The sequence below is a fragment of the Nipponia nippon genome, unplaced genomic scaffold (assembly GCF_047370975.1).
Source record: "Nipponia nippon isolate SJK-2023a ecotype South Korea unplaced genomic scaffold, ASM4737097v1 scaffold_4, whole genome shotgun sequence".
Taxonomy (NCBI): Eukaryota; Metazoa; Chordata; class Aves; order Pelecaniformes; family Threskiornithidae; genus Nipponia; species Nipponia nippon.
The window spans coordinates 46983240-47044187 of NW_028262358.1; the positions used below are offsets into that span (position 1 = coordinate 46983240).

At 40.0% G+C, this 60948-nt stretch overlaps 4 protein-coding genes across 16 annotated transcripts; 2 read left to right on the plus strand and 2 right to left on the minus strand.

The window, feature by feature from the left end:
- Window positions 1-12086: 12086 nt before the first annotated feature.
- ERMARD (ER membrane associated RNA degradation) lies at window positions 12087-30173 on the minus strand. Of its 2 annotated transcripts, none has more exons than XM_087777122.1 (18): window positions 30059-30173; window positions 28645-28810; window positions 27371-27510; window positions 26745-26846; window positions 24870-24959; window positions 23657-23754; window positions 22928-23064; window positions 21496-21610; window positions 20817-20919; window positions 20340-20369; window positions 19754-19822; window positions 18756-18926; window positions 17808-17891; window positions 16939-17018; window positions 15991-16119; window positions 14294-14503; window positions 13260-13373; window positions 12087-12592 (listed from the first exon to the last, which is right to left on the minus strand). In XM_087777122.1, the coding sequence occupies exons 2-18, from the start codon at window positions 28808-28810 to the stop codon at window positions 12433-12435; spliced, it is 1998 nt and encodes a 665-aa protein (XP_087633248.1). In that variant the 5' UTR covers window positions 30059-30173; the 3' UTR covers window positions 12087-12432. The 2 variants fall into 2 exon arrangements, with proteins under 2 accessions (XP_087633248.1, XP_087633247.1); XM_087777121.1 differs by lacking the exon at window positions 30059-30173 and adding an exon at window positions 29735-30039.
- Window positions 30174-30274: 101 nt separating this feature from the next.
- DYNLT2 (dynein light chain Tctex-type 2) lies at window positions 30275-36402 on the plus strand. Of its 2 annotated transcripts, none has more exons than XM_087776083.1 (4): window positions 30275-30431; window positions 33216-33422; window positions 34251-34409; window positions 35747-36402. In XM_087776083.1, exons 1-4 carry the CDS (start codon window positions 30342-30344, stop codon window positions 35855-35857), a joined length of 567 nt encoding a protein of 188 aa, XP_087632209.1. In that variant the 5' UTR covers window positions 30275-30341; the 3' UTR covers window positions 35858-36402. The 2 variants fall into 2 exon arrangements, with proteins under 2 accessions (XP_087632209.1, XP_087632208.1); XM_087776082.1 differs by having other exon boundaries at window positions 34251-34360.
- Window positions 36403-37283: 881 nt separating this feature from the next.
- On the plus strand, window positions 37284-56426 carry PHF10 (PHD finger protein 10). 3 transcript variants are annotated; one of them, XM_087774961.1, is made up of 12 exons: window positions 37284-37778; window positions 40507-40613; window positions 41177-41307; window positions 42067-42150; window positions 43535-43668; window positions 43783-43932; window positions 45109-45218; window positions 46774-46927; window positions 49383-49538; window positions 54344-54452; window positions 54737-54925; window positions 56289-56426. In XM_087774961.1, the coding sequence occupies exons 1-12, from the start codon at window positions 37284-37286 to the stop codon at window positions 56372-56374; spliced, it is 1905 nt and encodes a 634-aa protein (XP_087631087.1). In that variant the 3' UTR covers window positions 56375-56426. The 3 variants fall into 3 exon arrangements, with proteins under 3 accessions (XP_087631087.1, XP_087631088.1, XP_087631089.1); XM_087774963.1 differs by having other exon boundaries at window positions 37615-37778; window positions 42073-42150; XM_087774962.1 differs by lacking the exon at window positions 49383-49538.
- Window positions 56427-57699: 1273 nt separating this feature from the next.
- CUNH6orf120 (chromosome unknown C6orf120 homolog) lies at window positions 57700-60475 on the minus strand. Of its 9 annotated transcripts, XM_087774970.1 has the most exons (4): window positions 60052-60188; window positions 59676-59759; window positions 59484-59544; window positions 57700-58313 (listed from the first exon to the last, which is right to left on the minus strand). In XM_087774970.1, the coding sequence occupies exon 4, from the start codon at window positions 58267-58269 to the stop codon at window positions 57712-57714; it is 558 nt and encodes a 185-aa protein (XP_087631096.1). In that variant the 5' UTR covers window positions 58270-58313; window positions 59484-59544; window positions 59676-59759; window positions 60052-60188; the 3' UTR covers window positions 57700-57711. The 9 variants fall into 9 exon arrangements, with proteins under 9 accessions (XP_087631096.1, XP_087631092.1, XP_087631095.1 ...); XM_087774966.1 differs by lacking the exons at window positions 59484-59544; window positions 60052-60188 and adding an exon at window positions 60449-60475; XM_087774969.1 differs by lacking the exon at window positions 59484-59544.
- Between the last annotated feature and the right edge of the window lie 473 nt (window positions 60476-60948).

Sequence of the window (60948 nt, forward strand, 5' to 3'; positions counted from 1 at the left end):
CTCTGCCAGTGCTACCCCAAACAGAGCTTTTACGTTAAGAGCCCCTCATTGCTAACACATGTAAATCTAAAAAGATTCCTTAAGAATCAATGTGAGTTCTTCATGTAAGTATGGGGTCTGCACACAGCAAAAGAGGGAGAGAGAAGAAGAAGAAAGGAAGGAAGTCCATACCCAACACCAGGGACTTTGACTCCACCCATCATAAAACATAAGGACAGGTATAATTCTCCTCACTTTACTCCTATGAGAAAGTGAAGCGTTCTCTCACTCACATGCTCTTTCTTTCTCTTTTCTTAATGCTCTCAGAGATTTCTTTCTTCAGTCAGTCATCCTTGCTGTAAGTTTCTTTAAATCCTAATTGGATAATCTTCCATGTTTTGGCGTGCCCGTTCTCAAAGGGATTCCTGGATGTACAGCCCCTGTCTGGTGAAGCTGAGAGCTGCTAAATTAACAAAGGACTGACTAAAGATACGATTCTTTGTTCATAGTAAAAATCCTGTTTTAGCAGCAACTATTTTTAAGGAACCCTATAATAAAATATGTATGCTTGTACATTCATGTTGCTGTATGAGTATTTATGAGTACCATGACCTGTGCATGTGTCTCATTGGGAATTTGGACCTTAGGCTGCATGCTTGCTGCCCTCAACCTCAGAGATCCCAAATGTGTAGGCACCATTTGAACTAATTTCCCCAAATCTGTTCCATTTCTTCACTCTGAGCGTACACGTGGCTCTTAGTCACATGCGAAAAGCCCCACACGTAACAAGCGAGCTCTTGCTAGAAAGGGAACACAGGGATGTGCCAGGGACACAGCCGCAGCCCCCAGACCCCTGGCCACGTTTCCCTGAGTGAAGGCATGGGCCTGCTGCCCACCTTTCCCTCTGCAGCAGGTTGTGCCTTCTGGACTTCTCTCTGCATATGCATGGAAGGAAAATGCCCATCACTTTGCCTTCTTACAGGCCATTCACATAAGGGAAATTCAGGAGCTTTGCTTTAGTTGAGACGTGCCAGTATTTGAGTCAATAGCAAACTTGATTTATTTTTTCTCCCAGTCGGTAAGAATGTGCTACTGTGCAGAGTAACAGAAGATATCCTCCACCGCCCCCTCCTCACTGCCTATTTGTTTTCCCCCAGTTAAGTCTGTGAGGAAATCCTCTTGGTAAAGCCAGTTAATAAGATTAGATAAATGTCTTTGAAACGAAAATGCTGATATAAAAATCAGAACAACAGAGCACCAGCTGGCTTTTCTTTTGCTCATTCAAATGCAGCTGGAACGCCGCAGCCAGTAACGTGCAAACTGGGAGTGATAATCAATAAGCAGTGAAACAAGAGCAAGATGCCTCTGGAGGAATTTTCCCTTGCTGAGAAAGATGGATTAACTCTAATTCTCAAGGCAACTGAACAAAAACATTTGCCTAAATTCAGACATAATTTAAATACTGCTCCAGAGAAACGTGACAGCCTGAAATAGCAGTGAAACTAGATCCTCCCGTCACAGCCAATGATGTTATTTAATGTTGGCACTGGCCTTTTTTTAATGCAAGGTAGCTGCTGCACTGTACAATAAGGAACACATATTAATGATATATAATGATTAAAAGCTGTTTAGTTAAGGACACCAGGTGAGAGAATTATATTACTGACTATTATAGCTCTGTGCATACAGAGGCACACAGTTCTGGGCAGCTTATCCAGCAGGATGCTATGTACACAGCAGGCTAAAGACAGAAACATTAACTAAATCACAAGATTCGGATCATTTATCTTATCGTCGCATGGGGAAAGAGTTTATCTTTCAAGCAGGCACACCTGCTCTTCTTGTAAAACTTTACTTGCGCCATTACCGAGCATGTTATTGTTTCTTGTTCAAACATGCCGCTGCAGGAGTGGGATGGAGCCAAGGGTGGGTGTCCGTCCCTCTTCGAGCGAGCACCCGGCCCTGCATCTGCACATCCTTACTCGTGTGGGAACACCTGCCCCAGCTCGGGGCACCGGTGCATGGCAGCAGCGGACAAGCTCTATTACCCATTGACCTTACCTATGAGAAGGGCGCTGGAATAAAATCAAACACTCTTTAGAGGTTTTTGCAGAACCAACACAAACTTTTCATTTGTGCTTCTGTCCTATGGGATAAAGTGATAGGAATTAAATTTGGGAATTTAATTAAATTTGAGAATTTAATGGGATGTGTTAGTGTAGTGAACTGGGTTGAAGATCTCAACCCAGTTGAGATTTATAAAGAAACCTGGAATGTCTTCAAGACAAAACTTATGTGAAATGTTAAACCTCTGGGCAAAGGAAGAACTCTTTATCGACAGCATCAAACCCATGTAGATGAATGATCAACTCAAAAAGTGTATTGGATTAAGCAAAGATCACATAAATGCTGGAAGTTGGGACTGGCCTCTGAAGAAGTTATATTAGGGATAAGAAAGTGTGCCACCAAAATCGAAATTATTCCAGTTGATCTGACCTTGATCTTAGCCAAGAAAACAAAATAGAAGAAAAATCAGGCATGAAATATAACGAAAACAATGGAAAATGAGGCTCTTCTGAGGTTAAAGACATCAAAAATGTTCTAGCATGACCTGAAATCTAGATGAAGGCTTCATGACCAGGCCTTGTGAGGCAGGGTGATGTAAAAGGTGGGAAGCAAAGGCAGGATGGCTAATGGGAAGGAGGCTGTGGAGATGGAAGCCACTGCATCATAAGAAGCTGTGAACTAAAAATGGGACTGAGTAGGCTCCATCTCAGGAGCCTGAAAAAAATACATCATGTGAAGCTGTCAGATCAGTGGTGATATTTTTAGCAAATATTTCAAGTGAGGAAGGGGCAAGGGAGATCTGAATAAGTGCATGGCATTGTTCCAGAGTGAAAAACCAAACCCTGCATGATGACTTAAGGAAGACCAAGAGGAAAAAGATCTTTATTTATTAGATGATTATAGAATGACCGGGACCCACCAACAGGAGATGTTGCAAAGGTAGATGTGGTCCTAGTGTGTAGCATGTGAAGTAAAGCCAGTGCAGGCAGGCAGGCAGATATTTCTGCCGTTATGCTAGATGATGGTGCAACCTCATCTGCAAGACTGGGAGGGTTGTGCAAGACTGGTCCCATGGATGAGCAACTGAAACCAGAACAGGTGCAGGGAAAGGCTATGGGGTATATTCAGGAAATAACGAACCTATTTTGTGAGGTTGAGCTTGTTTAGCCTAGCAATATGAAGACTGAGAAAGGATATGGTTCCTTATAAAAACACCGAAGTGATGTGTAAACATTAGATAGAGAGAAGAGCTACCCAACAAGGAGACAGTACTGGCACAAGAACAAATGAATATGAATGGGCCGTGAAAAAAACTGGATACTGGAAGAGGGTTTCTAAGCAACCTGAGCAAGGTTCTGATACAGCAGTACAGCAAACAGAAGAGTAGGACAGACAAATTATTTCTGGTATTGGATACAGCTGAAAAAGATCTGGTTGGCTGTAACAGCAGCATACAGGACCTAGGAGGCCCCTTCTAGTCCCATCCTTGACATTTCTAAATGCTTTTTACTAATTGAAGGGGAAACTACATATACAAAGGTCAAACTCAGGATCTTTGGAAAACCTGGATAAAAACACCTGAATAAATAGAACTTATATTAGGCCAGTCTTTAGAAGTCAAAAGGAAATGATAGCTTCCTCTTGATTGCTAACAGCTGCAATCCCTGCCATCCAGCAAGGGTGTTGGCAAGTGAATCCCCACCATCACAGACCCACCGACGTACATGACCAGTGCACTCGCGCTCACACCCTGTTTCCTATGAGCCTGCCGAAGCCACAGCTATAGATCATCGTGCTGCAGACGCAGGGATGCAGGGCTCCTTCCATCGTGCATCCTGTCTTTCCCATAGACAGGACTGCACCTTGCTTGAATGTCAATGAAAATAAACGATCAAAATATCCATAGCATAGCTTTGACACAGCCCATGTTAAATTAAACTCTGTGAATCAAGAACATGTATTTGCAGAGGTGGTTGCTCACTCCTGATCTGTACATAGCATCACACAATGAAACTGAGAAATCCAGTTCAGTTCAGATGATTTATAATCTCACTTAGGGCATCCAGTCACAGCCACAGTGCAAATAATAAACAAAATGCAGTTGTAATGCTCACGTCCCTCTCCTGAGATTGGTAATGTCTCTCTTGCTTCAGTACGTTAACCTGGTTTAAAGTAAGGGATGCTAAGAATCTCTATGGGTCACTATCTCATATTACCTGGTACAGATAGTCAACCAAAAAAACAACCGCTCAGCAATAAACCCCCTGGCTTTATACGTATGCAAATAACATGGGAGAGGTCAGCCAAAAAAAAAAAAAAAAGGAAGGAAGGAAGATTACAAATCAGGTTAAATTGGCCAGTATTTCTAGCATGAATAATAGACTGTAAATAAATAAACAACAATGGTGTGTGGTAAAGCTTTAAAGCTCACAATGTGATTCCTCATGTCAAGCAACTACTGATTAATCTGAATAGAAATTAACAGCAAACTGGAAGATAATTTTGTAGCAGCTCTGTCTGTCTTGGACTCAGAGAGCAGGTGCTGGGCCACATCTGCCCCTGACGATAGCACAGAGACCATTATTCTTAACCAGAAAACGCCCTGTCCCACTTTTACAGCAGAAGACTCAGGAGGACAGAGAAATGCTATCAATTTGATGGCCATCAGTTCTGTAATCATCCCACAGCCATCTCCCCAGAGATGTATTTAGTATCAGATGCATTTTTCAACCAAATAAATATTCCAGACTTCAGTGTTAATACACCATTAAAATGACACCATCATGCTACATGAAATACTATAAATTAGACCTAAAATATAACAGGCCAGACAGAAATAGCTATTACTCTCCCCCCTGCCCCACTTTCCCCATCTCCACCTACCCTCCCGAAGAAAAATATTTGTAAAGGAAGAAGAAAAATTGCTTCCTTGTAACAATGCTTGTGACTTTGAGGTAGACGCTCTTTCTCTGCTGATGCAGGTCCCTAAATATCAAGAAATAAGCATGAAGAGGGTCAGCCGCAGGCCATTTTTGGTTCAGAGCGTGGTGTTGAAGAGGTGAGCTGGGTTTGCTTTATCTTCCCTCCTGCCTCTTTTTCCCCTCCCTCTTCCCTCACCTCATCTCTCCTTATCCCCTCCCTTTGGCGCTATATAAACCAGAGGGCAGGGCATCCAGCTGCTTCCACAGCAGAACAATGTTTGGGCAGAGTCCATGTTGACACAAGAGCATTGTATCCTGAAGGGTCAACGGCAGCTATTTTTTTTTTTGGTTACTTTTTCTTTACCAACTGCATAGAATTAACCTTCCACTTTTGCACAAATGCCATTGGTCCAAAATTTGTGAGCTCATCTAATTGACATCTCCTATCATTGTAGTATCCTGCTGGTTTAAGAGTATTATTATTTTCCTGTTAAAACAATTAGAAACCCTCCCCTTCCTTAACATTTAATAACATGGAAGATGCACGTAGGACTGGTTAACAACCAAGATCCCCTTCTCCCATCTTGGGCTTTTCTGAGCAAGGATTCTCTCAGTTAAAGGCCAAACACAAACCTACAGTGTACCAGTCCATGGTCCAAATGCTGGCTAACCCGGTACCTCAATATCTAGCCCTTTGTGCAGTGGAGAGCTGTCCAAGGGCTTGGTATGCTGTACGTAACCTCTCTCCACAGCACACCTATGCTACTCAGTTCTGTGGTCCTTAGGAACAGTAAACTTTACATGAGAGGGCCTACAGGGTACAGCCTGTTTGAGAAGTACCTTGGTAAATGCACCATCCTACAGCTCCGAAGGGGCGAAACAGCTTCAGTCACCTAGAGGCAACAGCCCAGCCAAAACACTCTGTTTGACTGCTCTTTCAGGGAAGCAGAAATGTTCTCTACCTTTTCAGAAAAGATCCCCCTCCAAAAAATGCACTTAAGGTGGAGTTTAGCTGGTGGAGTTGCTTGAAGAGAAGTGTATCAGACACAATTCCACCTATTACACAAGGAAGTAGCATTACTAATAAAGCTCCTCCCAAATTTGAGACTGACGTTCTCAGGATAAGAGGCCCGCGATTCTTCTAGCTATTCTAGGTACATTTTCTCCATGCCGTAAGTTTTTTCCGGTGGCAATATATTCCACAGTCTATTAAAAATGGATTACCTGATGGTGCTTCAGTTTTCCTAATGGGAAATTTTCCTAATTTCCTCTAATGGGATCTCTACTAAAATCAGTATAAGGAACTTCAGAAACACACCCCCACCCACCCCACTTCTAAATAGTTCAGGCATTTCAGATACAAAACAATAAAAGAAATTAAAGGAAAGATTTTTTTTTTTTTAAAGAAACTGCCACCATTCGTTTTTTCCAGGCAAAGTCTTTGTGTGTTTGCTCTTCCAAAACACAATGCTTTGGTATCTCAGAGTTTCTGAAGTGGCAGTGTAGGCACTGTACTCTCATGTTTCATTGAGTGCTCGTTCAAAACAGCTGTATGTTCTATATAAAACATGTTTACATAGTAAATGTACTTCCTGTAGACACAAAGAAATGTTAATGAATAACCATTCTTGCATTTCAAATTTTGCAGGGCTGTGGGAAGGATCAGTGCATGACAAAATAGTTAATGTTCACCCACTTTCTGGCACATGAAATCTGTTACTACAACTAATCCCTTACAGAGAAAAGAAAACATGGAAAACAAACTGGCGCTGGCTGGTTCTACTATGCTTTTTTTTTTTCTTTTTTTTTTTGTAGAGAAACTGTGAGATGCATATACATGGGAGAGGAACAGAGGAGGTATTCAGTGGAGAATGCCAGAAGGCATGGACTCCTTTCGGTAGGCAAGGCTGTTGGCTTTAATTGTATACATTGTCTTGGATTCTCACCTTCAGAAAAAATGCCAGTTTGATCTCACACAGTATTCACTACCCATATTTACATCCTATTGCCTGGGGCCCAGGGAAGGCAAACAACAGGCATTTTCCTTTCAGCCAATTTCTTTCTGAAAATCTACATGACTTAAAAGACTTCTTAAATAACAGATCTGCATTTATCCTTGAAAATTTTTAAAAAGCAAAAATCAGGTGATCTAACCTATAGCATTGCCCCTGAAAAAGCCTCAAAAAAGAAAACTGATTTCTAGTCTAGGTGAAGTTCTTTCTAAAACACAAAAATATTACAGAATTAAGAATTTGGTATATAGCTGTGAAGTCCCACACATGATCCCCACTTTCCTGCAAAGTAAGCCACTAAACTGATTAGGCTTTGCTATACAGCAATTTTATCTGAAATACATAGCTCTTTCTTCCAGTCCCCTGAAAATACACAAGAGCCTGAAAAATAAGCACAGATAGGAACCAACCTACTTCAAGGGAAACCCAAACAGCATGGAACAGATCCTTAGTGGAGTAAAGGATCTGCACTGAAGTAGGTGGGAAAGGAAGAGTTTACACCAGCCAGGAATCTGCTCCGCATCTGCAGACCAATTTATGAAAAAAAGGTGATACACCATACATGGACCAGATGCCCTAATGTAGCATAAGGCAAAAACAAGCTCTGCTGGGGATGTTCCAACATTTCTACACAAGATTTCACAGCGTACAAAACTTGGTTCATGTGAATGAAAACCTTTTTTAACTGCAACCTCTCTGCATGGTTTGAAAGTGCTACTGTGGACAAGGTTTTCAGAGGCCACCCAACAAGCAATGCTCAACTATATCTTCTTCACAGGGTGGCATATGAATAGCACATTTCATTTTTAACAGACTGAAAAATCATTATCACAGCAATAAGGCTGAGAACTCAGAGCAATTTTCTCAGTAAACACATTCCTTGACAATTATTATTATTATTGTTCAAAAGATACGTTTTGCTTCTGAGATAAGATTTTTTGTGATATCACAGCAATTAACAAAGGACAATCTGGAATTTTTTTCTTTTAGGAATGTCAATACCTTCTTATGTTTTGTAATAAACAATAATTTATTAAAATAAACTATTTATTAAAGTCAAAGAACGCGTTCTCTTAAACTACCTGAGGAGAGGGGGAGTTGATGAACTTATAGCGAATTTGAAAAGCCCTTAGCAAGTAATGTGGTGAATGTAATGAACCTCTATCTAATTAATAAAATCCTGTTTGCAAAACATTTTTTCAGAGGTGTTCAATTTCTCCAAAAGTGATGTGAAACAAATGAGGAGAGAAAAAAGTTTCACCAGAAGCAACGGCCACAATTAAAGACACATATAATAAAGCTGCTGAAATCAGAAGAAAACTTGATTTCTTTATACACATTCTAATAAAAGAGGTAGGAAAGTAAATGTCAGGATGCAATGCTGTTTTGAATTACCAAACACTGCCACCATGTGTTCACTTCGAAGACTATCGAGCTGCTTGAAACCAGCGAGATCGTAAGTATTAAAAGACAAGTAAATCAGATTTGTTGCTCTCTCTCTTCATGTACAATGTTTCTGTATAATACAATAGTAATGACAACCTCAAAAAGTTTTTAAGTATTTTTAGCCACTTGTGTTAAACCTGTACAAGAACACATGGTTCTGTTTCTAACCCCTTCTATCATCATTGTGGAGAGTACTAACTAGAGAATGACAGGGAGAAAATAACGGACAAGCTTTGCTTCCACACGCAGACGCCTACCATAATGGATGTTTCATTGTGTTTGTGCAGTGCCCACCTCAATAAACTTCTAGTTCATCTTGGTGGTCTCTAGAAGATATCAAAACCCACAAATGTTCACACAACTACAACATGATGATTTCAGCAATCGGCTTTTCTTCAAACGTTTACGCGTATGTGCAAAAACGTTCATATAATGATGGAGACAACGGATTCAGAGGACTTCCTACAACGTTAATTTTCACTAGCTCTAATGTAGGCAGCAAAGGATCCCTACTCCTGAAAACTATATCCATTCCAAATTGAATTAAGAGCATTCAATTTCTTATTATTTAATACAATCTCTCCCCTGAAAACTCCCCTTGAGGTGGAAGCCAGGCAGAGGCACCGCATCTCACTACTGAAAAGCTAAAATGATTAGAGATGCTCCTCTTCTCATTTAGATGGGATATTCAAGAAGACGCAAAGGAATTCCAATGACTTAGCCAAAAAGATGGATACCTGATTTTCTTCCATGTTTTCAAAACTTCAGTCATAAATTCTTTGAGTTGGGTTGCCTAACATTAGCTTGTAAGATCAGGAAGTATTAGAAACAAATTCACAGCTATTTTTAATTAATATATACACACACACATATAAATTGATTAACTAAACTCAGAAGAACTGACGGAAGAATCATCACTCTCTCATCAGCATTATCCAGGTGAACAAAATATTTCAGCAACCTTCCTCAGAGGACGCAGCAGATTCCACATCTATGTCTGTATAGATTCATTGAGTGGATGCTAGCTTCAGAAAAATGCAGACCTCAGGGACCAAGGCCAACAATTAAAACAGACGCAAGTAATACTTGGATGACATACCACACTTGCAAGGAAACATTCTTTGGTGCAACTGTAAATATTTGAAATTTCAAGAATGAAAGAATTTTGAAAAAAGATTGAACAACTACGTAAATGCCCAATGGATGACTATGCGGTTTTGGACAGCTCAGTTCCAGAGCTAGTTTCCTTTAGGACAACAAAAATCAGAACACTTGCATTTAAACGTGATGTGTTTTGTCAGCATTACTCATGTGTGTACCCACTGGATGTCTTTGGTTATTCCAAGCTTCTTTTGCTCTCAGGAGTACTGAGTGTTCGGAGTCAAGATTCTTTCTAATATCTTAAAACTCAAAGTGACTCCAAACAGATGGCAAAGATGAATAACTGAAGTGGAGAAGTAATTTCAAGTAACCGATAAAGGACAAACCCCATGATCTTTACCATGCCTCTTGCCATTTGTTCTTCAATGAGCATTGTAGAATATATGCTTATTCTGCAGCTCTATTCTGCAAATCTTTTAACAGCAGGGAGAAACCATAAGCCCTGCATGCAGCTCTATTGGCAAACGACAGCATTAAGTCTGAATAAATTGGATTGTCCCAGTCTGTTCCAGATTTGTCTAACAATAGATGGTAGCAGTGTTCCCATCGGAGAGCTTCAGAGGTAGGAAAAACAAACTGGAAAAGCATCTTTGACAAAATTGCTGGAAGTCCATCATGTTTCTTACTGCAGACTTAACGCAGCAAGTCACATCTATGGCACTAATCAGTAAAGGAGAAACTGTCAATGTGCTCCATCTTCGGTAAAAAGCATATGAAGAGAATAGCATGCAAGATCATTTTAGCAAAGTTTAAATATAGGAACACAAGGAGAACTTATGTTGTTGAAAATATACATCTATGGTCTATACGGTGCTCTTCAGTACATGAACATACTTTCAAAAGGAGAAAGTGTGTCAGCTGTTTATGTACTTTTAAACCATGACTGTGTGTCTTAATTTCTTGGTCTCTTTCCTACAATAAATATGTAAAGCTTAAAAAAAATTTTTGCCTTACAATACTTATCATCCACACCCTTAGACTATGTATCACCATCAAAAAAGTGCCATCATAAATCTCACTACCAAGCTACACTTAGCAGAAGTTAACATGTCTGACCAAAGTCAATGGGTACGAAATAAGCCTTCAACAATATAATTAGGATTTGCCAACTCAGGTGTTAAAAAAAGCTGAAATTTCAGACTGCGGCTCATACAGTGCACTTGAGTCGTTAGTGTCTATTGCTAGTTTTAATCTTTGTTATCTAGTTCACACTTCTTCACATCATTTAGTTCCATAGTCACAAAAAAATCCTTGGAAAGTGACATGGTTAAATTTCAAACACACAATATATTGCTGGAGTAGCATACTCGGCACTGGTGACTCCAGACCTCGAGTACTATTTGGGCTCCTCACTACAAGAAGGACATCAAGGTGCTGGAGCGTATCCAGAGGAGGGCAACGAAGCTGGTGAAGGGTCTAGAGCACAAGTCTTATGAGGAGCAGCTGAGGGAAGTGGGGTTGTTTAGTCTGGAGAAGAGGAGGCTGAGGGGAGACCTTATTGCTCTCTACAACTACCTGAAAGGAGGTTGTAGTGAGGTGGGGGTCGGTCTCTTCTCCCTAGTAACGAGTGACAGGACAAGAGGAAACAGCCTCAAGCTGCGCCAGGGGAAGTTTAGGTTGGATATTAGGAAAAACTTCTTCACCAAAAGGGTAGTCAGGCACTGGAACAGGCTGCCCAGGGAAGTGGTTGAGTCTCCATCCCTGGAGGTATTTAAAAGATGGGTAGACGTGGTGCTTGGGGACATGGTTTATTGGTGGACTTGGCAGTGCTAGGTTAACGGTTGGACTGGATGATCTTAAGGGTCTTCTCCAACCTTAACAATTCTATGATTCTATGATTCATAAAGGCAGCAATTCGATCTTAGTTGATATCCATCCCCCACACCAAATAAACTGAACTAGTAACTCTCTCACTGTGATTTCCAGTCAAGAAACATTGCAAAGAATATTATTAAAATGTAATTTGAATCTCTAATGCTTTGTAGAGCCAAACATTCTCCAGACATTGCCCTCTGATTTTACTCTCAATAGGAGAAAGCAAATGGATAGAGATTGGTGGTCTTCTGTGAATCTGTTCTTCAACTGATGTATTCATTTGAAATTGTGCTCTTTGGGGATGAGAAAGGGAGAGAATTTATTCTGAAAAAATAAATTATTCAAATGAATGTTGAGTGCAACAAGAGGATAACTTTTTGAACCACAATAAATATGTGTCTGAATGTGTGCATATGAATGTTTATATTTAATTTGCATGAAATTAACTCACTAACTAACTAGATATGTATTGGGAATGAGCAGCCGTCTACTGTGTTATCAGCCCTACCTCAGTGCAAGATCTGACTCTGTTTTGAACTAATAACAACCACAGCTGCCAATGAGCACTACTTTATGCTAAGTGTTCATCATTACTTAACATGTTGAGGACAGCGTCTGACATTATTTCCAGTATATTTCAAAGTAAAAAATTACTTTTTGGATTTAAAATTTTCCAGAGCTTTTATTCACACTCTTTTCTTAGATATTTTCAGTATAATAGAAAACTACCAAAAAAAAAGAAAAAAAAAATCAAGCTACAAAACACATAATATACTTAAAGTAGAACTTGCTTCATCCTGATTTAGCTCACAATACCTCTTTTTCATTGGATTTGGCAAACAGTCCATTATTCAGAAGCTTGATCATTCAACTCCAGTCTCAACAGCCACCTTCTAATAAAACGACTAAATTTTGCATTCAAAATTTGACAACAACTGATGAAGTTTGTCTTTGAATTAGATTTGTACAATTTGAGGACTCCAGAACTCTTAGGATATAATAATGTCCAAATAATCTTAAACCCATTTAACTTATGTAGGTAGCTGCATTAACATTAGCTTTCTGTCACTGATTTTCCTTATTTTCATCAAAGCCTTGTTTGTAAGCTCCATGGTTTCATCCCACTTGTTCTTCTCTGGGCTTGTGTATGCCACCAAGTTCTCAGTATACTGCAAGACTGACTTCAAAAACCTACAAGAAATAAAACCAAAGAAGAAAAACTCATTAAAGGACATAAAAAGAAAAAAGAAATAAAGAAAAAATATCTTAATGTCTGATTTAAAGCTGCTAATGTCTCCAAATTTCCAAATCTCCTTCAGGATGATCAATACACTAAGGTTTCTTCTACTTCTGGAACAGAACCACTCCCTCACTCTCACAGTAAGAAGTGATGATTTTCAGAACTGCAATTAAACACTGCCATAGCAAGAATGTGGTGATAAAATGTGTGATAGAATTTTCCCCAAATGGCTTCCTTTCCTTTCTCCATCAAATGTTTCACAACGCCTATGGTATCCAACCAGCTGCTAACTGACACACACGGAGTAAAATTACCAACATATTAAATATAGCTTTTATGTATTAATATTTTTGAGTGTGTGATTATTTTCTATCTATGCTATGGAAGAGTCTAATAAAAATGTGACTAACTGGACCATATATTTTCAACTAAGTTATTTTAGTTCTTCAGTGAACATTGTCTGAGATATAATGATGACTATAATGGCAGAAAGAAGGATGACAATCTACTAAAAGTCATGCTATTCCTTTTTTTTTTTTCTCTACAGAATTTATGTTACAGATCAAAAAGGAATGTGTACAACTTCCTATTTTCATAAAATAAGTCTTGTATACTCACTTTAGATACTGCTGATAATCAAAAGGATTCTTCTTAGAAACCAAATGAATGTTGACTACTTCCAGAGTAATCAACACTAAGATGAGCCGCAACACTGGAGACAAAAATTTAATGCTAGAAATAAGGAAAAATATTTTAAAATAAATAAACGAAAACCAAATTAAATAGAAATCATTAATATAAAAATTCTTCAGACTTCTGCATCCATCCTAAATAGCTGTATATTGCATAGCGGGGGACGGGGAGGGAAGACTATGAAATGTCCTTCAGCAAAGAGCAGAGCAAATATCAAAACTATAAATGAAGAATATAAATTATGAAACCTCAAAAAGAGGAAAAAAGAGAAACATGTATAGTTAAGATTCCAAAGGAAACCTCACAAGCACTCATTATTCCATAGATAACAAAATGGAGTTCAACTGAATTGCAAACATGTATCATCAGTTGTCAGTTTAAGCTGTTTCTTAAATAATATGGTTAACATTTTTAGGAACATAACCCATCCAAGAATACAATATTTACAGTTTTCCCAGTTTTTAATGTAGATTCATAAATCCCTGGAAAACACTTCTGAGCAGGAACAATCTCTCTTCTATCTATAAAGATGCTGACCCAGGTATAATGATAAAAAGCAGCAGAACTAAAGTAGGTAGAGTCTTGAAATCAGTTAACCTATTGCAGTCAGATAAAACTTGAATGGCATTTATATGCTTAAATAGGAAAAGCTAGCAACTAAGAAATACAATCTAATATTGAAACAATACTTTTATTTGAAAGCTTACAATTTACAGTGAAGTAATCTAGCAATGCTAAAAATACCCATTAAATTATTCTTCAATTTGAGATTTTCTTGTTATTTCAATATTACGACATAACAGAAATCTGGGTGGACACTGAAGTCTGAAATGGTTGACGAGAACACATGAACACTGTTGACTTTAAGCTTCTAAGACAAACCACGGAAAGCTAGCAACAGCAGCATGCAGCCACTCTCATAAACCTAACCACAAAGTAAAGAAAAGCCATCAGCCAACCTGTTTAACATTCGTAGATAGTTATGCCTCTGGCGAGACCGTAGAGTCTTGTCCATCCACTGTTTGTATCTCAACTCAGTGCTGGCAATAACTTGTTCAGACACTTGATGGCACTGTGTGCTTATTTTACGGAGTACCACCAATATTTCCAGAACAGGCCTCGGAGAATAAAGTGTGCAAATACGCATATCACAAAGTTCAATCAACAACCTCCAAAACAGGAAGGAATTGTTAATTTCAATCTTTTGTTAGCTGGATTTAACATGAGATACATTTCATATCTGGTGTGCTTTGATTCATAATGTTTTAACTCAGAAAACCTGGAAACAGATTACTCTTACCTCATGACTGAAAAAAAATCAAGGATCTGTCTAGTAGGGGTAGTGATTGCGTTCTCTATCACTTTACTGAATATAAATGCGAAACTGCTGCTGATGAATATGGTTCCCATTTCAAATCAAAGAAATAAAACCACAATAAACAAAACTGCCTGGCTGAAATGATACACTGAACACATCAAATCACAGCAGGGTTGTGGTTGAAGCCTCCCACCATAGTTCAATTCACAATGAATTAACAACCACCATAATAAAACTCACTCAAACAAATGGTATTAATTAGTACTCCAATTAGTGTGTGGTCTTTCTTCTGGGCAGAACAAGAAGGAGACTTAACATTTCGTAAAATACAGGTGGTGAGGCCACTGTTTTAATCACCACCACACCAGATGATGCTTTGTTAAAGCACCCAAATATCTTTCTGCTGCCACATTCTAATCTGCTAACCTAGTATGTCACACATCACTTTAAACACTGTGTTGTCATAGAAATGTTTCTTAATCTCCCTTATGCTCAAATTATCTGAGACAGCAAAACATTAATGACTAAAAGTGATAAAGGCAGAAAACTCTAAAAATGGTTTAATGCTTTAGTAATTAGGCTTCTTTTTCGTAAAAGAGAAAAGTGTAGATTGATAGGTAGGAAACAGAAGGCAGACATGCTATGTAAGTAAAGCAACAGGTAAAACCCTCTTTGCACTATCCTGCCCATGCCTAATGGGTTTGATTAGGAGAGTTTTGTTCCAACATATTTATTCAGTCATGGGACTCTTAAGACTGCTATAAGAGTGCTAATTAAAAGTCAAATTGTTTTATCATTATTCCAAGTCAGATATAATTGGAACTAACATACCTCCAAGTCTGACAACAAGTATAACAAGATATCTTCTATTTTGGAATCTTGACACCAAAGCATGTAAGAATAGAATTATGTAGTGGCATATTACTATTTTAAATGCCATGCACAGCTGTGACACCAAGCACATTGAAATAAATTTCTGATGCAGTTTTAGCACACAAAACAGATTAAAACCAACTTAATCTAGTTAGTACATAAATATTTAAAACATTTTGCTTCCTCAGTCTGAAAGAATAATGGTTATTTTTTTCATGCTAGTTTCCAAGTAAAATCTCTACTGTAATAATGTCCCAAATCTACAATGTCTCATCTTCATTTAAATATGATATTCAGCTGCATTCTTAAGATTTTTAGATTAAATCAGCAGCAACATTAGAAAAGTGCGTGCAACATTTCAAGCATCTTTCTAAAACCAGGGAAATGAGTAACTTAGGTTTGAGAGTTCTTGTGTTGGGCTGCATGTAGAAGCTGACAGCTGGAACCGGCGGACATTGAACTCACCTCTCTGTTAGGACACTATTGATTGCATCATCTGAACTACGGCAATTCTGGGGCATATATTGCTGCAACTGAGATATAATTTGAGATATCACCAATATTAAAGTACTAGCTTCAGCATGTCCTTCCAACCTTAAAAACAAAAGGAAAAAAATTAAGATTTGAGATGATAAAACTGTGTAGTGCTTATTATTTCTCAAATGGCGTAGATTAAGATGCAGATTTTCCGGATAGCAGCATATTCAATGTCCACTCTCAACTCCCTGGTATTATGGTTCTTTTCCCTCCACCTTATAAGCATGATTTTCTTTCTCCAACTAAAACCAACCTCTTCTGAGTCTCAGCAGTCTTCTGAACCCCTCTTAATCCTCTCTTCATTCATCAAAATCCTGCAGCATATTGAGGATGTGCCAGATGCATTGAATTTTCACCTCTCAGCTCTAAACAAGTACAATTTCCTCCAGTGATACTATTAATGATTTCCTCCTTTTCAAATAACAAGAGATTGTTACATTCTTTTTCTAAGTAATACCTCATGTAAAGTCTTCCACTGATTTATTACCAAGTCCTTTTCAGAAAAAGCAATTATTTTCCGTTTTACATCTGGTGAGCCATCTTTTTGTTTTTACTGTGATGGATTAAAGCTCTAGTTTAACTCTTAACATCCCCTTCAGCATCCCTTCAGAAATAGAATATGGAGTCACTAACACCTTTCTGTGTTTCAGATGTCTTCTCATTCCCTTCAAGTCAGCACACTGTTGATAGTTTTTATATCATCTGTACTGATGTGTATAGCACAAATGAAGCTAAAAAGAACAAAGGGATCTTCTCACAACCCCTCTGGTGTCTATCATCTTCCTAGTAAAGTATTTGACAAGACATTTCACCATCTCAAATCCCATTCTTCATAACTATTTTGAGAACTATCTTTTTTTAAAAGCATATACATACCCTTTAATCGTTTGAATGTGTTCTTCAGGCACTGTTGGCAATTCAGGCCATAAGTGAACGCTCTTCATGCATTCCAGCACCTTAAAAATGTATCACGAAAAAGGTTATGTAAAGTGTAGCCTTTGACAGACAGGACAACATATTTCACTTCTCTTAGTGGCTATTTTAGAAAAATCTGCAACAGGTAGTAAGTTACTTGTTCAGTAGCTATAATTGTGTAAGCCGACATCAACTGTTAGGGTTCATGTTAAGGCAAAAAGTCTTGATGTACACTTTCATGCTAAAACATCATCTGAATAAACTAATTTACTATTCTTTCTTCCATTTTTTAATATAAATTCTGTTGGAAATTAGAAGTACTAAGTATGTCTACTGCAATCTCAAATCAGTAGAGGAACATCTTCAAGCAGTTCAGTAATTCATAAACTGATCAGCAGAGAACTTCCACGACACTTGAAAGCAGATTTTGCTACAATGACAGAATCTTCATCAGCTGGCTTTCATACAATAAAACCCTTAGTTATAGCCCAATCCAAGATTCCTAGATACTTGACTAAACAGAGTGTTCCTGACATAAGAAAGCACAAGGAGATTAAGAAAACTACAGAACAGCAAACATTCGGGTAAGAATAAAGCTATTCAGTGATCTAGAACACAAACACAGCACCAACTGCATCAACAGGAGTGTGCTTAATTATATCTCATTTTAGCAATTGTAAATTCCAAAAGATAAAACTAAAAAGCTTATTAAAAATATATATAAGATTTTAACTTTTTGGGACAATCAAAGCATGAAGACAACAATTAGATCAATTTTAAAGATTCACAATTTTAAGGATGGAAATGCTTTCACAGTTGGAAGTACCTACCTGTTTCTTGAGTCGGGAAATTGGATGAAATCGAGAGCGGTAGCAACTTGCACAGTTCATCAGTGGTTTTATGACCATGTGTTCCTGATTTACAAAATCATAGACAATACATAACAGTTTCTTTAAACTGTCCTAATCATATGCAGACCTAGACTTACACTTAATTTTATGCAAGCCACCTATAGTACTGAAGTCAATACAGACTTCCAAATGTCTGAGGGCTGAAAGCAGTAAGCAGCACAGTGAGCATTTAAGGCTTAATTTCTTTGACACATTTTAACTATGAAATCTGACAGCAGCTGACAGAAAAGCAACCAAGTACTCTCTGAATGCGGCAGCATGCAATATATCTTTATCTCACAGGTTGCTGTATGATGTTGAAAGAAGTAATCCCAAACATTAACAGGACATTGCAGGGAGCAAATATAATAATTGCTAATGTTGAGAAACATGTATTGCTAGACAAAAAGTGTTCACAAATTCACAGTCTAGAGTGTGGATACAAATCACACCTCCATTAGCGAGCCACCATTATTTATAATGTCTCAGAGAAAGAAAATCTCAAATATTACATATCTCAGTGGCTGAGCTGCAGCTGTTCTACATACCTTTTGGATAATTCAGCAGATAAACAGTCCAGGTATCAATACAGTTAGACAAATAAAATTAAGTGGAATCACTATAATTTATGGATCAACCATGTGACTAAATAGTGGTTAAGCAAACAAACTAAGGTACAGTAAGAAAGGGTAATCCTTTGGAAAACTTTCTGTACTTATTCACTACAAAACCAGAAAAAACATACTTTCACAATTTTTTACTTGGAGGAATAGTTCATTTCCACAAAAAGCTGCTGTCTAGAAGAGTCAGTCATAAGACTCTCTAAAATCAGATTTGGCATCCAAAACAACTGAAAAAATCTTTTGAGAGCGTAATATTGATCCCCACCTTAAAAGCAAACAAGTCCTCATCTGAGAATCTGCAGAGAAGAGTAATTGCAAATGCAACTATCTGATTAGCCACTTCTCTGGGAAATGCTTCTAGATTGATCTCTCCATGGCTTAAACGATCTCTTATACGTGGACCCTCCTGGTGGTTCAAGAAATCCCAAAGAAATTCCTGTGGAAACACACACCAAGTGTACAGAATTCTATTCTATGTGTACTCACATAGAATAGAATATATTCAGTGTATAGAATACCTCTGACCATGTCTATAGGAAAGGGGCATTTAGATGGTCAGAAAAAACAATGCAAACTACGCTCGTAGCAAAAAAAAAAAGGGGGGGGGGGCAACTTGTCCATCTTGGTAGCTCCTGAGGAAATTCAAAACTAACACACATGTTATTTTGTGAGAGGTAACAACAGATATCCTTCAGCTTTGTGTCCCAAGTCCTCCACAGCCCCACTGCCTCTAACAACAGGACAACAAACTCACGTGTCCCCTACAGTCTCAAAAGGCCTCTCATTTCAACACCCCTAGTTTTCATGTTCACTATCTGTTTGGGTGGCAAGATGCAGGATGTGCTCTGATAGGTTTGCAACTCTGTTTTTGTAACATCTGCACAGGTAGCCTAAGATGTGTCCCAGAAGCAATTAGAAATAAGTTTTAATTTTCCCTATATGAGGCATCAGTTTTTCCTCTGCTCCATTCAGCTGATCTTCAGAAGTCTAAAAAGAAATATCTCCGAGACTTCTATATTTCAGAAAGATAGTCTTATATCCTAACCCAATACAGCTTGTCAGGTACTACTTTGTATCCTTCACAATGAAAAAGGGTAACAAGCTTGTGGTTCTAAGCTGCTGGAGATAAGCTATGTAAAATAAATGAGTACCAGGCATGATCATAAATATATTACTAAATTTAAAAACAAACAAACCAAAACAACAACAAGGAAAAAAAAAAGAAGAAAAAAACAACAACAAAAAAACTTCCAAAACACTTGCCATGGCAGGTTCCTCAAGAACTGCAGGAAGCTGGTTGACTTCTTCGTTATCCAAATACTTTGCTAGCATCTAGAAAAAAGTAATTTGAATAGAAACCTATTATTGAAAGCCAAACAATCAAAGAAAAAACACCAACTAAACTAATTAGTTTCCCTAATTTTAAGCAATTACTTCCACCACTCAAGAATCAAGGTGTCTAATTATTCCTGACAGACAATTTGAGATAATTCAATAGAGTTGTAAAATTGAGGATTTCTGCTTGCAATGTTTATTTGCATTTATTTTGAATAACTGATCTCAGAAAAATGACAGAATGTTTGTTTCTGTGAGATGAAGAATTTCAAGATAAAAATATTTAGAAGAAATTAAAGTCTGTTCATTAAATTTTGTATTAATTTTGATATTTTCTGGGGGATTCCAAATTTAAAATGTTTACTGCCTATCATCTTCTATTTGGAAAAAATTTAGAAATAACGTCTTATCCAACACAAGAACATGCTTTCTCGTTTCTAATAATGGGAAACATGCATGTGCTTAAATTCTGACATTGATATATATGTAAAAAAAAAAAAAAAATTACAAGTACCTCATCGAAAGTGGTGTAGAAAGCAGAAGGCTAGAACAAAAGACAATTAATATTATTTGATTTTCAAACAAAACCAATTAACTAGCCATGTATACCAAACTTATATTTATTCATTTGCATGTGATACCAGAGGTGCATGCATAGCAAAAACAAACCCCTTACAAATGAAAGAAGGGACTGTTGGATTTTGTGCCCAATTTTTTAAAATAAATAGAACACAATCTACTTTCCACCCTAAACTACTGTTTCTGAACACTAACCTTCAAGTACTTTTTCAGACCTCTTTTACTGGCAGATGTCTTTAGAAAAAAAATAGAAGGCATTCATGAAACTCTACTGGAAACTTGTAAATAATATTCCATGATTGAAAAATTTTGGGGGGAAATCTGTAAATGCTTAGACACTATACTTCTAGAATAATTATTTTGCAAACATTGTTAGCACTAAATCATAACTGACTTTAGACAGAAATTTTACCTCAGCTGTTAGCAATCGATTTGGACATTTATTCATTGTAGTGAAGAGCAATCTAAGTCCAGCTTCCAGCTGAGGAAGTAAGAGAATCACACAGTCAGCATACCTGAAAAAAATAACAGAGATACCCAAAGGAGTTTTCCCCCCTTATAAACATAATCCAAATGGAAACTAGAGCCACCTCAGAATTACACACTCACACTAAACAACCCAGCCCCAAATTCCTTTACAATACACTTTGTAAATAAATGAATGACTACCTGTGCCCAACAAAAGCTGATTACTGAATTCAAACCAGCTCAGCAATGAGAATAACATACAAAAAGGTGGAGCACAGGAGAGGAAAACAAAGTACTTCTTTTTTTTTTTTTAAACTCAACATGTTAGTATCTGAAGATTTGTCTCCACTTGCTTTGTAAAGCTCTCCTTTTTGGCTACATTTGTAACAGTTCTTTTTAGGTTTCAAAATACAGTTTATAATCCTAGTTGGCACAAAATAAAGTAGTAAGTCAACAAACTTTCTGAGAGACCACCATAACAATGCATAACTATATGTTGTTAAGCAACAGATTTAGCAAAAAGCTTTGGCATCTACAAATGCTGCTATTATTCCACAAATATAGAATATATTCTTTTCATATTCTATTAAAAATAATAATTAAAAAAATAAATCTACTGTTACCTGCTTTGCTTGAAAGCTGTTAAAGCAGCTATCCAAAATGGTAACATAGTTTTTAATACAAAACTGGACAGTTTTACTAGCTCTTCAGCTATGGAAAGTGTTTCATGATTAAGATCTGCAAGTTAGAAAAATAACATTGATAAACCACATACAGTCTACAGTTTACGAATTCATTCTTAATATTTCACTGAAAATATAAGATTATTTCTGCATTTGTAAAGGGACACTTAAAAGTTATTCAATTTATTTTAACTATGCAAGTACAATGGTATTTAAGATCAGAAATTGAGTTTGTAAGATTGCATTTTTAATGATAATATAAAATTACAGAGTAAAAACAATTAAAAAGTCATGGGTACTTTTTACTGAGACTAAAAGACTACACAGCAACTGGACCTAGCTTCTGTTGAGTTGTTCTCCATCTACTTCAAATACTTAAAAAAGTGGAATATATAATAATAATTTTAATTCAGTAAGAATCAGTATGGTAGTATGAACATTTGAACATGAGCACATTGTTCCTACTTTATCAATTGTCTGTGATGACATTTAGCATAATAAATTAACACTTCATTACTCAATGATACCACATAATGAAACTCACAGTTACGAATTCACATTAGAAGTATCTTATCCAAGAGAAAGCTTAAAACGGCAAATGCAACCTGATTGCAGTAGGTGTTTTTTCAAAGCAAATCAACAGCTATAGGATTTATACTACATGATGACTGGAAAGTTATCAGCTTGATTTGGTTCCCAAAAGCCCTGTCTCAGCTCCATGAACAGATGTTCCACTGGCAAACTGATTACGTAGCACAATCTGACTGTGACCACCATCGACACCAAGACTGCCCATATGCGGTTGTTGCTTTAAAAATAGTAGGAATAAATCAAATAAGGTCTGTAGCCAGGGAGATGAGAAGATTTTAATCTGACACTTCAGGTCCTTCCCTGAGAAAAGCATCAGTGTACTGAAGATGTGTCACCATCCTTTACACTGTTTCAGCACTACCTTTCCCGAAAGATGCAGGGCACTCCTGCTGGGACCCTTGCAGCTGGAACACACTGATTCTGGATGGAATTAGATTTTGTAAAGGCAAACTAGATGACTGTTACATGAAATGAACTCTATCACCAAAAAACTGGAACATACAGTTGAAGTCTTTTAGAAGCAGTAATGTTACACATTTCAATGTGTTATAATTATTTTAGAATGCAGTATTTTTTGATTCAGTAGTCAGTGGAACTTCCTACATATTAAAAAGTTGTCCTATAAGCATGACTGATTCATCTAATGACAGTGTATACAGGCATCTTAGTTAAGATTCAATCTTAGAACTGTAGAAAATGCATTATTTTCAACTGCACTTTTGGACAATGAAACAATAACAAATACAGCATAATGAAAACTTGCTAATGGTTAAATACTTGCCTGGAAATACATCAAGCTCCTCTAAGTTAACAAAGATCATGTAAGGTCGATGTACTAAAATGCGTTTAGTTTGCAGAAGATATGCCTGTAACAACTGGCCCAATCCTGCAGTTAAAAAAAGCAGCATAGCACAATATCTAGGGAGAATACCATAAAATATTAGAAAAGCTTATACAACTGAATCTTTTGCAAAGAATCAACATTTGTGGGGTGGGGACAAAGGGTTTTTTTGCTCTTTCAAAGAACATCCAAAACCTACGCTCCCCATCTCTTCTGAGTACGGACACTTAATAATTAATTGCATTCACAAGCATGAAAAAACAATGTAGAATTAGGAAAAAAGCATCACGGTATTCTACATTAGCTGCTGTTGCTCCTCCTCCTACTCCATTCCTCTGCCTTTTGTCACAAGTTATTCCTGACTGCCCTAACAGACAAGGAACCCAGTTTCAAAAAAAGACCTTAAGCTTTCTTGCTTTTCCTGCTAGGAAAAAAGCACTGGTCCTAAAACTGACCAGCTTTATAATGGCTGAAGTATTCTATGGAAACCCGTTTCCAAAAGAAGTGGCAGCAGCAAGGGAAAACTGTCAGGATACTGCCAGAGGCCTTTGGACATTCTTAAGTTTTTTAAAATTTTTTTTCAATAAGAGCAGTAAGTTTTACTAATGGCTTTTCAAGCATTCTCAGATCCAACTGGTAAGAAAAATGAGATTCTTTTTGGTAACTTACTTTGCAGGAATTTCTTGTGGGGATGCAAACCCATGCCACAAAACGTTACGAAGATTCAGACCATATGGAGATCCAATGAATACCCTCAGTACATTCATCTAATTAATAAAGAAAGTGATTACTGCATTAAGAAATCTATTATTTATTACCTTGTATCTTTCCCTGACAGAAAATTTCAGTAGTTATTGAGAAACTACAATGTCTACTGTCAAGATGACTGGCCACAGCTTGTCACAGTAACAGCAACTCACTATTTGCAATTCCCAGTATTCTCTGAAAGGAAATCTTTCAGCTTACTTGTACGTGCTATAGAATATAATACAGGAAGAACAAAATTAGTTATTAGACATTCCAAACAGTTATGACAGGCAAACAAATAAGATCAAGTTTAGCTCTTACTTCTCGTAGTATAAATCCACAATATTTTAATACAAATTAACATGAAATACAGAATTTGCATTCAAAGCTGTATTCCCAGATGACTACCAAGCAAAAAGGGAAACTTTGGTTTTTATTTTTTAACTGTAAGAATTGAACTATTCCACACATGCCATCAAAATTCAGGAAATTATCCTTATACTATATACACTACTAGTCTGGCTAACAATACAAGCTTCTACAGTTCACATCCAATATTTTGTCCTAACAAAGAATTTGCATTTGTAAAACCGTATGAGAAAGACCACCTACTCTGTTTACACAAGAATGTAAATGTCATTAGAATTTTCTTTTTATTATTTTTTTGCACATGGGGATGAACAAATTAAGTTTCCTCTATTTTGAAAAATTCTAGTGTGGTAAATGTTATAAAGCATCTTACTACAGTGGTGGTGAAGGGGAACACAGCTTATCAGAAACAGCCCAGGCAGGACGTGTATTTTCAAGTAGAGCAACTCAGAAAGAGGCAGACAGCTCTGCAGCTTGCTCACCCCCTTGACAGGTACGTGAAATTTCACATATATTGGTTTTTCATGTAGAAAAGCAAATAAGAACTTACGAGCTTGCCTCAAAAAATATTTCGATTTACAATATTCACTATTTTTTCCATATATACCCCAGACTGTAACATGTGTAAAATGAAAATTTTTCCAATACATTACAGAATTTGCAAACTCTTCTTCAGTGCAAGCAAAGGCTGTGCTTGGAAACCTGCCATTTGGCAAGAAGAAAACCAGCTCAGTGTTTATTACTTATTTCAAAACTATGCACTTACTACAGCTTGTCCAAAGACAACTGCAAGCTGCTCAGAAGCAAGCAAGTCTCTTAGAAGGAAAGGGCAATCTTTACCAATCAGTAAATACACCTATGAAAGAAAAAAAAAAGAAAACAGATAACACCAGTAATTCAGTATACTTCTTTGTATTTCAAACATACAACTTGACTATTTCACCCAGTAACCATTTTCATTATTGTAAACACACTAATCAAACAAAACCTCCCAAATCCTTAAAAAGGCTTTAAATTCTGTAATTTCATGACAAATTAAAATTTAAGGAAGATATCAGGAAAGAGTGCATATGCTACTTAACGTTCCCATAGTTAGGCTTTTCACAGTGTTTGTACACATACTGCTCTTCTCTTCCAAAAAAAAAAAAAAAAGTAAAGCACAACAGCAACACATAATTAAAGGAATAAACTCTACCCAGGACAGCATACTTCATTCTTACCCTAGAAATCCATAGAATCTGTCATTGTTAAAGGAAGGAGACTTGTGGTTTGTCTTCTGATTCTGGCTGTTACTTAAACTAGATTTCATCCTAGTTGGGCAATCTTAGCATCTCTAGTCTCAACTGCTGTGAAGCCTTCCATTCTATGTATTCTCCCTGACAGTTTTTCCAATCTTTGGTAATTTTTCATTACTTTAAAATTTACCACCCCTCATACTTGGGCAAATTGGTTTGTCTAGGTGTGTTCTTCGTGTCCATTGTTCTTTCTCTGGCATTTCCTTCTCCAGAGCTCCTCGCAGAGATTTAACAACCAGCTATTTTAGCTTATCTGTGGGCAATATACCCCAGCAGCAAAGCCTCTTAGAACAGCTGCTGCTCCCTTTTCCCTAACCTGCATGCCCATAAGTAGTGGTGGCATCTGTTTGTGTGGTCATGCAGTGAAGCAGATCAAGGAACTGATCCAGCTGAAAAACAAAAATGGGGGTAGGGAAAAAAGGTAGGAAGGTACCTGGACCTGTTCATCAATCTAGCTTGCTACTAGGCCTTCAAATATTTGCACTCACATAATGTATAGAATACCAGCAAACAAGGCAGATGGCTGCGAAGATTGATTAAACAAACTTAAGCAGTGCTACCACCAAATGTTGAACCATAGCCTAATTCATGTTCCATCAAAAAGGATTCACAATACAAGTTTCTTAACACCAGTCAGAATTCCTAAGCTGTATCACGTATGCACTCCTTGCCTCATGCTGGTCACGGAACTCCTGCAGTATTACTCTTTAAACTTAATAAGAGTGCATACCTTTATTACAGGGTAAAGGAAAGAGGGAATGTGTTAACAAGACAAACGTTCAGGACTACAAGATGGATCCCAGATCTATCCAGCTGATCAGTTAGGTCTAAAATTTAAGTTGTTAGCCGACTTCTAGATGTCTTTGTAGCACAAGACTCACATCGAAGCATTTAAACAGATGTACACTCTGCAAACAGAGCTCTGAGGAAAGAAGTTATTTAGCAGCCCATTTCCAGCTGCATGCTCCTGCCTCTCCTCACAGAAGTTACCACATCATCAGATCTTCTGTGGAATGTATGCTGCTCCCTGTTTCAGTTAAATAAATCAGAGCAACAAAGCCCTACCTTATGTATACTGATTGAGCAAACTTTTTAAATGAAATTGCTTAGTAACAGCACTCACACAAGCAACTCTACTAGCACAGGTGAATGAGCCCCAGAAGATGTTTCCATTAGCACAACCGGATCCAGAAAAGAACATCTCTCCAACTCAAAATGTAGCTGGGCTATTTGTGTACTACTACACTACAGGGTAAACTCACTTTTTCAGCATGCAATTAAATCCAAGAGCTCATTCCCATATTAGAAAATCAAATCTGCAATAGACTCCTCATGCTGGCACTTACATCACCCAAGGCTCGTTCCAAGCATGATGTTAGTTTCATTAAGCCAAGAGCAACTTCTGTAGTTTGTGTATGTTGTAGAACATCAAATACTTCAAGAAATAACTGTATGATGGGGGAGAGGAAGAATGTTGTGTTAAATATTTGGAAAAAAAAAAAAACTGTCAAAAGCACATAGAAACCTAAATATTCCTTCGTGGCAGTCACTATACAAATGTAGAAAGAGAATGATGCCAAGGAGATAAAACTGTAGATGCCTGGAAAGAAATTGCCCTAGGGCACCTCTTGTATTTTCAGTTACAATGTATCTAGTGCCTTACGTCTATAAAAATTATCAACAATAACTTTACACAGTAAAACTTGATATTAAGCACAGATTATTAGAAAAACAAAATCCTACCATCTTAGGTTAGAACAGGTCCAAAGCACCCCATGTTCTCTCTGTGATAACTTACACAAAATCTAATTACAAAGTCAGGAAAATTAGAAGCAACTACTTATCAGAGAAGGACAATTAGTTACAAATTCTAAGCATTTTGGTTCATTGATCTCTCTGGTGCGTTCTTACATTCTGCTTCCACAAAGGGTTCATGTGCCAAAATACAAACTGTCAACAGACACTTCCATACCTCTGTGTAGTTTGTCCAGTGGAACCATAATGCATACTGAATTACAAATTGGTCCTTGGTCAGAGATTTGAAGTGCAAATTAACAGATTCACATACAGGTCCTAATGATCTTATGCTTTTGATATAATCCACACTTTGATCTTAAATTGAAAAACAGAAGATGATTAGAGCACCAAACTTCCCAAAGGTCCAACATTTTAAAATTCACAAGGATTAAAACCTGCTCCAGCTTGTGTACGTATTTAGCACAGAGAATTTTATCCAGACTATTTTAGCATGACTAATACACTACAGTTTACTGTCCAAAAGACCACACAGATAAGATATAGAAAAGTAAAAGTGCAGTGTAAAACCAGGTAAGATCGAGTACCTTCTCCAAAGTAAAAAAAAAAAAAAACAAAACAAAAAAAACCCCACAACTTATTGCAAGAAAATATGGAAGTCAAGAGGATTATTATGTTCTGGTTTTGTTTAAATGGGAAGAACCCACTAGACTACATAAATTCCACGTAACTAAGCTGGAAGCTAGTGCAGGCTCAGAGGGGTCAGTCAAGTTGTACCACTTACACCCTTTAAAGAACACAGATGGACGTGGTGCCTTACAGAGTGGTATCACTGCTCCTCTTTGGTGGGACACTTATATAGGAAAATAAATCCTTGTGATTTACTGAAAGATATTGCTTGAGTCAGAAACATGTACCGTTTTCACCATCTCTGGAAATTATTAACAGAGCTTGCATGATGTAATTTGGCAAATTAAAATTCAATGAGTTCATCAGGGCATAAATACTTTCTTTTCGTTAAAAAACAATTATAAACTGTTCTATACACAGAAGGGAAACCAAACAGTACTTCTGTACAAGCTAAAATTGGGGAAACAAAAACAGAAGCAACAGTAGGAATACTGATGGCCCCAGAGTGTTTTAAATTTGCTGCAAAAGGAATATAAAGAACACAGAAGAAAGCAATTATGAGGCAGGAGAGAAGCAGAACAGGCACATGAAGTTGGGAACCAAGATGAATGAGGAAGCAAAGGAGCAGCTACTTATGTAGCACAGATTACATGAATCTTAGGAGCCAGGAATAACCACATACCAAATGTGGATGAAAAATTTAAAGCTCCTTGTAGATATGAACTGTAAGTACTTTAATCTGCAGCAAAGCTAATGCTGTCATGTAATAAAATGTTATAACTAAGCTAGGATTGCTATGAACTGTACTGAGATTCTGCATCAGTCTTAAATGTATCACCACTACAGCAGGTAAACACCAACCTGATTCAAGGTAACACACATGCTCTGTAACAGCTTGCCAGCATACTTCACCATTTTCAGACAAAATGTTATTAATATCATAGGTGTCTTTTTTCTCAAATCCAAGTTTGCAAATCACATAGTGCACAGGTGGAGAAAGACAAGTAGTGACTGAGTCTGATGCCATCTAGAACACAAAAAAAAAAAGAGTCCTTGCATTAAGGAAGTACATGAGAACAAAGAAAATTATTATTAAAGCATACCCATAAGCACAGATATACAGATAATAATACAGCATCTGTAAACAAGTGGTTAAGTTTTGCAATGCAACTTTCATCTATGCATGTGATTAAAGGAACTCTTTGAGCAGAACCACCTTGTGGAAAACTGAGGGGAAAGAGGAGGGAAAGAATTGCTCTATTTGCATAATGCCAGGATGGTATATTTCTGAATGGCTTTATCTACTAAACCGATGCCAAGACAGACTGAAGCAAAAGATCTCAGTTTATATATATGTTCTGCCTAATCTGTGAGCTTGCAGGGAAACTGATGCTACTTCAAGTAAAACCAAGAGCTTTAGTCCTTATGACCAGCAAAATCATTGGTAGGGGGAACACGTGAATTCTGCATGAACTGGTAGTAACGGCAGAACAATCTACGCATAGATGTTATTTGCATATTAGTCTAAACAGAAAGATGGACTGATTCAGAAGCACACATTTAAATTAAAGAATTTGCAAAGATAAAACTGCTCACGCTAACGAGGAGGAATATGTTTCTGATTTAGTAAAAAAAGTCAGCTTCATCAATAATCAAACAGAAAAGACAGACAAGAATTGTTTGAAAATGAAGGATCACAACAAATACAAGACAATTCCATTAGATTAAAAAAAAAAACACCTCTTCAATTAGGTGGTGGAACTGACCCTCACAGTACATAATTTCTGAATTCATGGCTTCAAAGAGAGACTACATAGTTATACGGGTAACAGCACAGAGCAAGTATGACAGTTTCTATAATGAACAGGTATGAGGTGCCATCAGGAGTATCCTATCTGCTATTAAAAAAATAATCTAAAATGTTCATGAAACACATAACTCAGCCCTTCACCTTATTCTGAGGCACCCCACGTTTCACTGTCAGAGACAGGAGGCCAGAGCAAAGCTTGAACTACGGCAGCCACCCTTTATTGTCCAAAACAGCGCAGACAAGGAGCAGGTAGCTGACTTTTTCAGGGAGACTGCGTGACCAAGTCCCGGGCTTCCGCTGGTGACAGCGCCCGCCCCGCCGCCCTCCGGCCGCAGCACCAGCACCTCCCCAGGGCCAGCGGGGGCGACGGCGGCAGTAACCCCCGGCCCAAAGCCCGCGATCCTCCCCGCCTCTCGCTCACGGAAGCCGCCGCCCCACCCCGCCATGGCGCCCTGCTGCCGTTACCTCCGTTACTGCTGGCCCCGCCCGCTCCTGCGTCACGACGCTGTGCTAGCGCGCGGCGTCACGCCTGGCTCGCGCGGGAAGAGCCCTGTCCTGGCACCGGGCGGCTCCACGCCGCAGAGCGCGAAGGCGGTGTCTCCCCGCGGCCCGTCGGCGGGGGCGGGAGGGGAGGAGAGGAGAGGAGAGGAGAGGAGAGGAGAGGAGAGGAGAGGAGAGGAGAGGAGAGGAGAGGGGGCTGCGCCCGCCTGCCTCCCCTCGGGGAAAGCGGCGCTGAGCGCCGCAAGCCATGGAGAAGCGCTCCAAGATGCCGAAGCTGGCCGCTCCCGCCACTCCGGAGGGAGGAAAGCGGCGCCAGGGCCTGTTGGATAAAGACAGCGTGAGCGGCCGCCTGGGCGGGGGCGGGACGGCACGGCACGGCAGCCCCGGGGGGTTTAGCTGCTGGAGGCCTGTGCCGGCGGCGCCCCCCGGGCGGGCACGCGGGTTGCGTGGGAAGGGAGTGGCTGTGAGGACGGCGGTAACGGCCACAACGGCCTCGCCCGTCACGTGGCCCTAGCGCGGGCTGAGGCGGCGGCGGTGGCGGCGGCCTCCCGCTCCGCCTTGGCCCTCGCCTGAGGTGGGGGCGCCTCCCGGGAGTGGAGCACTTCCCCTGGCGAGGGAAGGAGGGAGGGATGGGGCTTGGGCCTTTAGGAAGGACGGTGCAGTGTGTGGAAGAACGTGGGGCTTGGTGCGTGATTAAAAGGTGAGTGTGATCTTGTGAAAACCTGTATCGGAAATGCTGTTCCCATCTGTTGTACATCCCTTTTGGGATAGCTCGTCCCCTTTCTGCTTGGGGGGATGTCATGTTCGCATCCACCTTGCAGCTGGTATGCCACCTTTGCCTTTGGGAAGCAAAGTTGTTAAAGTCTTGTGAAGGAAAAAAGAAGGCAAGGGTGGTCCTCCCTTTGGTGGTGCAGTCTTTTCAACTTGGGGTGCTACTGTAAGTCCTCTAAGTTAGGAGGTGTGCCATCTTTTGAAGAAATAAACAATAGCTGTTTCTTTAAAGCAACTATTGTTTGTTAAAACAGACTTATAAACAAACAGCATTTCTTTCAAATAGCAAAAGGCTATTTCAAATAACTAAAGGCTATATATGCTTCTCTTGGCGTGCTTACTTCCATATGTTCAAGGTTAAGCCAACGTAGTAGAGTCCAGTAGTGTAAGAACAGGCTTTTGTATAGTCAAATGCAAAGATAGTTCTTGAATTTTTGAGAGATTCTTTCACAAAGGATGTAAATACTATATAGAAATGTAATTGCAACATTGTGCTAAAACCTGCAATCGCAGTATTTGTATTGTGAAATATAAAAGCAGGTTTATTTATTAACCATTTGTGTAGCGATATCAATAAGGTTTTTGGTTTCCTCATTAGTAAATGACTTCTTGCACATGAAGAAATACTTAGGAAAACTTCTGTCACTAGTCATAGCAGGTAAACTTGTAAGTAACAGCATTGTTAGCAGTTGTGTACTATAAACATGAATTTTCTTCCATCTGTAATGGTACAGGCTGAAGATGATGTGACTCATGCTGAACGGTGTTAGCAAAGAATTGCTGTTTGGATTGTGACCTTTTTCACAGGTTCATTTCCACTGACATGGATTGGGATGCTCATTTGAGCAGCTCAGATGGCAGACTTGAGGTGTTTTTTTATTCTGTTAGGGGACCTGCGATGAGCAGGTAGGGGCTAAAGTCTTTATGCATCTGAGTTTCAGTTAGAAGATAATGAGAGTGCACAGCCTAGGTGCAAATGGGTTTGCTCCTTGCATTTTTAGTGTAGCGTAAGTACTATTTAAAGTTTGCATTGTTGGCATGGCATCAACAAATACCTGCAGCCAGTTTGCACTAGGGCTGCCAACATCACTGGTTTTTAACAGAATTATCTAACAGTAAGGAACCAGAGGAGAGATGTAGGTGATGTCCATGGTGTTGACAGGGCTAACATGAAAGTGATTTCATAAAGAAGAAACTGCATGGCTTCCCATATTCTCAAACTCCTCTGACTGAGAGATTTGTGAGCCCCTGAGTAGTGCATAATTTCAAATAATTCTCACTAGACTTTTATATTATGGATAACTGTATGGTGGTTTTTTTTTTTCTATACTTCTTAGTGTAAGCTTTGCACTGTAGTGTTATATCACCTTCATGCTCTTTTCTGTTCTTCTGAGAAGGAATTGATGATTTTCTCTCACCTAAGTTCTAGGTGTAGTCAGGAAGTGGAGCAAGGGCCTGAAGAGTCAGCAAAACTTGAAAGTGGTTAGTTAGGGGGTAGCTGGTATGGAATACCACTGTCTGTAGCTTTTGTTATGATCTCATTGGTTCCATGTGCTTTTCTGTCTCTGTCTTGTTTTGTTCTCACAGTTCTGTTTTAAGCCAGCCGTGGAGGACAGCAGGTGATATCTTTTGTGTGCATCATCAGACTTGCTGCTTGCTTTCATAGAGGGCCAAATTTTGTTATGTGTGTTGAACAGAATGATAGTACACAAGCTGGATGGGGAAAAAACTAGGATTTTCAGAGTTCTGATGCCAAATAAAAAGGAGGACTACTCTGTTTTTGAGTTCTAAGCAAAATTACAAAGCTTGCAAATTGGAGCATATTTTTTCCTTTTTTTATTAATGAGCAAATTCGGTTATGAATACATGAGGCATTTGTTTAGTAGCTTCACAAGGAATGAGGACAAGCAAAATTATGTAGTAAATGAACTGAACATATACGTTGGGTTTTGTGTAGGCTGTTTGAATGAAAAGCTTGTGGTTAACAATCTTGAAAACATATGTTAATATCTGTGTGTTTCTGCTTGGAAAATCGAGTGGATTCAGAGTGGTAGTATGGTGTGTCTGAGTTTAAATGCAAACTTCATTTGGATTTTGGTGGAAAAGAAGTTAAAATTGAGCAGAAGTTAACCACTGTTCTTTTTTTTTTTTTTTTCCTCAGTCAAAGCAGTAGTGTCAAAACAGTCAGAAGAAGATACCAATTTTCTAGCTTTTCTGCTTTTTTTTTTGTAACATATTCCTAGACTGATTGTTTTTTTCCTCTTAACTGTACACCATAATTTATTATTTAGAGACTGTTAAATGTTAAACTATTGATGTGTGATGTGGACTTTTTTATTGTTTTGCACAGACAAAAGGAAAAAGGACACAATCAGATTACCAAGCTTTAGGTATGGCTCCAACGGAAGAAGAGTATATTAGTGATTCAATGAAAGCAAAGCTATTGGCATTCAAAGCTAATAGGTCAAAGATAAGATATGCTAATACTTACAGACTGGAGTCACATAATAAATTTCAGGATTATTTAGTAAGAGAGAAAGCTCAAGCGATACTAACGGTATAGTATTTTTTTAAATTAATTGTCTAATTTTATTGCAAAAGTAGCTTGTCTTGCAAAGACTATGTTAATGGAACAGTGTAAGTTGCATAAACGTACGCATAAGTCTTTGCAGACTTTGAGTTTTGGCACACAAATGTAACGTGAATGTGCTCTGTTTTGCAAAGTGCAGGCGGCCCTCTGCAAGGTCGCCATTGAGCATGTGCTGTTAAGATGGAGCTGAAGCTTCTTGAACTGTTATGCATTTCTAAATCAAATTGAGCTATAGCACGGTTCAAAGTACCCTAATCTGCAAAATATCCAGCTATCCAAAGATTCTGACCTTGAATTTGTGGAATTCTACTCCTTCAATTAGTTCTACTAATACCACATGACCTGCATAAAATATATTTGGTGTCCTTGACAGTCTGACTGCCACATAAAAAAAATTAAGCAAAAATGAAGGAGAACAATTTGTTGAGATAATATGTAGCTGTTAGTGATACCTTGAATAGTTATAACCAACTCTTGTAATTCTGCTGTCTTGGATATTTGGACCAGGAATTTGTAGCACTATTTTCCAGTGAACTGAGCCCAAACGATGGAGAAGAATACACTGCTGTTTGTTAAATGGAGATTGGCTGGACATGTTTGTCACTTTCAAAAAACATTTTGATAAAACATTTTAGAGTAAAAATAGTGCAGCCTGTGCTGTTTGAGAGCATCACCTATATTGACTATTCTACTCATTAGTTCTTCTAACGTTCTTCTAATGGAAATGACTAAATTTTTTTTTTGCTAAAGACTACCAGGATGAAAACTAAGACCTTTCAAAATTGTTTTTGATAGAATAAACTTCAACAAGCCAAATACGATGGAGTTTCTAGTCCCTCCTTGTGTGCTTCAGTCTCAGAAGAAATATTAAAGGCTGTGAAGGAATTGGACTTTGACCGTTATAAGTACGTGGTATCAGTACTAATTGTGGAAAAGGCAGGTCAGGCAATAAATGTGAGCAAACATGTAATATCTTTTGCAAATTGAAAATAATTTTTAGAACTGTATGTTATCTCCTAGGCGTTCATCCACATTCAGCAGCTTAACTAGTTTGAGGTGGTCTTGAAGCCTTTGGGTTCTTTATGGGGAGTAGTATGCCAGGTGACAATTTAAGGTACTGCTGTGATTCTACCTAACCCTGTGAAAGCTGTCTTCTTTTTGAGTTCACTGACAGTGGTAAGCAGCCCATGCTGCTCTTACCTGTCAGCCACTTATTTCCATAGCATGCTATGCCAGTACAATTGCATGCCTGCAGTGAATTTTCTATTTCGTTTTCCAACGTACTTTTGATCTCCAGTTGGCTTCTCACATTCAGTGCAAAATGCTGTGCAGTTGTAGTGTGGGGTGACATGGAAAGGAACGGGTGGAAACTGTTTCAACTGGAGCTGCCACCAGACATGCTCCTGGGACTGCAAACGAACAGCGATCTGAACCTGGCACACCCAAAAGAAAAGTATTCTAGGCTTTCCTGGGTTGTATTTAAATTTACACGTATTGCAAGCTCCCGTTAGCATTCAGAACACTTTCAGGTGTCTTGCCGGGTGTCAGAGAGCACTTCTATTTAGGAGCGGTCATCATCAGCTCTTAAAACCTGATGAAACTGTACCTGTTTTTAGTGGGTTACATAAAACAATGTTTGAAGGGCTGTCAGCTTCAGTCATGAAGGCAGTCTGTGAGGGGCCTGCATCTACCTACTTTTCTGGTGCTCTCTTGCAGTATGCTGCCTCTGAAGTTGTACTTGAACTGAGGAGCTGTAGGTTAAAATGGATTCCTGAAATGGTCTGAGTTAACTTTTTTCTCCTGAGGAATATGTTTATTTCAGCACTCAATTCACACATTTTAGCTTTGAAAACAGTTTTATCAAAAAAGCTGAGAGCCCAGTAAGTGGTCAGAAGTAGACTGGAGTAAGCTAGAGGTGGAGGAGTGGGGGACAGGACCTCTTAGTTGTATATGTTCCCAAAACTAACGTCTGTTCATGTTGCTTTTGAAGGGGTGCTGTTACCGTACGCTAAAGTACTAACAAGTGAACACGAGAGAGAATTGAGTTTTTGGTGTAGGGATTTTTTTTTGATCTGTTGGGGTGGAAGTTTTACTGTGAAGCAAGAACATGTATTTTAACATCAAATAGGACTTGTTCATTTTCACTGTAATTTTGCAGTTGTTGTCACTACTTGTAACTCTCATAATGCAATTATATCATTATTATATAATGCTGTGTGTTCTTATTAAAAAAATATAAAAACTGTGCTGTTTACAGATTCACAAATAGCTTTTTCTTTTCTTTCCTTTAGGTTGCCAGCAGATGGGTCTGGGATGTTCAGAGAGACACTTGGGTTTCAGCTAAATGTGAAACTGAAACATTTATTGCACTGGCTTTGGTAATGGCTTGTTATTATGAGTAATACTCTAAAAGCCACACCTGGTTTTGTACCTGGTATATTTTAAAAATTTCCAAACATTATTATTTTAGTACTAATTTTTGTCCTAATGCTGTTGGCACATTGAAGTTGACATATAGTTGAGGTGATTTTGCTCATTTTTCTCTGTTAAAAAAACCCCAAACCCAAAAAAACGCTTTCGAAATGTGTATGGTTGAGTACATATGGGCTTCATCTGTCGTATCGCTCTACTGTGGAAGTTGAAGCAGCTGGTGTAAGGCCAAACTTTGCAAAATTTTGAATGTTGCTTGTCTGTTGCGTGCCTAGAGTTGTTAACGAATGTTTACAATAAATTGCAGGTATCGGTATTTTTAACAGCACGGTCTTTGTAAGAAAAGGCAGCGTTCAGTATTTTCTTGTTGTATCTTTGATAAAATGCCAGTCTGTGTAGAAACCTGGCTGGGAGGGAAGCCGTGTTTTGCACACTTAGAAACTAGTACAAATTTCCAGTCGTTTGCCTTGAATGAAGGGTGAGTTCAGTCATTGGCTTCCCTGGGCCTTAAACTCGCCTTAAATCGCTACCAGCCTGTACGCAGTTGGTACGTCCTGAATCGGGCGAGTTTGATCACTTGTCTAGTGGCTTCTGACAGCCAGGGTGGGAGGACGGTGGGGTCAGTAACGAGGCTATTGGTCACTGGTCCGTAATGGGCAAGGACAGCGATGACTGTGTTTAGAAAAATAAGACTCTGGCAGATCTGTGAAGCGCGTGGACATCTGCTTTTGTGCTTTTGGACCTGCCGTGCGTGGAGGTGGAGCGCTGCTGCCTTTTCCGTGTCAGTTGTATTGTTAAGAGCTGAAAATAAACGCGTGTGAACACAGAGCGGGGTGGTGGTGGTGCTTCCCAGCGCCCCTCGGCCCGCTGGGCTCTGGGCGTGCCTGGAGCCGCCTGCGGGCCGAGCCCGAGGTGCGGGCAGCGGCTGCGGCTCCCGCCGGGGCGCGGCTCGGCGCTTTGTTCGCCGGAGCGGGGGCTGTGCGCGGCCCCGGCGCCCGGCTGCGAGCGGGCGTGCGCGCCGCCCCGGCGCCGGCGGGACGAGGGTCTTTCCTGGCGGGGAGGGCCACGCTCCGCCCTCGCCCGGCCGCCGCGGCGGGAGCGGGACGCGGCCCCCGCGGCGCCGCCCGGCGCGCAGCTGGCTCGGCGCCTCCGCGCAGCGGCGGGGCGGCTGCGAGCGCCCTCCTCGCAGGGGCGAGCGCGCTCCTGCCGGCTCCGCCGAGTGCGCCCCCCGCCCCCCGTACACCCCTCCTGCGGGGGCTGCTGGTTCACAAACGTAGCTCGTCCCCGGCTGACGTTCCCGGAGACGGGAGCCTGGCGGCGGAGCAGCCCAGCCCTGCCGGGTGCCAGCTCCCGCCCCGCTCGGCGGCGGCGGCGCTCGGCGCTCAGCACCGCGGGGGGATGCTGCCCCTCCGCGCCGCGCTGCTGCCCAAGCGCTACCGCGGCGGCTCGGCTCCGCGCTCGCGGCCGGGCCGCGCGGCCGCCCGAGCGGCGGCGGCAGGAGGAGGAGGAGGAGGGCGCGGCGGCGGCGGCGGCGGCGGCAGCGGCGGCGGGGCCCCGGCGTTGGGCCCGCGCGGCGGCGGCGTTGGCGGCGGCGGGCCGGGGCGGGTGCCGGTCCGGCGGCGCGGGCCGGGGTCGCCGCGGGCTGCCCGGAGGGGGGCGGAGCAGGAGCTGCGCGAGCCGCCGCGCTCGTGCGCGAGCTGGCCGGTAGGGGCCGTTGCCACCCCCCGCAGGGGGAGGGGGGGCGGAGCCGGGCGCGGCGCGAGGCCGGGTCGCGCGGCGGCGGCGCTGCTCCTCGCCCAGCCGGCGGCGGCCCCCGCGGCGGTCATGGCGGCCGTCCTGTCCCCGCGGCTCTGCGACAGCGACCCGGCCACGCCCGGCGCCCAGTCCTTGAAGGTGAGAGCGGGGCTGCGGGCCCGGCGCGGCGGCGCAACAGCCGCCTCGGCGGGAGGCCTCGCTCGGCCCCCCCGCGCGGGCGTCGCGACCCCTCCGCCCCGGGCTCGCCTCAGGCCTCCCAGGGGAGGCGGACGGCGGCGGGCGGCCTCTCGGCGGGGGGGTTGGCGCCCTCCCGCGCCCCGGGCCGAACTTCGGGTGCGGGTCCGGGGCTGGGGGGGGGGGGGCGGGCGAGGCCCCGCCGGGTGCCCGCGGGCCGTCCTCTTTCCTAAAAGTCCTTAGGCGCCGTCCCGGGTGCGGCGCGGCAGCGGCCAGCGTCGCAGCCAGCAAAGTTTGGGTCTAGTCTCGGGCTCTTGTGCCCAGGCCTGCTGGGTTGCACCCGCTCTTCCCAGGCACTGCTTGGGCTTGCGGCACCAAGTACTTGCTGCCGTTTCCGCACCCACGCCGGGGTGCAGATTGGCAGTTACTTTTTGAAAGACATCTTGGTAATTCAGGCTTTCCGATTACATAATAAAGGATCGTTGCGTAGAGCTTATAATTGATAGATGTGCCAGGAATTCGTAATGGAACCTTATTTTGTAAGGACTAACAGGCGTTTTACAGAAACTTGCGTTTTCAAGGGAAGAAGGGGCTTTTTTGGGAAAGCCACAAGGCTGTCCTTAATTGTTATGTTTGCTGCAGTAACAGCGGTTGAACTACAGTGCGTCTTAGATTGCAATGCAAATGTTTTCAGTTTTCCTGCAAAGTCCTCTCCAACAAACTGTCTCATTTCCTAGAGCGTTTTAGTCTGTGAGCCTGTGTGATTGAATTTGCTGAACTTCTCAGCAAATAAGAAAGCAAAGATAGAAATAGAGGACTTTCATCTCTCCTGTGGTATGGGAGCTCATACTTTTTAATGATAGCGCATTTAATAAAAGAAAATTTCAAAGCAAAAGGAGAAACTGATGCCAGGCACTTCCTCTTAACTGTCAGGTTGAGATCTGTCTTTTAAAAATGTTTTGAAGTCTCATGATAGCTTTGGCATGGCAAAGCACGGCTTTGGCCCTGCTCATGTTTTTGTCTAGTAGTTGAAAAGGTTTGGAGTGCATTAATGTTCCGTGTAGGAAGTAAGGAAGAATTGCTGATGAGACATAGCTGTGTCACAAGATACTCTAGTGTGTTATTGTTTGGATTGGGGACTGCTAGTTGATTTGCCTAAATAAGTTTATACAGGGCAATACTAGGAAATAGTGTCATTAGTAGTACTAGTGGAGATGCTACTTAGCTGATTCTTTAAGTATAGCTGCATTAAGGAAGAACAGTTTCATTAAATTTTGCTTTTAAGTTTTTGTTCTAATTGCATGAAAGATACCCTTACTACTCCACAAGAAAGAAAAAAATTGTAAAAAACATGAAATAAACCAAAAATACAGGAGACAAATAGCTTTTTTCCCTGTGGCCTGTCTTGATTATAGTACTGTGAAATGTTACATAATAAAAGTAATGCATTCTCATTTGCTGGAATCTTTTTTAATGATATTCCAAGTGATGTGGTATGTAAAACATACTAGAATGAAAGACATTAGCTAAGGTAGACCTAATAATTGTTCTTGTCATTATTTAATACATAAGTATAATTGTGGGCTTGATCCATTTATTTCTGACAGGTTAATTCTTCTTTCTTAAACTTTTCACAAAAGTTATGAAACCTGATTCTTTCATGCTACTCCACTGAAAGAGCTATCTTGTTCTTGCCTGTACTACTGGTGACAATAGGTGATTCACTTGAACACTTCTACCTTCTGTTTCTCAATTAATAATCATGCAAGGGTGATCACTAAATGCTTTGAGAGTTGTTGACAATGAGCACTAGGTAGGAGCTGTATAGCATTATTAGACAACAAAGCAGTGAAAAGCACAAGAAGGCCAGTGGAATCATTGGTCTGCCAGATTTTACAGAACTCTTAGGTTTTTAAAATTTTTTTTCTTCACCCTTTATTCCCTTTCTTTATATAGATCTTATGAGATCTGAATAGTGACACCTGTAAGTTAACTTCTACGTGTTCCCTTGTAATAACTTTGTTCTCGAAGATGAAATTTGTCTTCTCTATCTGTTGCGATACAACTTCAGTTTTTCTCTTTTTTTTTCCCCCCCCCACAAAAGACAAGTCTTTGCTACTTGCTGTAATCATACCTTTTTGTAAACTGTATATCATTCCTTTTATTTTAACTGTGTGTCCGTAAACTCCTGTGTTGCTTTTGGTCATATTTCCCTTGATTTTGTAAGCATCAGCTCTCAGCAAGGGCTTGGTGTTTTTGCTCTGCCCTTGCTGTTGCTTTTGAGAGCTAGCCTGATTAAGTGAATTAGTCTTGTCCCTGACTGTCACCAGTGAGGGAAGTTTGGTGGATCTACAGCTGTCTGATTGTGCTAATGCCATAGGTAGTTTACATCAAGAACAATGAACTTGGTGGTCAGAGCCACAGCTCTGTCTATTCAGTGCTCCACCTATGCAACAGGTGAGAAACTACCCAATTCTCCTTCTGTGCCACTATGTGTCATGCAGCTAGTTTAGAGCAAAGAATAATTTGCTATGTAAACTGTCCTGTGAGTTGTTTGTAAAGAGTGTTATTAACTAGCTCAGTAGTTCAGGTATATTTAAACTGTGGATTGCCTTGAAATATTTTTTGATGTTTTACATTATCTGCTGAATACTCTTATTTTTTCTAATATTTATCTTCGTTTTTGTTTCAGGATGACACAGAAGAAAATTCCAATGACGGCAGCCAGCCATCCAAAAGACGGCGTATGGGCTCAGGGGACAGTTCTCGGAGCTGTGAAACTTCTAGTCAGGACCTTGGGTAATACTATTTTTTACAGTTCCCACTTTTTTATTGCTAGTCCTATTGTGTTGTTCGCTGTGCTTAAGTGTTAGCTCTTCTTTCTTTGCTTGTATATTTTTCATATATCTTTCTGAATGGAGGCAATGTCCTAGGAGTAGCTAGCTGTCTTTTTCTCTCAGCGTATTTTAAGACATTTTATTTTAAAATGACACAAAATGTGCTGCATCTAATTTACAATCCAGAAGCACAGCTTACATGTTTTTAAAATAGGACATATTTTTTGAGTGAATTTTGACACTGTAGTACCTGCTTTTCCTGCTGTCCTATCACTATCATGGATATCCCTTTCTTCATGTTCTGTCCTTCAGCATATTGACGAATGCTGGTGTGGAGAAATACCTGTGAAGTGGGGTGTAACAAAGCGACATTGAAATGGGTTAGCAGGGTGCAGTGTTCTAAAGTGCTTGTCCAATTTCATAGATGTTGTTCATTGACATAAATAGGAATTATTGAATTTCTAGAAATGTAAGTATCCCTCTTAAGGATTTTTTGATTTGTTCTAACATTGTTCTTATATTTAGATACAGCTATTTTCCTGCTGAAAACTTGATAGAATACAAGTGGCCACCAGATGAAACAGGAGAATACTATATGCTTCAGGAGCAAGTCAGTGAATATTTGGGTGTGACTTCCTTTAAAAGAAAATATCCAGGTATTTATTTTTAAAGTTTTCCTTCTAAAAATCTTGGTCTTCCTACAGTTTGGATGTAGTCTGTGTCTCTTTGGCTATAGCATGAGCCAACTGATTAAAAAAAGACCCTGGCAAAAGCAGATCTGAATTATGTATGTTGTGCTTTTTATTTTTGTTACTGGCATATTGAAAATGTATCCTATGATTTTCGAAGTAATTTAAGACTTTTTGGTATTGCCACTGAAAATCTGTAAACAAGTCTGATTTGGGGTTAGATCAGCTAGTACCTTTTGAAAACTGACCTCATTTTTAAGTATTTTGTTGGTGATTTCTTACTATATATGTGGCAACATTTCTACACTGTGGAGGAATTTTAAAAAACGAATTGGAGAAGTTCTAGAATATGAGCCTTCATTATTCAGAATTGTCAAATCTGGTTCTTCTGTCATGGAATTTATTTTTAAAAGGCATATTAAAAGAAAAAAAGAATGTACATTCAGTGCTTGATAGCCTTTTCTGCATCTGAGCTCATATGTCAAGTTTCTTCAGTATTTCTGTAAATCATAACTACAGGAAGGGTACTCAGAAAAACTGACCATGTCCCTACAGTGTATATTAAATTTACAATTAATTTATAAAATTATTGTGTTTGTAGGAATAGTAGTATAATACAGATTCTCACTGCCTGGAAATAAAATTGTCAAAAAGCTTTGACACTGTTTATGGGGAAGTTTGAGTAACTACGCACATTTTTATTGCTGTTTCTTGTTTTCTTTGGAGATTTAGAAAGACGAGATCTATCTCACAAGGAGAAACTCTACCTCAGAGAACTAAATGTTATCACAGAGACTCAGTGCACCCTAGGTAAGAAAACAAATTGTTAGGTTCCTTGTTACAGTATTAAAAATATGATACACTGAAAATGTGATTCAGATTGGTAGAGAATTGCATCACTCTTAACTGAAAACGTAAATTCTGAAATGAAAACTGGTTTATTATTAATTTGTGTAAATTAGCCATGAGGTATCAGTATTCCAGATTTATCATGAAAAAATAAATCTGTTCTAACTACTTAGCAAAATCCCTTCTATGTTGTAAACTAACTTTTACAACATTTTTGTCCTTCTAGAAAAGAGAACACCATAATTTTTCAAATTAAAAAGTACATCAGTCTTGTTTTGCTGAGTTAGTTGAAACTCAGCAAACATTGGTGTATCTTTATATGGTTCAGCTCATATGTTAGAAGTTAGAAGGCTGTGTATTAAAGCACTTCAATGTACTTGAAATGGAATGATGTCACTGATGCAGCTTACATTGAAAGAGCTTGAAGTACCTTTTTCTTCCTCTGCTGATACATGTGACTTGAAGCATGTTAGAGATTAAATGACGCCTGTCACATTTTTTTCTGTATATCGTGGGTTTGTGCAAATGTAATGTCCTTTTATATACTAGCAGTCTTTGGTATACCACCTTTATTTCTCACCTGCCAGCTCTCTTGATTTTTTTTTTTTTAAAACTTAAATATGTGGGAGAGAACAGTATCTAATTTTTATCAGTAGAAGCAAAATGCTGTATTTTGCCTCATATATCCAGTAGAGATGTGTGCTGAGTTAACTACCCCTGGGTTTTAAGGTTATATTTATAATCAGTGGTAGTAACATAAGTCAACCCACATTCTGTTGTCAACGTTTGGCGATTAGTTGTGTTGGAACCTTTAAAGGAGGAGTTCTGCATTGTAGCTGCAAACTGAGGCATTCTGAGTTCTGAACTTCAAATGCTTTAATTGGGAGTCAGGAGTTTGTGTGCAGTTTGCTGCTCAGAATTGCCCTCGCAGTAATTCTTTCTTGATTTGTATGGAGAGATTATGTAAACCTTATAATTTCGGTTAAGGTTCTGCAAGGTAATGAAACTAACGCTTCGCCAGTATTGGAAACTGAAACTAAGAGTTCACCAGGTCCCGCTTAGAACAAAGGTTCTGCCCGACGGGAGCTAAGTAGGTGGCTGAGTCAATGTGAAGGGGGTCTGTGGCTGTGAGCAAGGAAAGAAAGAGCCTTGCCTCCTTGGGTAGAAGCAAACTCCTGATCAGCCTTGAAAGCTAAAGAGGACAAGTTCACTCCTCCGTGAGAGAGAAGCGTGCACAGCAGGTTGTTGTCTTCAGCCGCTCAAAAACTTGAGTTGATCATTGTGGGGTATAAATAACCTAGTTAGTTTTGCCAGATAGCATCATTATTGCTTTTATCTATTTTAGGTCTAACAGCTTTGCGTAGTGATGAAGTAATTGATCTTATGATTAAAGAATACCCTGCCAAACATGCTGAGTATTCTGTTATACTGCAAGAGAAAGAACGTCAGCGAATAACAGATCATTATAAAGAGTACTCAGTAAGTAACTAGCATATAAGTGAACCAGATCTGTAACATGTGGAGCATAAGAAAAGGTTGTTCTCAAACTAATAGTGAAATGTATGTGAATTAATAAAATTGTTTTTATTCCAGCAAATGCAACAGCAGAACACACAGAAAGTAGAAGCCAGTAAAGTTCCAGAATATATAAAAAAAGCTGCCAAGAAGGCTGCAGAATTCAACAGCAATTTAAACCGAGAGCGGATGGAAGAAAGAAGAGCCTATTTTGATTTACAGACACATGTAGGCAGATTTAAGTTTCTTACCAATGTCAATAGGGAGCGCCTTGCTTGTTTTAGTGAAATTGGTTTTGGTACCATTTTAACTATTTTATTATCAAGGGTTTTGATTCGTCTTCTTTCAGTCATGTAGGGACTTAAACAGTTTTGCTGTTAAATGGGCAATACTCCTAAAAATAATAATCTCAAATATATTGAATGTGAAAACTTTTTAACTTGAACATACTTGTCTCAGGAAGCTTTAAAGATTTCAGTGTTACTTTGTTGTCGTGTCTTTAATCTGCTGGTAGTAGCATAAAACTAAGAGGGATGTGTAGGTTACTAAGAAGCTTCTGTTGCTATTGTATCTGTTCATATAAATGGCTAATTCTTTTTTGGAACACCTCCAAAATTTTGCCTGAACAATACACAGAGTAAAAAAGTAAAGTATTTCTCCTCTAAAAGAGTGTTGTCTGTCAATGTTATGCCCTTGTTTTTGTTAGGTGTTATATTATTTTTGTATTAGATACATTTCAGGCTTCTGTGCCTGGTTTAAAAAAAAATAGCTGGCATTTTGAAGCAGGACTGTTCTGCTTGTGTAAAGAGAGTAAGGCAAAAATTTTCTCTATGCAAATTATTACATGGCAGTCTATTATGGAAAGTTTACCCATGTTAGAGACAAGACAGTGGATAACTAGTTTTATATCTTTCTAAGGGAAAGAAGGCTTCTGTGTAAGCTTCTCCTTTCCATATATTCATGGTATTAATGGGGTTTTTTTTATAGCACAGTCTGGTTTCAGAATTAGATGGACATGTTCTTGCTACCCTCTACAGCTATGGACCAACAATGATAATTCATGCTAAAAATGTCAGTCACAAAAGTTAATGTTTACTATTTCAATTGTTAGATTTTAATTTTTAAATTATTTTACATAAAATACTGTTAGAAGTAGCCTTACCTAATATTCATTCAGTTCACTAGATACTTAGTGATCGGACTTAATCCATAATACTATCTTGTGAGTGGGATCTCTTACCATTTCAATGAATTGGATTTCCCATGGGAGAACTCAGGTAGCTGTTCCAACTCACTAAAAGTGCCTAGTTAAAAAATGTTGGGGGGGGGGGGGTAGATGGTGAGAAAGGCTCAAAAGTTTGTATGTGAAACACAAATGTCATTGTTTTGTATTAAACAATACAGATTATCCAGGTGCCTCAAGGAAAATACAAAATCTTACCTACAGAGAGAACAAAGGTTAGTCCTTATCCAGTGGCTCTCATACCCGGCCAGTTCCAGGAGTACTACAAAAGGTATTTAAAAAGCGTCCTAACTGCCGATTCTGTTGCACTGATCTATTTGCTCTACATCTAGCAGATGGAAAATGCTTTAGTGTGTTTACTGTAAGGTTTTGAATTAATTTTTTACTTGAGACACTTGCTAGTCTAATAGATGTATAGCACGACAGCTTTTGTCAACAAAACAGCACTGGCTGGAAGAGTACTGTCTCCACTGATGTATTGCAGTGGCTGGGATTTGGCCTGCTCAGGTATTTACTGTGGTAAAAGGAGACATTGATTTCACTCCTGACACCCTCATGTGTTTACTTATCATCTGCCTCTGCATGTGTGCTAAGATTAATGTTGCTATATCAGAATGTTGTAATGCTGGCTTGTGATCACATGTTTTCCGTGTGATAGTCTTACTGTTCTTTTTTAAATTTTAGCAAGTTTTTAATTTAAGAAACAAATTGATTGGTCTTGTGGGCTAAGTTTAATGTTGGATTTGTAAGTGAGAGAGAAAGGTATTGCTAGTTGGATCTTTATATTTCATGTAAAATGTGTACTTGACTGTCTACACAAATTTAAGACTTTACCAGTGGCATGCTCCCATTTGACAAATACATACTGATTTGAAAATTGTTGCCCAAGTCTTACCGTCGGTACAACAGAGGTGGTACTCATCCTGTACGTGCATGGTTTTCTTTAGAGAAGCTCTTTGTCTGCATATGCCTTTCTTGTTCCGGTGTGTGTGCATACAGCCCACCTCAAATCTGCATGTTACAGGACATTCTTGAAGGATTTCAATTTTATTAAATTAATTGAATTAAAAATACTAGATATCTTGTTTATTTTGCACTTATAAGCTGCAAGTAAAACTGCTTATCCTTCTTAATGATGGACACAGCCTTTCAAAATATGCATCAAAATAATATCCTACTCCTTACAATGCTTATCCTTAATAGTAACAGGACTTTCACTTTTTTCTTAGTGTTTAAGGTGAAAAAAAAAAAAGGGGGTGGATTACACACATTAAGCTGTATCTGGCTATAGGCAATGTGATTAGATCTTCACAGTCTTCTGAAATAATATTTTTATATGCATTTTTGTTCTCCTTCAATAATCAAGGAACTCAGACATATAGCCATATTCTTTACTTTGCTTCGGACCCTAGCTGTTTGTGTGCCCTGGGTTAGAATTGTTGTGCATGTGCTGCATGGGCACTGTACGTTTATAAACAAAGTGTATAGTCTGTTGGGCATGGTAACGTGGATTGGTTAAAAATTTTTAGGGGTTCCGTGGCCTCTTGTGACTATGTAGGTTTGGAACATTGCAAATAATACTCCTCCTGTGTCCCACGAATATCTGCTATACAAAGAAGACAAGTACTAGACGTTATCACACTTGGGAGGAGAAATTAGTATGTTCTTTGTGTTTTCAGAACTGCATGTTTTTATGTGCCTTCCTGAAAAAAGGGAGTTTTTCTTACTCTTTCTCATTGAAGTCCTTGTATGCTGTGTGACTTAATATTTATGCGTAAAGTACACATGAATTGATTTCATGGATTTCTCTATTTTTTTAACTTTAGATACTCTCCAGATGAACTTCGTTACTTGCCATTAAACACAGCTCTTTATGAACCTCCTTTGGATCCAGAGCTGCCTGCGTTAGACAGTGATGGAGATTCAGATGATGCAGAGGAAGGGCGAGGAGATGAAAAACGGAAACCCAAAGGCAATTCGGTGAGACAAATTGAAAGTATTCTTCAACAAAAAAATCCTTTTCCTTCACTTTTGTTAGTTTCAGTAGTTTCCTAGTAGAATCTTTAACATTTGCAAAATGAAGGAGAATCATAAACTAGAAGTGTACTCCCTTTCTTAGTACTTCTCTTTATTTTATAACATTGCTCTCCAGCTTTCCATTTTGATCCATTTTTAAAATAAATCAAACAAATATTTGGAATTTCAAGCCCTTTCTTCCTTCTTTTTAAAGAAATCTTGAAGAATCTTCCCAACCGCAGCTCTTCATTATGCCCTTTTCCCCAAGGGGGAGTTGCTAGCATTTCTGAGGGGAATGAATGCTATAGCTAGTTCAGGTCACAGCATATTTTGCTATTTAAGTCCCACAGAATCTGTCACTAAAGCAAAGGTATTGATAGCCTGATAACTTTTTCTTCTTGTGATGTCGAAGCAGGAAGTACTCAATACAGAAACAGTTACTTTATTCCAATTTAAAGAGAAGGTAAAAAGCACTCGTTTTTTTGCTTTACAGTACATCTTTAAAAAGATGTTTATGTTCTCTCTGTTTATGCAAACACAAAATTAACTGTTACTGGAAGTTAAGGGAAACTTTCACATACCTACCTTGACAGTGTTTTAAGTGTTCAAGAGCAGCTGAGCTTCAGATGAGCTGCCTGAGTACAACTGAACAATTGGTATATTGGTTTAGTTAGTGTGTTGGGTAACAACCATGTTACAGAAGTTTAACCCTAATTTTAAGAGAAATAGCATGTAAAATCACAGGTGCATTTAAGAGTTTCTAGTTCAGCTGATGAACATGCTAGATGGTGGGTATATATAATGCTAAATTTTGCCATATAAACATTTATTTTGTTTAAATATTCATAAGCTACTCAGAACTGAAGAAGAAAGGAAGGGGTCAGCTTGTAGGCTAACCAGGGAGAGACAGCTGTTAATATACCCTTTCTGCTTGCATTTTTTGGAGAAAAAGAAACCGTATAAACTTAGCATGCTAAATGTCAACTCAAAATTTTGGTTTAATCACACTCCAGCTTTTTTACAGTTGGTCTTTAACCATTTCTTCCCAGTTCCCTATTCCACTGACTTCCATTCCCCTTAATGATAAAGAAAAGTAACTGGACTGAGCAGACTATCCTTCCATTTTTCACAGAAGTTCAGAACTCTTTTTGGTGACAGAATGCAGAAGTGAAAATGTCCGTGTGTTGGAAAAGTGTAGGGAAAATTTAAAGTGAGATTCCTGTGAAGTGGGTTTGGCTATGGGAGCAGGGGTTCTTTGCTAGTCATTGGGGCATATTGTTGGGGAAGAATACCCATTGAACACAAAGGTGGGCATTTGTCTGGCCTCTTCCTGAGTTTTGGGCTGCCTGCCATTCATCAGATCTCCCTGGTAAGTCCTGCACTATGCTTTATGCTTTTTCCTTTTTCTCCTCCCCATTGTTGGAGTCAGGTACCAATTTTCCTCTTCTGTAGTGTTTTAATGGGCCTGTCCTAAATAACCCTTCCCCTAAATAAGGGTGAAACATACCGTTTCTTGTTGCCACAGAGTTTGCTTTGCTTTTGTGTTATACTCCTCCCTTTGCACTGTGTCTGTTTTGTCTGTTTTGATTTTAGGCTCTGGGGCACAGGGCGATTACTGTTATGTTTGTACAGAATGCCTTTTACTGTAGGGCACCACTGTTATTTGGCCTTTTGGTTTTTATTGTAATAAATGTGATTAATCATATTGCTTTCTTCTGGAGCTTTTTGGAGGCTGTTATTAACACTTCTCTGAGAAAAATCTTGTGCTGCTGCTCTTAATTATGCTTACATTGATCTCTCACCCTCTTTGAACCTCTTCCCCTCTTTCTTGCCTCCTCATTCCTCAAAAAAAAATGCTTTAACCGCAGCATAAATTCTGTTGTTTAGTTCTGTATTAAATATTGAAATGTGTTTTGCCTTTGATGGCGTTCTGCTGCTGCAATCCAAATGAAATATTTAGATTGCTCCTGGTGAAAATAGTAGATGAGGGTGGCAGAAAAAAAACCTTCACATGTTTAATTCAAGGCAACACTATTTGGTAGTACACTTCAAATGCATGGCAAGGGCACTTTTAAATTTTTGCTGGCCCTTTACTTTGTAAACAACATCTTGCGTATAGTGGATTTCTTGCTGACTTTTAAAGGAAAACGGTTCGAAGAATTACACTGTTGCGCTCCCCACTCTGGTATCGAAACCAACTGGAAAACATGACTGCTATTCCTGATGCCAGTCTCTTTGCATGAGAAATAATAGATAATGAAGGTTATGAGCAAAAGTGTTCTAGATTGTGATGTACCCCATGCTTTTGCAGAAGGAAAGATGTATCCTTCTTTTACCTTAGTTGGCTCTAAGGGGCATAGGAAAGACTTGTCTGTCTATCCAAAAAATAAAAAATATAGCTATGGTATTTTTATTATAGGACAATTCGTCTGGCAATGTATCTGAAGGTGATTGCGCCACAGACAACCAGGAGGATTCTTTTCAGGGAAGACAAAAAGCAAGAGACAAAAGTGCTACTCCAAGAAAAGATGGTTCCAAACGTTCTGTATTATCCAAATCAGTTCCTGGGTACAAGGTAGAAGAAAAAAGCCCCTGACTGAATTCTTTACTGACCAGCCTCTCCCTGAAATATTTGTTTTTTCAGTAATATGGAACTTCTGCTTGCTGTACTTCACTAACTGCTCTCCTGTTGTGTGCTCCATCTGTTTGCTTCCTTACTTCTTTTTTGCTTTTATTTCATGTGGGGCTTTCCTTTACCCTAGCTATACAGTGGCCTCTGTTTCTGTTAACTTCTCAGATTCCCAGGCAGTAACGTCAGAAAAATCCATTGTGGAGTTAACGTTGGAACTCTGCATCTTTCTGTCTGCCTTAACATAGCAGTCAGAATTACTTGCCAGTTCCAAACTAGCATTCAGTATCCATTATTTTTTTTCTACTGTTTAGTATGGCAGCATACCAAGAGATCAGCGCTGTAAAGTGCAGCTATGTGGCTGAACATATTGTTATGACGTTCATTTTAAATAGTCTTTCATCCTGAGATGATACGACGTATAGGATGGAAGGCAAGAAGCTTACTACACTTGTATAGGCAACACTATGTAACCACTTTAACAGTATATGGAAAATAGCTTTTTATGTAGTTCATACTATGTAGAAACGTTTGTGGGCAATATGCTTTTATCCAAGCTAAAAACTTGGCGAGAATGTTAAGACATTTCAGCTGGCGAGCAGTGATTGCCAAACCTAAGACCCAAATCATCAGTATTACTGTATAATAATTTCAAAAACTGAGAAGAAAATAAGATTAAGATAAAAATACTTTTCAGAAGAAGTGGGAATTGACATGCATTATTTATGTGTTAGTATTCTGCATACTAAGAGAGGATCTGAGTATAATGTAACACGTTTAAAGCACGTCATTGCCTAGTCCTGTTCCACTGAAAGGAATGAGAATTTTCCATTGACTTATGTGGGAGCAGGAATAGACCCATAAAGAGGGAAAACACTACATTAAGATGGGGTTTAGTATTTAGCATTCAGGAATGCTCGTTAAGAGAGGTTATGGAAAAAGGAACATTGTTGTCAGTGACAAGATCGTACATATTGAGAAACTGTCTCAGCAAAGGTGAGCTGTTGATGGCTTGCATTTTGTATTCATAAATATTTACTCTCTGTATTTACCAAGTTAACAGTAAATAAACTATAACTTATGTGAAGAAGCTAATTTCCAGCAAGAATTGGACAGCTTTGATAAATTTTCTCTACATACAGTATCTGTCCAGGTTCATAACAGATAGCAAGCTCCAGCTGTGTTTTCTCTTTTCAGGAACTTACTAAGAAATATGCAAACTGGAGATTTAGACTGTGGTACCATATGTATATTTTTTTATATGTAACTTTGCAAATTGTTGTAGACACAGAATGCATACCAGTATTCCCATGAACATGAAATCCAAAGATGGAGCTTGAAATTTTTTTTAGCTTTGTTTAACTTGACATTAGAGATTGTGTGCAGCTGGTTTACAGAAGTTTCACTTCGCTGTGCGATGCCTGAGTGTTTAATTAGTCCAATCTATTTAATGGCCTTGTGAATGCATAGAGGGAGGACTGATGGAGCAGAACTTTTTGCGACGTTCTGCACTTCTAGTTGTAGAAGAATAGTGGTAGTCTACAGCATTGCCTTTTGAAAATGGATTCCCGTAGCAATTACTTAATGGTTCAAAAATCACCAATTGTGTTAGTAACAAGGTCTTACTGTAAACTCACAGTGCCACATCTTTGCGATGTCAGCGTACCCTGCCTGCATCGGCCATCAGGCTGTTGATAAGTCACAGGTGGTGATGTTGTGTTGCGAGGGTGAGAGGATTGGCTTTCTTGTTTGTGGGAACGTTTAAATGCTTTCAGTAAACCCAATTACGTGAGCTGTTTTAACTGGTAAGACAGAAAGATTCTTGTTTGTTAGTCTATAAAGACACGAGATAATGATATACCATATGTGCCTAAATGTTAAGGCACTTTGAGCTGAAGGCTTAAGTGATTTAAAATGTTGTCCCTGTGAATTCTAAATCTTTGTAATACTTTTGTTCTGTATCGTTCTCTAATATTTGACTATTTTTGTAGGACAGTAATCTTTTGGTTACATGTAGTTAAAATTGAAGGATAATTGCTACGGCATCAACATGCAAATGTATAGTTATAGCCACATTATGAGTATTACAGGATTCACACATTTCCGCTGAGTTATTTTTAAGTAAAAGAAATAGTGTATTTTATATGGAGCCATTTTTATTGTCAGTTCTTTAACAAAGAACAGTTAGCATGTGTTTTACATTTTGTCATGTTACAAGTAGTAAGTCTTTGTTGCTGCAGGACTGGCTACTACAATTGCACACACAGGGTACTGTTAAAAGTACAGGAGATTTTTTGCACATAAAACTGAAATGTATTGAGAAACTATATTTTGCAACACTTCTGTTTCAGGTCACTGTATATGAAAATGCAACACTGTGCATTCAGAATAGGACCTTATAAAAATGGTATAGTTAGAATGCCTGCTTTGAGAGCTGCAGAGTGGAAGTGAGAACTTACAGAGCAGGCAGTCATCGTTTTGACCCTGCATTCATTTTCTCTCCCTTCCTCATCCCAGTAAGGTGAGGACGTAGAAAGCAAAATTTACTCTAAGCAGATGGGATATTGTGATTTCCCGTTTGGATTTGATAGACCTTTTTTCATAGCATTTCTAAAAGCCATTTATGGTGGTAGAACTTGAACTGATTTGAAATGTGAATAGTCTTGCATTTTATTTTTTTTAAGTTTTTGTAAAAATACTTCCATACAGTTGGAACTTTATTAATAATAGGCTGTGATTCTCACCCCCCCAACATGCACGATTTCTAATGAACGCAATTTAGTGAAGTAAGACTAGATGGAAGCATTGTTAATAAATGCATCTATAGCAGTGTCTAACTTTAGAACTATGCGTATCAGAGTGTTAACTGCACATACCCTAACGCAGGTACAGTGACCGAAAAGCAGCTTGCTTTAGCTTTGCTGGAGTACAAGGGAGTGTGCTGCTGTACATGAAGGGCAGTAAGCCACAAATCCCTAACAAACTAGAAGTCTGATTAGAAAAGTGCACTTGCTATTCTAGAAAGGCTTGGTTTACGTAGAAATAGATAAAAACACAATAAAGAAAATTAGAATGTAGCCTAAACAACGGAAGGGTAGATGCTGCAACACTGATGAGGTTTAAGCATGTGCCACTTTTGTTGGAGGAGCAGGGTATAAAGGTATACATGTAGGACACATAGAATAGTTAACAGTAAAAGAGTTTATGTGTGGTTTTGCTTCCATTATATTTATTGTTTTGTAGAGACGTTTGTGAATGTTAGACTTCTTTTATTGTTTTATTATATTTATGTATAAAACAGGTTGACTGCTTTTTTAAAATAAATAAGCAAAAAAAAGTCTGTATAAATGCCTCTGTCATCTTTTGAAGGAAGTTACCTACAAGCATCTGGTATGGTGTTTTGTTTTCTTAAATAAAACTCTCTAGACCAGACAATTTGAAGCAGACTGTAGCCATGTTTTAACTTAAAAAGCAGATTGAAAACTTCAGAAAACTTAAAGCAATGCGTCCTGACTACTTAAAAATGAGTCAAGATATTAATTATCTTGCTAGGTGCTAGAAAAAACTAGCTGGGGAAATAGACACACTTAAAGATAAGTTGTTTTGCAAAAGGTCTCGGTAATTTTTTTTTATATGTGTGTGTGTGTATATATATATATATATATACACACACACACACATACATATAGTTCTGTTTTCACTTTTATTTATTTTAAAATTAAACTTCATTCTTCTCCCCACATGTGGCTGGTAGTTGACTGGGACTCTTCTTGCTTACTGGCAAGCCATTCAGTTCCGCAGAAAACAGGATATGCCTTGAACTCCTGCTAGCTGCGTCTTTGCAGCAACATTATTTTTTTTTTTTTTTAAACCCTGGCACTAGTTGATCTAACATCAGTGAGTACTATATTAATTTTAAACCACATCTCTCACTAATTTCATTACGCAGAGGTCAAAGCTCAACAGCAGAACTACTGAAATGTTTCTGAAATTGATAATGCCTTACTTCTTCCTCGGTTCTCATCGGGAGAAAACCCTTGGGCTGGGACACAGAATGCGTCCGCAGATGTTACTCATTGTAACAGCCTGCTGTTTCTCTTTTACCTTTGAAATGGATCTCATGGACCCAAATACGCTCCGGATGATCACGTAGAAAGATGATGAATGTAAAACTGTAGTTCAGTGCGAGGGTGTGTGTTTCTTACAGCGATTATGACTGGATACAAGAATGAATGCTAAAGCAGATAGCCACGTACAGCATAGCTAACCAGCTGTTTTGAAACTAAAGATATAAAAATCAAGTTTATTGCTTTTGTAATTAATTTTCTATATTTAGGGGTCGTGCAAATGGAAAATTGTATTTAATTTCTTCCATAAACAGGAAATCTGCATGGAGATTCATAAAGAAGTATTCTATATTGGGATGAAAGTAAAATTTTTAATGCTGTGTCACATTTAATTGACATCGAGAGGAGTGTTAGCTGATGAATTCATAGGAAGAAGCGAGTACATGCTTTTGCTCAAATTTGATTTACATATAACTCACTATGTCTGCCAAATGCAAAATTTTATGTAGTTAATCTACGACTTTTTTCAGTGTGGCTGCTTGTCAGTTATTGTCGTATGTTTTAAGGTTCACACATCATAACAGGTAGTTCATTAATTTTAAGAGTTAAGGAGTTATATGACATTTCCTTTTAAACCTGTAAATTCTTCTGGAATGAATTTATAGCCCTCTTCTACCCTTCCAGCCAAAGGTCATTCCAAATGCTATATGTGGAATTTGTCTGAAGGGTAAGGAGTCCAACAAGAAAGGAAAAGCTGAAGCTCTTATACATTGCTCCCAGTGTGACAACAGTGGTAAGTATCCGCATACACTAAGCGGACTCCTAAGGGAGTTTGTTTGACAGATCTTATTGTGGAAATGTTTCGTGTACCACACCTGTGTACCAACAGTTCGGTTGCCTTTTCTGTCCTTTGTTAAGACTCCATCTCTATTTAATGCTACATGTACCGGCACGTTCAGTGCACTGGGGGATCTCGCCTGGAGGTGAGCTAAGCTTCAGCTTCTGTAAAAGCAAACAGTCTAACTAATTTTAAATTGCATTTCAGACATAAAAGTGATAATATTGGTTTTAATCTAGGCCACCCTTCTTGCCTTGACATGACCCCGGAGCTTGTTGCTATGATTAAGACTTACCCTTGGCAATGTATGGAGTGTAAAACATGCATTATATGTGGGCAGCCTCACCACGAAGAAGAAATGATGTTCTGTGATGTATGTGACCGTGGTTATCACACTTTTTGTGTGGGGCTTGACGCTATCCCTTCAGGTAATAAAGTAAGAGTTAATTGTTCCCTTCCCACCTCCTCTGAGTCCTGGGCTTTCTCTGTCAGAATTAACGTACGCGTTGCTTTTGAAAGAACAGTTTAAAACAATCGTGAAGGGTAGGAGTAAGCAGTACTGTAGGAAAGCACTCGCACTGTCAGACCCCATTTTTTTAGTAAGCTTTATTTCTGTATATTTGGTTGTGCACAATTTAACCCGGCAATTCCTGTATAGGAAATATAATTGGTTTTTACAACAGAATCCAAACAGACTCACTCAGAATTAGGTGGTTTTTTTCCCATACCCACAGAATACTGAGAATAACACTTTTCATAAAAGAAATCTGTAAAGAGGCTGTATTGCTGCATATTGCTGGAGTATAGCTTTCACATTACTAAAGTGTTTGTGCTATTATTTCAGTTTCTAAATTAAAAAGTATGCTCAATTTAATATTTGTAAACACCTTTTTAAACCCCTCCCTTCCCATTTTTTTCTTAAACATCAAAGCTGGAAGTGAAGTACCTAGATGTCAGGCAGCCTGTACCTTTAAATTACCTGGTCACTCGTATCACCTGGCCAACACAAGGCAGCGTAAAGAAAGCTTCAGGCAGATAAATCACTGGTAGTACTGTTGCTTTTCGTGTAATGCTAAACCCACGGTGCATTGGTTCATGAATAAGTATTCAGTGGCTGCAAGTTCTGCAGTGACAGCGTTCCCTGTAACTACGGAACTTCAAATATACTGTACGCTCCCATTTTGGGAAGCCCGGGCGCTAGCTGTCGCTTCAGTACAGGTTCTGTGCCCAATTTAAGTTTCAGGCTGACCTAAGGACAGAATTTAAACAAAATAGATTATATGCCTACAAAACTATAAAATTGTCAAAGCAGCCTTTATGATTCCAGCTGTTGTAATATAAAGAGTTAAACGCTTCTGCTCTTTGCTCAACCCTTTATTGTTCCCTCAGTAAATGAGTTTTAGTACAAGGTCTGGTGATGAACCCCTGCCAGCGGTTTAATCCGTGCCGCCTGCCTGCGCTGAAATAACCGACACCGGCTCGGGGAATGGGACCCCAGACCAGTGGCAGCAGAGCAACATTCCCCAGCTGCCATTCGTTTCTGCTCCGAGTAACTGCCCGTGCCCTCGGATTGTGGTCGTGCACGTGAAAATACAACTCGCAAACTCAAACATAGTTTGCTTTCTATACCTTTTAGAAAAGATGCTTACATTTTAAAGCAAAGCACTGGTTGTTTACATTAAAGGAAGTACTGCAGATAGATGAGCACCTAGTAGAACGGTGAAAGGTGCGTAACTAGCTGAGTAAGTAACAAAGGTAGTTTCCCAATAATTGATAACTTTCTTTTCTTAGGTCGCTGGATTTGTGATTGTTGTCAGAAAGACCCTCCCGTACCCCGAAGAGGAGGAAGAAGGGGGAAAAACAGCAAGGAGGGCTAAAAAACCCAAAAAACTTGCTGTCCAAAACTTAACTGCACAAATTAAAGTGATACTTTGGTGCTATTTAACCAACCACTCTAAGGAACAATACCACTTTTTTTTTTTCTTTTTACCAAATAAACTTTTAATTTTGGCTATATAATGATTTTTTTGTGATACAAGTGACTAATCATATCCTGTCAGATGTCTAGATAGGGATAGACAAGCCAAATTCCCACTTAAAAAGAGAAGGCTTTCAATAATGAAATTTAAATGGTACATGCACCATTTGTATAAAATTATAGTAACGTACTTGTTTATTTCAGTGCACTCATCAGTAAGCTCTGTGAAAAGAAAATTACAGAGCAATTTAAATATACACTCTTTGCATAGCAACTGGTTATTTTGAAAGACTCAACCAAAGCAAAAAATACTCCTGGAAAAACTAACTTTCAAGGAAGAATGGGCATGACCTGACCTTCTTACAATGTACTGCAAATTCCTTTCAGTAGAAATTTTCTTTGCAAGCTAATGACTTATTCATGAAGATGTACTAAAAAAAAAAAAAATATTGATCACAAAAAGCTATAAAGGGAGGTGTAAGAAAACACCTCTCAAGTTCAAGATACTGTATGCTGCGTTGTTTTTAACGAGGAGTGAAAATGTCGTATTGACAAGTAACAACAGGTGAAGGCTTCCTCTCCCTGCAGTAACAGTGAAGACGTAACATGCGCTCGATTCAGGTCATGGATGTGCAGAGGTGATGAGTGACTGGACAGACCTCTGCTTGACAGACGGCTGGCTTGATGTAGAGCACAAGCAGTCAAAATACAGATCATCTGTCCCCTTAGGGGACTGATCGGTTTTTCCTTCCTTCACCCTAGGCTCCTCAGCTTGAATAAAAAGCCATGGCTAATTAGTTTTACTGGAGATCCTTGCTCGGAAAAGGAGTACATTTTCTTTTTAAATATGCTCTAAACTGAGAGGGGGCACTGAAGTGCAGCAGTTTGTTATTTTACTTTTCTTCATAAAAAAAATGATAGAATATACTGAACTGGAGCCGATTTTTCCTAAGCACCTGTTTAAAGTTAATTTAACTAGATCCCAACTGTACATTCATTTTTAAGCCCTGATCTCTGAAGAACACTGCAAATACTGCGCTCGCTGCTCATTTTACATATGGGGAGGATTTACAATATAAAATTAAATATGGCTTTTTCCCCCACTTCCTTTCTGGTTTAGGAAAAGTAACCTGAATACCTCTTCAGGAAACATAACAAAGAGTATTAAATATTATAGCAAGTCATTCATGTTCAATTTCACAGGCTGAAGTGTGATTTAGTCCAGTGTGTATCAATTTAAAAAAGAATTTCAAGTATTAATTTCAAGATTCCAATAAGTATAGTCCAGAAAACAGATTCCTCATCCTGAGATTCATCTTCTGTAGACTGTGAGTATTTCTGGTTTGCCTCCATCTCCTCGGGGTTGTAAGAAGCCTCGCCAAACGGATACTGCACAACTGTTCGATCATAGTATACTTTCATTTCAAACTCGCTCTCCAGGTGAGAGGGATGACCGTAAATCCCTATGCCCACTGGGCGACGGAAGTGCGCGGGTACGTGGACAACGTCTTGGCCACAAGTTACGGACTGTAACTCGTATTCGTCAAAGCTGGGGTGAAGCGTCATATCAGATACATACAAGTCTGCGTCGCCTTTTAAACTCCGCATCTGAAGTACTATCTTGCCCTCGTGATTTAGTCTCAAATAGCTGTAGTTTCCCGCTCCAATCTGACCTTGAACAACGTGAAGAAGAATCCATTCTTCAGGTACGTCCTCTTCCTCAAAGGTATTTACCACAAACAGTACTTGAGCTGCCACAAATACTACCAGGATTCTTCTCCAGCGTGCTGCCATGGTCTTAAGTTATATTCAGGCTCTTCCTGTGTCCTGTGCACTACCTTGTGAATAGGAAACATAACTCAGATTTTAGCATATTCCATTCCTGAAAGGAATTGAATTTTTTTTTTTTTTTAAATTTGGTAATATTAGAAATCCACTCTAGTCCATACAAAGTTAAGCAACTTCAATTAAGTATGTTCATTAATTTGTCTTCTTTTTTGACAGTACCAAAAACTGTTGCTAAGATTCAGAGCTCTGCAGGATTAAAATGGCTTGAATTTCTTACGGAAGTTAAACAGAAATTAGTCAAGTGGGTGTTCTTTCATCCAGAACTGACGCAAAGACTTTAGTTTCATTCTACCTGCGTGCACGCCAAATTTGACAGATACCCAGAAGAGACGAAATCCAATAATGATTTTTCAGCTTCAGTTTAAAAAAACAGTTAAAAAAGGCTTTTGTATGCTTGAAGAAGCTCAACTTTGTATCAGGTATTTAGGGTATCCTGTTTGTTCTCCTATCCTCTCATCTTAACTTCAGAGACAGTAAAGGTGCAAATCTGGATGTACGCATGAAGCAGTATGCATTCTGACTTGCACTGGGAATGGAGTTAGAAATAAAAACGTATTATCTAGTGAGATAATACATTCGTTTATGATTCTGCTGGGTGGATTGTTTCTAGGACTAAACTTGGCATATTTTCCCTGAAAATTTACTTTCCTAAAGATTTTCCTACCGTACAAATGCTCAGCTCTTTACAGCATTTCCTACAAACCAGAAGGCTGAAGTTACCGGGGCAAGGGGGAGATGGAAGGGACTGCTGCAAGACTAAGGCTCTTGCACGCCTTCTCTCCCTGTTGCGCGCTCCCAGTCAGGCAGCCTGAGCGCGCCTGCAGCACTCCAGTCCCTTCAACAGCTGCGCTAAGGGTGTGCGTACAAAGGAGCAAGCTCTGAACCTTGCTGAAGGCTTCCAAAGCATACAGCTGACTGAATTTGACATGCATATCACAGTCAAGTATAGGAGCCACAAGTATACGCGCTTTCATGTTTCAGATGAAGATTTTCATTCTCTCATTCCTTCCATAAGGACACTACAATTATCTTAAACATGAAAGCTACCAGTAAGTTGTTTTGTACCCTGCTAGCATCAAAACAAACTGCGTTACTTCCACTGAGATGTCACTTAAACCTTAGAGGTTTTACAGTTAAACAGATCTAGGGGAAAAACGTACAAATATTTCTGCGGTTCCAAGTTTTCTGCCCCAGAGGCCTCTATTCCGCAAGGCCACAATTCTGCAAAGACAGCACAAAAGTAGGAAGCAGAGCATTCACAGAACCTGCCAGACTGACAAAACCCTCTGAACAGCGACAGAAAAAAATGGTCTTCCGCCTGTTGTCTCCCTGTACCAGCGAACCGACCCTACCACTTTTAAATCGAAGCGGTGATGAGATGTCCGAGCGGAGGAACAGGAGAAACCCCACATCCGAGCAGAAAACGATGAAGTTACCTAGGGGCAAACGAAAGCCGTCTGGCGCTGGAGCAGCCCTCGCTCGGAAGGAGCGGCGATTTCAGGAGACCTTGGACAGAGCCACCAGCGCCTCTGCCCGCCCCCGCCAACTCCCGCCTTCCCCGCGGGCGCCACAGCCGCCGGCGGCGACGGCCGGCTTCCCAGGGACGCGGAGCGACTCCGCCGCCCGCTCCCGCCGGCCCCGGGCCCCGCCGGCCGCACAGCGGGAGGGGCGGGGCGGGGCGGCGGTTCCGGCCTCACCCCTCCGAGTGAGGGCCGGGGCCGGGCTCACCTCCGACCTGCACGGGGCTCCGGCAACGGCGAGGCGAGCAGCAGGCTTCGCGGACGTGCGGCAGCGCAGCGCGGCGCGGCCGGGGTTGCCGCGGGCAAGCCCCTCCCCAGGGCGGGCTGAGGCGGGCCCGGGCGGGCCCCGGGGCAGCGCGGCGGCCGAGGGGAGGCGGGCGGGCGCGGAGGCCGCCCCGGAGGAGCCGGCAGGCAGGGCACAGCGCCGCCCCGCCCCGCCCGCCTCGCCGCTCCCCCTGCACGCCCCGGGAGCCGGGCCCGGCCCGGCCCAGCGGCTGACGCCGGGCGGCTGCCGGCGGCGGCGCGGGGGGGGGGGGGGGGTGTGTGGAGGGGCGGAGGCTTCCGCGCCGCCCTCCTCGCAGCCGAACGCGGCGCGCGCCACTCACCGCCGTTACCGCCGAGCTCTCCCGCCGCCGCCCCGCCCCTGCCCCGCCCCCTCCCCGGGGCGTGGCGGCGCGCGGGCCGCCGGCCGCGCCCCCCCCGCTATCGCGAGAGCAGGCGTCGGGGGCGGTGCCGTCGTCATGGCAACGCGGAGCACCGCGCACGCACCCCGCCCCGCCTCACCGCCGGGGCTCCGCGGGCCTGCGCCTCCCCCGCCGCGGCGGGGCCGTTGGCTGTGCTGCCGGCGGGGACCCGCTGCGGAGGACAGGCCTTCCCCGGCCCGGCGGATGGCTGCGGCTGCGCCCGCCCCGGCGCGGGGGCTGCGGCGCGTTCGGGGGGCGCGTTGTCAATGGCCACAGGCGGGGGGACCTTGCGCTGCGTGAGCAGGCGCCTCTCCTCGGCCTGGCCGTGCTGGGAGGGCGGGGGTTGCGGGCGTTGCCCGCGGTGTGCGTGCCCCCGGGCGGTTAGGGGTGGCGGGGCTCATGCCCTGGCCTCAGGGCGCGCC

Coding starts and splice junctions, on each gene's coding strand:
- ERMARD (XM_087777122.1), bottom strand. CDS start 28,810: ATGGCATCAGACTCAGTCACTACTTGTCTTTCTCCACCTGTGCACTAT. Junction 23,755..24,869: donor TTGTCTTTGGACAAGCTGTA/GTAAGTGCATAG, acceptor TTTATTAATTAG/ATGAATGTACTGAGGGTATT. Junction 17,019..17,807: donor TTTCCCGACTCAAGAAACAG/GTAGGTACTTCC, acceptor TACATTTTTAAG/GTGCTGGAATGCATGAAGAG.
- DYNLT2 (XM_087776083.1), top strand. CDS start 30,342: ATGGAGAAGCGCTCCAAGATGCCGAAGCTGGCCGCTCCCGCCACTCCG. Junction 33,423..34,250: donor AAGCTCAAGCGATACTAACG/GTATAGTATTTT, acceptor TGTTTTTGATAG/AATAAACTTCAACAAGCCAA. Junction 34,410..35,746: donor AGGCAGGTCAGGCAATAAAT/GTGAGCAAACAT, acceptor TCTTTCCTTTAG/GTTGCCAGCAGATGGGTCTG.
- PHF10 (XM_087774961.1), top strand. CDS start 37,284: ATGCTGCCCCTCCGCGCCGCGCTGCTGCCCAAGCGCTACCGCGGCGGC. Junction 43,933..45,108: donor ATTTTGATTTACAGACACAT/GTAGGCAGATTT, acceptor TAAACAATACAG/ATTATCCAGGTGCCTCAAGG. Junction 45,219..46,773: donor TTCCAGGAGTACTACAAAAG/GTATTTAAAAAG, acceptor TTTTAACTTTAG/ATACTCTCCAGATGAACTTC.
- CUNH6orf120 (XM_087774966.1), bottom strand. CDS start 58,269: ATGGCAGCACGCTGGAGAAGAATCCTGGTAGTATTTGTGGCAGCTCAA.